Source organism: Onychomys torridus, chromosome 7, assembly GCF_903995425.1.
Source record: "Onychomys torridus chromosome 7, mOncTor1.1, whole genome shotgun sequence".
NCBI classification, from domain to species: domain Eukaryota; kingdom Metazoa; phylum Chordata; class Mammalia; order Rodentia; family Cricetidae; genus Onychomys; species Onychomys torridus.
Genome location: NC_050449.1, coordinates 58,961,653 through 59,032,105, shown reverse-complemented (window position 1 = coordinate 59,032,105; position 70,453 = coordinate 58,961,653). Strand labels below are relative to the sequence as shown.

Here is a 70,453-nt window from a genome sequence, read left to right as displayed (position 1 = left end):
CTCCGAGCACTCTTTGACCCAAACTCATAACTACCTGTAGCTTCAGATCTGGGAGAATGTGATGCCCTCTTCTGGTCTTTGAGGGAAGAAAGGGGGTAGGTAGGAGGGCAGAGCATACACACATTTCTAAAAAAAATCTTTGCTTTACGTGGATGAATGTTTTGCCTGCATGAATGTATATGTACCACATGAATGCCTGTTGGATCCCCTGGAACTGGGGTTATGCATGACTATGAGCCACTATGTGGGTGCTGGGAACCTGGGTCCTCTGCAAGAGCAACAAGTGCTCTTAACTGCTGAGCCGTCTCTCCATCTCTAAAAACACTTTTTAAAAAGACAAACAGGGGGTTGGGGATTTAGCTCAGTGGTAGAGCGCTTGCCTGGCAAGCACAAGGCCCTGGGTTCGATCCTCAGCTCTGGCAAAAAAAAAAAAAAAAAAAAAAAAAAAAATACTAGTTTTGGGCTGGAGAGATGGCTCAGAGGTTAAGAGCACTGACTGTTCTTCCAGAGGTCCTGGGTTCAATTCCCAGCAACCACATGGTGGCTCACAACCATCTGTAATGAGATCTGGCGCCCTCTGCTGTATACATAATAAATAAATAAATCTTAAAAAAAAAAAAAAAAAAAAGACAAACAGGCTAGGCAGTGGTGGCGCATGCCTGTAATCCCAGCACTCGGGAGGCAGAGGCAGGCGGATCTCTGTGAGTTCAAGGCTGGCCTGGTCTACAGAGCGAGTTCCAGGAAAGGTGCAAAGCAACACAGAGAAACCCTGTCTCGAAAAACAAACCAAACCAACCAACCAAACAAACAAACAAATAAAAAAGACAAACAGTGCTCCAGGGACTCCAACCTTAATGGGGCAGGGGTGGAAGTTCTGGGTCATTAGTCCGTTGCAAGTCTCCTTCATTTAAATGTCACTCAAGAGACCTCTCTCTTCTTACCCCCTCTCCCTCTCAAAGGCCTCTTGACTCCAGACCCAGCATTGTACATGTGGCCTTTGTTCTCCCTGGGAGGTTAGGTCTTAGTGACCTTACACTGAGCACTCAGTTGTTGACTTCATTTTTAATTCATTTTTACGTGTGTGTGTGTGTGAGTTTATTCGTATCACATGCATTTAGGTACTCTAAGAGGCCAGAGGACATCATATTCCCTGGAATTGGAGTTACAAGCATGTGTGAGCCATTTGATGTGGGTGCTGGGAATTGAACTTGGGTCCTCTGGAAGAGCAGCCTGCTTTTAACTGCTGAGCGTCTCTCCAGCCCTGTTACTAGCTTCTTCATTTGCAGCTGTATGAAGGAGGTTGGTGCCTAGAATTCTCATACAATTACTCCGCGGGATGTTCCTGGGATTGCAAGGGCTGTGACCTTACAGTTTGAAATCACTTTTCTGTTTATATAATGTTTCCTAGCTGGGCATCGTGGTGTAAAACTTTAATCCCAACACTCAGGAGGCAGAGGCAGGAGGATTTCTGAGTTCGAGGCCAACCTGTCTACATAGCAAGTTCCAAGCCAGCTAGAGACACATAAGTACTTTTCCTGTGCTCTGACTTGCACTGAGGCAGTCTATACATAAATGCAGACTCAGAGGAGGTGAAGACAACTGTCCCCAAGCCAGAGTTGAAGAGCGTGGAGCCAGGCTTTTGGCTTCTGGCATCCTGGTTGCAGGCTGCCTTGCTGGGTCATGTGTGGGTTCTCTTCATCATTGACAGCATTGTTGCCATGGGAGCTGTGTGCCAAGAGACAGGTAGTGTATGAGAAAGGGGCCCTTCACAGACTCCGCGGACCTGCTTGGGCTTGTTTCCAGGACGGCCTGACCTTACTGCACTGTGCGGCCCAGAAGGGCCACATGTCTGTGCTGGCCTTCGTCATGGAAGACCTGGAGGATGTGGCCTTAGACCATGCAGACAAGGTAAGACCTATGCAAAGCTATTCAATTCTCCCATTGGCTGGGTGTACCCTGTTAGTCAGGGCACTACTGGATGTTTCTTATTGGCTCAGGCTTTACTAGGCATGCTGCACACCTGGAGGGCATTCTTTGATTATCGAGGAAAACTGTATTCTGCCTTGACTGTCCCTGGAGGGGATATGACAGGTGCACAGATGGGCAGGATGAAACAGAACATGGTTGACTCTCCCTTTCATCAAGGACTAGACAGGTTAGAGAAAGGAGCCTGTTTTCTGCTTCCTGGAGAAGGGGGCAGTTAGGGAGGGAGAGATTTAGAGTAATTGGAAAGGGGTGGAAAGCATCTTTGGAACTTTAAAGGCAGGAAAGAGCTCTGAGTGTATGATTTCTGGGAGACTGGAATTATGAGCGAGGGAGTCAAAGGGGCCGGGGGTCCCCATGGAGATCTGTCTCTAACCTGAGGGTTCTCTCTTCATGTGGCTGGCGGCCAAGAGGCACTGAAGAGCTGTAGTAGAAAGATCTCCTCCCACAGAGGGGCTGTTGTTGGAACCTGGGGCTGAGTGGCAGGGAGAACGGGGTGGGAGAGGCCGCCGCCACAAGTACAGAGAGTGAGGAGCCCGGCCAGCGGGCAGGGAAGGGGTACTTACTGACAGTATGAGAAGGCTTACTGTCTCTCATCTTCTGGTCAGCTGGGAAGAACAGCATTTCACAGAGCCGCCGAGCATGGACAGCTGGATGCCCTGGACTTCCTCGTGGGCTCTGGCTGTGACCACAGTGTCAAAGACAAGGTATGTGACTGAGAGGTACTCTACAACCCCTGACCAGGCTGCAGAACTCCCTGTGCCTTCTTGGTCCTGGCACCTCCTAAAGCCTCCTTTTTCCTTTTCAGATTTCTTTTCTGTGCATGAATGTTTTTCCTGAATATATGTGTGCCGTGTGCAGGCTTGGTGACTTCAGAGGTCAGAAGAGGGTGTCAGATGGTTGGGAGCCACCATGTAGGTGCTGGGAATTGAACCCAGGTCCTCTGGAAGAACAAGTGCTCTTAACCACTGAGCCATCATCTCTCCAGCCTCCTAGAGCCTACCTCTGACTCGAGTTCTGCTAGGGGAAAGACCCCCAAAGGCCGGAATGTGTCATGTGTCTGAATGTTCTTCTAGTGGGCACTTTAGTACATGTGAGCCGGCTGGTGGGGTGTGGGATGTTCAAGATGAATTTTTTTCTTTTTGTTCTCCTCCACCCCTTTCTTTCTCTAAGACAGTCTCATACAGTCCAGACTGGCTTCAAGCTCAGTATGTATCAGAAAATGACCTGGGACTTGTCCTACTCCATCTCCCAAGCACTGGGTTTATGGATAGCACTGCCATGCCTGGTGTTTATAGTCCTGGGGACTGAACCAAGGGCTTCGTGCATGCTAGGTAATCACTCTACACACTGATGTACATTCCCAGACCTTATCTTATTTTTAAAGAAATATACCTGCTTCGAATCATAAGGAGAAAGAGTATGTGCAGGACCTGGGCCTTGAGAATGCCCCTGGTTGTGGCTTTTGATAGTGACAGGCATGAAGCTGGTCAGACTTTGTTCTGTAACCCTGGACATGTCACTCTGGACCTTAACTGCTGTATCTGTAAAAAGAGGGGGCAGCTCTAATGGGGGTTCTGTGACATGCTGAAACTTGAGGACTCTGTCTGTAAGCTCTTCAAGCAATCTTCTTCCTGCAGGAGGGGAACACAGCCCTGCACCTAGCTGCCAGCCAGGGCCACGTAGCTGTGCTGCAGAGACTTGTGGATATTGGGCTAGACCTGGAAGAGCAGAACATGGTGAGTCAGCAGCTGGGGACATAGACAGATGAGATGCTCGCTGACTCTCTGTCTTTGAGGAGCCCCCATCCTGTGCTGCAGTGGACTTTGTCTTGGTAGAGACCTGGAGCATGGCATGTTCTCACACTGACACCCACCAACAGGAAGCAAACAGCAGCCCCAGGGACCTGGCTGAGTAGGAAGCCAGACAGGATTGTCAAACCATGAGTTTGTATGGTGGCACACACCTTTAATCCCAGCACTCGGGAGGCAGAAGCAGGAGGATCTCTGTGAGTTTGAGACCAGCCTGGTCTATAGAGTGAGTTCTAGGACAGCCAAAGCCACACAAAGAAACCCTGTCTCAAAAAACAAACACACACCAAACAAACAAATAAGCCATGAGGCATTTCCATTTCCTGGGTGATCAGGGCGGCTTTCTGACATAGAAGGAACAAGATTAGTGAGGGTGAGGTGGGCTAAAAGGCAAGTAAAACATGCACAGAGGTGTTGATGAGGTCATCATGTCTCTGCAGTCTACACATGGGACCATCAGTGCAGGCTCAGAAGCCCTTTGTCCTCACTAGTAGGTGGTTGAGCGCTCAGGGGGCCAGAGTATAGGTGTGTGCTCTTGGCTCCGGGTTTGGCTCAGCTTCCCCAGGCTCCAGTCCTTTCCCTGTGTGTTTCAGGAGGGTCTGACTGCTTTGCATGCAGCTGCTGAAGGGATCCACGCTGACTGTGTGAGGCTTCTCCTCAGTGCTGGGAGCAACGTCAATGCTCTCACCCAGGTAGCTAGCCCTCCTGAGACTGATGGCTTCCCTAGCTTACTATGCCGATCAGATTCCTAAATGTTCTGTGAATAGAGGCTTTGAGGCAGTCATCCTGGGTTCTGGTCTTGGCTTCTCCATGGCTTAGCTATGTGGCCTAGGACAAGCCATTGGGTAATAAAGGCCCCAGAGGGCTCCTTGTGAGCCACTTGGCCTGGGCAAATCACCGACAACTCCTGCCATGAGACTTAGGTGGAATGTGAATCTTGGTGCCCTGTCACATGAGAGATCCCCGGAACAGTGTCCTGATGCCTGTTTCTCTCCAGAAAAAGCTGAGCTGCCTCCACTATGCAGCCCTTGGTGGCTCTGAGGATGTGTCCCGGACACTCATCAAGGCAGGAGGGTGCACAAACGTGGCTGACAAGGTAAGTATTGGGCCTGGATCGAAAGGATCCACACTGCCATCCCCCATAAATGGATTAAGCTCAGGAGAGAACTAGGCACACCCTTGTGGATGGGGTGAAGCATGGACTAAAGGAAAAGTAGCATTTCATTTCTGACAGTTTGTCAGGAGCAGGGCTGAAACCAAGCTTGGCCATCCTCCCAGCTGAACTACCTGCACCTGGCAGTCTTTAATTTTTGCAGATCCAGCCACTTACCACTTAGTTATATTCTCTGTCTTTCTGTTGTGTTTGAGTGTGTGTGTGTGTGTGTGTGTGTGTGTGTGTGTGTGTGTGTACATGTGTGTATGGAGAGGCCAGCATTAGACATCTTCCTCCGTCACTCCCCACCTCATTTTTTGAGTCAGCGGGGCCCTTCTGGCTTTGCTCCCCCAGCACTGGGGTCCCAGGTGTGCACTACCACACCCGGCTTGTTATGTGGGTGCTGGGGATCTGAACTCAGGTCCTCATGCTTGCATGGCAAACACTTTACCAACTGAGCCATCTCTCCAGGCCAGGTGTTAACTCTTTTCCTATTAGAAATCATCAGGGTCTGTGTAACACTCCCCCACCCCCCCCCCCCCCCATCAAGACAGATTTTGTTATCAGAAAACCCAGATCCTTCTACCTTGGGAGTCTTCTCAGTTTTGCTAAATAAATCTGTTTGCTCTGGGAGTGGGGAGAGACAGAGACAGGAAATGGAGAGAGACACACAGAGAGAGGCACACACAGAGAAAGAGAGAAATAAAGTGTGTGTGGGGGGGGAGGGGAGAACCTGGCCTTGAGTACTGTTACTACCTATCACTTGCAAACTGTTTGACCTTACTAAGCCTGCTTTCATATATATGTGTACATATATATGAATTATCATTATGTAAATAAGGAGAGATATATTTCAAAAATATTCACTTCTCTTTTAAATCTTTTTTTAAAAAATGTTACCAGTTTTATTTATTTTAATTTTATGTACATTGGTGTTTTGCCTGCATGTATTGTTGATGTAAGAGTGGTGGATCCCCTGGAACTGGTATTACAGGCAGGTGTGAGCTGCCATGTAGGTGCTGGGAATTGAACCCGGGTCCTCTGGAAGAGGAGCCACTGCTCTTAACCACTGAGCCATCTCTCCAGCCCCTCTTTTAAATCTTTTAAATGTACCATGTACATATACCCAAGGCAGGCATAGCGGGGCCTTTAACCTGGCACAAAGACTACCACCCTCCTCATGGGTCAGTTTTAGGCTTCCAGTTCCAAGCAGTGGCTGTGTCTGCCTCAGGTCACTTATATTGTTTGAGAGACTATAATGGCCAAGTTAACCCCACCCCACCTCCAATCTGCAGTCCTCAGAGGGCCTTACTGATTGATCTCCATGTCTCTCCAATAGCAGGGCACTGCTCCTATACACCTTGCTGTGAGGCACAACTTTCCTGGTCTGGTCCAGCTCTTTATAGAAGCCCACAGTGATCTGGACGCCACCGACATTGTAAGTGACTGCAGAAACCATTCAGACCCAGGGGTCTCCCAGCATGACCTAGAGTTAAGACATGAATTCCCATTTTAGCTTTCTGAGGTTGTTGGTTTATTAAATTCATGTGGGGGTTGGGGATTTAGCTCAGTGGTAGAGCGCTTGCCTAGCAAGCGCAAAGCCCTGGGTTCGACCCTCAGCTCCACATAAACAAACAAACAAACAAATAAATAAATTCATGTGTTTATGTGTGTATGTACACGAGAGTGTCTGTGTGAGGATAGGCTATGTATGTGCAGGTACTCTGGGAGGCCATAGGAGCAGCAGATCTCCTGGAGCTGGAGTTACAGGCAGCTGTGTGCTATCCGATGTGGGTGTTGGGAAGATCTACTAGGATCTTCTGCAAGGACAGTGCCTGCTCTAAACCACCAAGCCATCTCTCCAGCCCCTATTGATTTTATTGTAGTTTTTGAGACAGGGTTTCTGTGTAATCCCGGCTGTCCTGGAACCCACTGTATCAAGGTTGGCCTTGAACTCATAGAGATCCTGAGTGCTGGGATTAAAGGTGTGCGCCACCACACATGGCTCCCATATGCTTTCTGCACGCTTTACCCTCCCCCGTCTTCTCTCCAGAGGCAGCAGACTCCCCTCCACCTCGCTGCCGAGCATGCCTGGCAGGATGTAGCAGAGATGCTCCTCGTTGCTGGAGTTGACTTAAGCCTGAGAGATAAGGTACCTCTGCTCTAAGTGGCCCCGCTTTCAAGTTTCCACTGTTCCCTCCGTGTCAGAGACGCTGCTGCCATGCCTCATCCCTGCTCCTGTGTGCTGAGGACCTCCAGTGTGGCTCTGAAGTCTGTTTCCAGGGACACCCAGGGCCTCCAGGGTCCTCTGGGGCCCCTCAGCTGTGGCCCTACTGTCTGCTTGTGCCCTGGGAGCCTTCGGTTTCACCCCTTCCCCACCAGACTGTTAGTTCTGTAAGTTATGTGGTTAGCAGCAGGGATAGCAGGACCAGCCAGCATCACACTGCCTAACACCTCCCTGCTCATGCAACAGAATTTGGGGGTAGCTCCCCAGTTTATTGTGCCTCAGGTAGCTCCTTCCTTAGATGGCATGAGGCCTCAGGAGAGCTGAAGGTGTGGGGTGAGGCCGGGGGAGAGCGGGCATTTGCATGTCACTCAGGGAGGTCAGTCAGAAAGGCAAAGGCCAGAATTGGGGGTCACATTCAGGCCAGACTTGGCAGGATCTCACTGCTTTGAGCTGAACCCAGGAAGCTGGCTGCAGGTAAAGAGCGGCTTCCCATTTCCCCTGCAGACCCCTGCAAGTGATTGGCCGTGTGGGAGGCCTGGAGCAAAGGGTCTGTCTGGTGCCTGGGGATTGGTAGGCAGATGTGGCAGGATGGCCCTACCTATCAGATATTTACTCTACAGTTCATAACAGTAGCAAAATTATAGTTATGAGGTAGCAATGTGTGGTGGAGGGTCACCACGCCATGAGGGAGTATTAAAGGGTCACAGCATTAGGAAGGTTGAGACCCGCTCTTCTAGGCTTGTATATGTATGTTGTGTGAGTATGTTTGGGGACCCATGGAGGCCAGAAAAGAGAGAGAGAGAGAGAGAGAGAGAGAGAGAGAGAGCGAGCGAGCGCGTAGGTCTTTGGTAACCAGAAATGGTGCCAGATTCCTTGGAGCTGGAGTTGCAGGTAGTTGTGAACCACCCAATGTGGGTACTGGGATCCAAACATGTCCTCATGGTAGAGTGGCCAGTGCCCTTAACCTCTGAGCCATTTTCCAGCCCAGCTCCAGGCACAGTTAGTCTGATGAAATCAGAAGTGGTTGCTGCAATAACAGTAAATCTAGAGGCAGCCCCGCCCCGCCCTCTAGGAACTCCAGCTCCCCGATGCCTCTTCTTTACAGCAAGGAAAAACAGCCCTGGCAGTGGCCGCCCGCAGCAACCACGTCAGCCTGGTGGACATGATCATCAAAGCTGAGCGTTTCTACAGATGGGAGAAGGTACCACCTCCATTAATCTCTCTTATTGCAAAGCCTTGGCTGTGCATGGAGCTGGCTTTGAAAGTCGTAGCCTCAACCGATTCTGGGGACCCTATCTCTCAGTGGGTAGTCATGTCTGCCTTGGGTACCACTAAGATTGTGAGGACCTGGAGATGGGCAAGCACCCAGACATACTGAAATGAGGCCGGCTCAGTTCTGTGCTGGTGAGATCCTACCCAAGGAGTGAATTGCTTTGAATATATAAACTTCCCGAGTGATAAAGAAATGGGGTGAAAACAGAGAGGTCTCCGGCTGGAGGCTTTGTGGAGGAGGCGGCATAGTAGTGCTCTTTTGACTACAGCAAAGGGTTAAAAGTCAGGGAGATGAGTTCTAGATGGAGGAATGGTGTGGTGTCCAGTGGTCAAGGCAAGACACAGTCAGACAGGGCGGTGGACATGAAGCCCAGGCCCATGCTGATTCAGGTTCCCGGGCTCTGTCACCTGTATCTAAGATCATGAAGCAGGCCCCAGACGGCTCCTGCACTTTTGGGATCTGCCCCACAGGACCACCTTTCATGCAGGGACACCAGCTACCCTTCTAGAAAGGACCTGACCTTTAAGCAAGACCATCGGCAGGAAACACAGCAGCTCCACTCTGTGCTGTGGCGACTGGCTTCCCGGTATCTGAGGCCCACTGAGTGGAAGAAACTGGCATATTCCTGGGAGTTCACAGAGGCTCATGTCTGTGCCATCGAGCAACAGTGGACAGGTACCGCCTTATCCTGCCTTATACCAAGTGGGTGGGGACAGGTGTGATGCGTTCTGAGTTCTGTGCTGCTGGGGACAGAAGCTTGTGGAACCCATAACCTAGCCCCACTCAACTTCCAAAGCACTTGTCCCGGCTTCTTGCACAGGCTGTGCATCCCTGTTCTACCTCCTTTGGGACCTTGAATTTTGCAGAATCAGCTGGAACCCATACCCACCGTTTATACACTCAACTAACTCCATTCCCTGTGGGAAAAAGAGAGGCCACTGTTGACACTCCTATTTAACGTCTGTTTAGACATCTAGACCCTGGCACAAAGGCATGAAAGAGAAATAGACATAAAGCATATCATCTTGGGGCAAAGCCTTGGTGGGTGAGAGCACTCGGTGTGCAAATGTGAGGACCTGAGTTCAGATCCACATCACTCAGGTAAAAGCTGGGTATCACTCCATGCATCTTTAACCTCAGTGCTGTGAGTGGTGGGTGTGCAGATAAAGAAGGATCATTAGCACTCGATAGCCAGCCAGTCTAGCCAAAACACAGCAGGCTTCACCTTCAGTCAGACCCTGTCTTGAGGGAGTAAGAGGAACGTGATAGAGCAGGACACTCGATGTCCCCCTTTGGCCCCCACATGCAAGGGCACAGGTGCACACATCATATGCACATGCGTAGACACTAATGTATACTACACACCTATACATCATAAACAGAAAGAGAGAGAAAGAGAGAGAAAGAGAGAGAGAGAGAGAGAGAGAGAGAGAGAGAACATTAATACTAGAAAGGAAAAGAGCCAATTCTTCAAACGCTATAATTCCTATACACGAGGAAGTTCAGAAATGAAAAACAGAATTGATAACTGGATGTAATGGCGAAATATAGGATAAAATATACAAACACTATGTATTGTCAATAGATGGGCCAAAAGTAGATAGAAGTTTTAGAGATTTCTAATGGGCATCTAAGGCTGAGAACCATGAATCAGTGCTGGGGTGAAAACATGGCCAGCTGCCCCTCACTAGGCTGTGTTTTCATCTGTGTATTAGATCCAACATATGCCTGAGGCATAGACTGTGATCAGTTAGAGATGAAGCATGTAATTGGTACCCCAGTACCTTGAAGACGTAAGCCATTTTTCTAGAGTAGACAGGTAGATGCCTCAGAGAAAACCTGAAGCCATGGAAGTTCTTCAGCCTGAGACACCAGTCACAAACCCACTCTATCTATCTGAAAAGCTGTACCCTAACCCTAACCTCCAACCCAGGCCACCTCTAGCAGAGAAAGGCCTCTTTCCTGCTGGGTGCATTGAGGATGCAGTAGAGGACAGCATATGCATGCTCTGGGAAGGTACCATGGTGGCCTCCACTCTCATCATCTGCAGGAACCAGGAGCTATCAGGAGCATGGTCACCGGATGCTGCTCATCTGGCTGCATGGTATAGTCACAGCTGGGAAGAACCCCAGCAAAGCACTGTTTGAGGACCTCGTGGCCATCGGCAGGAGAGACTTGGCTGGTAAGTGAGTCATGGCTGGAATGCTTGGGCCCTTGAAGGACCGAGCAGGTGGCTGGTTCTGGGCAAACTAAGGGCTCCTTACCCATCCTGCCTTTGAGTAATATCACCAGTGAACCCTGTTCCCTTCACAACCAACAAAGTCACCAATGGCAATGTAATCTTTACCTCCCCAGCTGTCTCTGCCTTCTAGTTTGGAATAAGGCTGAAACCGCCCTGGGACTTCTTTTTCATTAGGAGAGACGAGCCACAGACTGTCTTAAACACTGAGTTGAGCCTTCTGAGGCCAGCATAAGGTACCTAACCATGCCACTCCCAAGAGCCTAATTTGAGATTCCCATAGTGGCTTGCAACTTTCAGACAAGCAGGATCAAAAGCTGTGGCGCTAATCCCCCATTAAAGGCAAATTGGGTGATGAAAAAGTCTTAAGCAACGGAGTGTCCATCAACGTGGGCAGCATGGGGCAGCTGCAGTGTGGGTATAGGCAGTTCCTAGCAGCCATGAAAGCTACCTTAGCTATGAGGCAACAGGAAAAATAGTTCTTGCACGGTGGCTGTCCCACGACTCCTCTGGGTCACGTGAGGAAGTGCAGTCATTTCAGGGTGCGGGGATTAGGGAATAGCTCCTTTTGTTTTCCAGTAACATTTTTTTTTTTTTTTTTGAGATATGGTCTCATGTAGCCCAGGCTAGCCTCAAACTCAATTTGTAGCTCAGGATGACTTTTAACATGTGATCCTCCTGCCTCTGCCTCACAGAAGCAGTGCTGAGATTAGAGGTGAGTGATAAACAACACACCCCATTTTATGTGTTGTTGGGGAGAAATCTTAGGACTTGGTATATGCTAGATAAGTATTTCACCAGCTGCGCCATATCCTCAACCCATTTTCCAAAATACTCTTTAAACAACAACAAAAATCATCTGGCTTTTAATTCCAGCACTCAGGAGGCAGAGGCAGGAGACTCGCTACCAGTTCTAGACTAGCCTGGTCTACATAGCAAGTTTTAAGCCAGCTAAGGCTATGTAGTGAGACTGTGTCTTAAAATAATCTACATGTAAGTGCTTGGAAAAATTTTAAGTTTGTAAAATTACTTTTATTATTGGCCTCCTGTATTTACATTAGTAGTAAATAAGATGTTAACAGTTTTTGTTTTGTTTTTTGAGACAGGGTTTCTCTGTGTAACAGTCCTGGCTGTCCTAGATCTAGCTTTGTAGACCAGGCTGGCCTTGAACTCACAGAGATCTGACTGCCTCTGCCTCCCAAGTGCTGGGATTAAAGGTGTATGCCATCACCACCCAACTGAGTTTGTTTTTTTAATTGTTATTTTTGTTGTTGTTATTTTTGGGTTCTTTGCTTTTTTGAGACAGGGTCTCATTATGCAGTCTTGGCCACTTGGAGCTTGTTATGTAGACCAGGCTGGCCTCAAACTCACAGAGGTGCACCTGCCTCTGCTTCCCAGTGCTGGGATTAAAGGTGTGCACCACCTCATCTGGTCCCTCAAATATTATTTAAAATTTTTTAGATATTTAATTTATCTGTATGTTTGCGTGTTTGTATGTGTATCAGAAGGTGTCAGATTATCAGGAAGGGACAGCTGTGAACCACCATTCAGGTTCTGGGAAGAGAACTCAGGTCTTTGGGAAGAGCAACAAGTGCTCTTAACCACCGAGCTATGTCTCCAGCCCTCCCAAATGTTCTTAAGAACAGCAGTTGTCTTCCATAGCACAAGCCTCACAGGAAATTAGGACATAAACCAACCCTGGGAGGCAGAGCTAACGCAATTCCAGCAACGGGAGTCTTGTGTTCCACAGAGAGCACCAGGAAGATGGCAAATGGCGAGCCCAGGGCCACCAGGAGGTGCACAGCCATGTGAGCTTGTGGGAACGCCTTGGGGCCACAGCATGGAAGAAGATCTCCGTAAGGGTTTTCAGAGCAGTCTCTGCACACATACCTCCGGCTGCATCTCCTGAACCATAGACCCCAGCAGGAAACTCGAGTACTTTTTGGAGGATGGGAGATGGGTCTATTCTAGGTTTTCTGGTCATCCTGTCCCAGGAGTGTCATCTTTTACAGCTCTCAGCTCACTTAGTTGTGTTCCTGAGGGTGCATATGTGTGTACATGCCTCACATGGGTGTGGAGGAGGCCAGAGGACACTTGATGGGTATTCCTCCCCAGGCACTGTCCATTTTGTGTTTTTTTGTTTTGTTTTGAGACAGAGTCTTTCTTTATGTTCCTGGCAGTCCTGGAATAACCTTGTGTTTTTGAGACAAGACCTCCCATTGGCCTAACTAGACTGGCTGACCAGTGAGCCAGTGACCATCCTGTCTTGCCTCCCCAGTCCCTGGCTTACAAGTGTGTGCCACCATGCCCTGGTTTTTGTGTTGGTTCTGAGGGTCAAACTTGGGTCATTATGTTGCATGGTAAGTATAGAGACCTCTCAGCTCACCTTCTCTTCCATTATCTTAGATCATCATGAAGCACCCTCTTGAGGTGCAAGGGGTGTCCTTACAGCTAGGGCACTGAGGTCCAGGGAGGAGAAACCCCTTGTCCAGGTCATACCACAAATCAAGTGGTATCAAACCAGCATTCCTCCAACCCCAGCCCGCAGGAAGTGCTTCATTCATTCATCACCTTCAAACTGGATTGTCCTTAAGTCATTAAGGATAACTCACTAATCTCTAGTGCCGAACAGACAGAAACTGCCATGCTCATCCCATAGCTGTTTGTATTTATAAGTCCGTTTGTATATGCTGACCGTCCAGGAGGCATGCATTCTTCTTTTTCTTCCCTCTAATTGGATATATAATTTTTAAATGGTTTTTTATCTTGAAATCATTTCAGACTTATAAAAGTTGCAAAACAGTACTGAGAATGTTCAAGTCTTCTGCATGAAGCTTCTGTAAACATTAACTCTTACACAACTACAGTGTGCTTTTGTAAAACCAGGAAGTGGTTGAGAGCTCAGATCCCAGCACCGCATAGCAGCTCACAACTGTCTCTAACTCTGACTCCAGGTGATCTGATGCCCTCTTCTGCTCTCCAATATTACTGCCTGTCTGTGGTGTGTGTGTGTGTGTGTGTGTGTGTGTGTGTGTGTGTGTGTGTACATGCATGCATGATTGTGTGTATGTGTGTTCAGGTACACACTTATACACATGAAAACTTCTTTTAAAAATTAGGAAACTAACAGTGTTTACAAACTATTCATTAATTCCCGACCACATTCAATTTTGTCAATGTTTTGTCATCTCCTGGATTAATATCTGGTCTGGGATCACAGATTACATTTAGACATTTTAATTGTCATTCTATTGTGTTTCTTTGGTGCTGGAGACGGAATGCAGGGTCTCACATATGCTAAATGCATGCTATACTACTGGGTTAACACCTTCAGCGTTTGTTTTTGTTTTAGATAGGGTCTCTCTGGGGAGCCCAAGCCAGCCTCAAACTTGAGAACCTCCCACCTCAGCCTCCCAAATACTGGGATTACAAGGTATGCACCACCAAATCTGCCCCTGCCACACATTTACTTACTTATTGTGTGTGTGTCACACCTTTGGAGGTCAGAAGACAGCCTGCCAGTCAATGGAGGTCAGAGGACAGCCTGCCAGAGTCGATTTTCTCCCTTGACCTTGTGGGTCCTGGGCTTGAACTCAGGTCATCAGTGTAGGCGGAGATTTCCTGTCCCACAGCCGCTCTCAAATAAACACACTGAGACTTAATATTAATTACAATGCTCTGCCAATAGCTCAGGCTTGTTACTAACTAGTTCTTACAACTTAACCCACTCCTATTAATCTAAGTGCTTCCCCAAGGCTTGTGGCTTTTGCATCTATCCCATTTTGGGTGTCTGACTCATTCTCCTTGTGGCTGGTGACCCTCTGACTCCACCCTTCCTCATCCCATCATTCTCAGTTTGGCTTTCCTGCCTAACTTTACCCTTTTCAGCTACTGGTCAGTCAGCTTGTTTATTAAAACAATCATAGCGACATATATTCACACAGTGTACAGAAGGGTTATTCCATAGCACATCATACTTGACGGCAAATACTTCCACCCACTGAGCTATCTTGCTAGACCCCTATCTCCTTTCTCTTCAGTTTTTCTTTTTAGATTTGAGATTTTTATTTTATGTGTATGATTTGCATGCTTGTATGTATGCACAACACATCTGTACCTAGTGCCCCAGGAGGCGAGAAGAAGCATCAGATTCCCTGAAACTGGAGTTATAGAGGTCATGAGCCACACTGTAGATACTGGGAACTGAACCCAGATCCTCTACAAGAGCAGCCAAGTACCCTTCACTGCTGTGCCATCTCTCAGCCTTTCACCTCATCTTTAATAGTCCCATGAGAAGTATATCAGGCTGCATTGGTAGGGATGTTTCATAGCTGCACATCCAGGACGGACCCACTTGCTATTGTGGCTACTAAGCACTGTACAGTGGATAAGGCTGAGGAACTGAAGTTTCAACTTTATCCAGTTTTTCTTTTGTTTTGTTGTTTTTGGTTTTTTGAGACAGGGTTTCTCTGTGAAACAGTCCTGGCTGTCCTGGAACTCACTCTGTAGAACAGGCTGGCCTCAAACTCACAGAGATCTGCCTGCCTCTGACTCCTGAGTGCTGGGATTAAAGGCATGCGCCATCACTGCCCAGCCTGCTTTAACTTTCAAAACGTGCAGGTGCATAAAAGAATGTGGCATTCTGGGGAAGGTTAAATGATGGACAATATAAAGGCCAGCAGTCACTGGGGCTCGGGGTGAGGAGGAAGGATCAATAGAGGGCATCCTGATACTGCTGGGACGAGGAAGCTGTTCTTTCTGGTAATAGTAGATACATGACATTGAACAGTACTCAAAACCCATGAGACACACAACATTCTCAGCCTTGATGCAAGCTATGGACTTTAGTGAGGAATGTTTAGTACAAGCTGGTGATGTGGCTTAGTTGGTAGAATGCTGGCGTAGCATTCACAGAGTCCTTGGTGCGATCTCTGGCTTGAACCAGGTGTGGTGGTGTGCCCGGCAACATAGTGAGTTTGAAGCCAGATTGAGCTACATGAGACTCTGTCTGAAAAAAAAAGGGGAGGGGGAGGCCAGGCAGTGGTTGTCATGAATTATTGCACGGAGGTAGCGAGGGGCAAGGGTATCCCTTGTATGCAGGGAAACAGGCTGGGCTGATGTAGCCACGGGGTAGGCAGATGTACACCATGCGGGCATGGTGGTGGTGGCGGCGGCGGCGGTGGCGGCGGCCAGTAATTCACAGCCCAGATGTGGCATCTACATGGAGAGTTTATTATAATAGAGAGACAAAGAAAAGATAGGAAACTCTTGAGAGAGAGAGAAAAAGAGAGTACCTTGTAGGAAGAAAAGTGGAAGAGGAAGAGAGAGAGAGAGAGAGAGAGAGAGAGAGAGAGAGAGAGAGAGGAGTTTTTCCTTAGAATGAGGCTTCTACATCAAAATGCAAGGTGAACAAGGGGGTGGGATTTCAAGGACAGGCACCAAAACTACACAGCGAAACCCCGTCTTAAAAAAAAAAGCTTTATAATTTTGGTTTTATATTTAGTCCTTTAAACTATTGTATTAAAATTTTCTATATAAGAATTCAATGTTTAGACTTCTGAATATGGCTATTCACTTTCTCGCTACTATCTTTTGAAACAATATTTCATTGCATACTATAAAATATCTACAAAATATCCCCAATGACTGTCAATAAACATGGATTTATTAGCATCTTAGTTTCTTTTCCTGTTGTTGTGATAAAATACGTCGACAAAATTGATTTAAGAGAGAAATGGTTTATTGAGCTCATAGCTCCAGGTTAAAATTCATCACAGCCGGGCGGTGGTGGCGCACACCTCTAATCCCAGCACTCGGGAGGCAGAGCCAGGCAGATCTCTGTGAGTCTGAGGCCAGCCTGGTCTACAGAGGGAGATCCAGGACAGGCTCCAAAACTACACAGAGAAACCCTGTCTCGAAAAACCAAAAAAAAAAAAAAAAAAAAAAGAATGCTTGGTCCCAGCTGATGGCACTTGGGGATAGTTAGGGACCTTAGTGGTGTGGACTAATAGAAGTTACATCAGTAGGTGCATGCCCTTGGAAGACATAAGGACCCTGGGCCCCTCCTTCCTCTCTCTGCTCTCTTCCGCACACCTTCTGGGTAACCGTCTGTCCCACTGCAGGCAACTGGAACAAGAGATACGGACTGAAACTGTGAGCTGAGATTTTTTTCTCCTGTTATATGTGCTTTGTCAGTGATAAAGGTGACCAGTAGAACAGGAGTTCAAGTCCAACCTGGGCAACATAGTAAGACCCTGTCTCATAAAAAAAAACAAACCAGAAACTGCGCTTGACTAAGCACAGCTATGGTCCCAGCTGAGGATCTCTGAAGAGATGTATTTCATACTACACAGGAATGAGATGCTAGATCTGGATGAAGTTCATTAAATGAGTTTTGCATATTTTTTTTGAGACAAAAATTCTTAATCCTGTAGTGGGTTGGGGCAAAGAATGGTCAGATTTCTTCTGCCTTGGGGAAGGTGGGATGGAGTATCTGAGACACCCACAGAGGAGCTGAAAGGGGGCTCAGGGATAGATGGGGTGGGGAAGGACAGACAGAGCTAAGGGTACCTGAGGTCTCTGCAGGGCCGTGGGGGTAGGGAGACAGGTTCATCCAGGAGTCCATCTTGTGTTTGGAACGCAGGATCAGGGAGGAGAGGAAAGATATGAGAGCCACAGAGGGCATGCTGGGAATCCATTTCCTGTTCCGTAATTGAAAACTTGACAGGGCTCGGAAGAGCGCACGTATAGTCCCAGCACTTGAGAGGCAGAGCAAGCTGGAGGATCAGGAATTTCAGGCCAATTTAGACTACATAATAAGACCCCGACTCAAAAAACCCCCACGCACCTGGGTTGTATCTCGCTGGCAGAACATAAGGGCACACAAGGGCCTGGGCTCAATTCCCAAAGCCACAAAGACTTAAAGCTTGGCGTCTTACAAAAACCAAGTGGGATGGGAGCTTGAGCCGACCTGCCAACTCAGGTGTCCTTTTCAGGGAGCTCTTCATAGGCTGAGCCACCCCACCATCTCCCCCAGCCCCAGGAACCGACTGCTGTTACTGAACCTGCTACATAAGAGACACAGAAGCCGAAATCAAGACTCTTGGTTTTTTAAAAAAGAGCTTTGTGGCTGTCAATCGGCAAGAGGCGAGGAGGCAAGCAAGCTAGAATGACCTCTCCGATCTGCAGGCAAGGCAGTTATGCGGCCTGGGCAAGGGGAGGCAGGAAGCCGGCTGTCTGGAAAGGGGAAACCGGAGCCCTGGCCAGGTGGAACTTGGGGATAATTCTGCAGCCACCGCTGTTAGTAGTTCACTCAGTGAAGTCTGGTGTCCCCTCCCCTTTGTGTCAGGCTTTGGGTCCAACAGGCTGTTAAGCTCCTGTGATCCTACAGGGCTGGCAGGAAGGAAATTATCCCTTTTGTGACTTTTCTCTCCCTCCTGGGGACCAAATGCTAATCTGCCTCAGACTGCTGGTCACCTTCTAACTGTGACTTTTCTTGTTTTAAAAATATATATTTTGGGTTGGGGATTTAGCTCAGTGGTAGAGGGGAGGCCCTGGGTTCGATCCTCAGCTCAAAAAAAAAAAAAAAAAGAAAAAAGAAAAAAATATGTATTTAGTTTGGCAGTGGTGGTATACACCTTTAATGTTGGGAGGCAGGTGCAGGCGGATCTCTGAGTTCTAGGACAGCCTGGGCTGCACCAAAAAACAAACAAAAACAACAACAAAAAAAAAAAAACCCCTGTCTCACCCCACTCCTCAAAAGTATTTAAATCTTTTTCTGGCTGGGTTTGCACCTCAGAGGTAAAGTGCTTGCCTAGCATGTGCAAAGGCCCTGGGTTCTAGCAACTCCAGGGGGGAAAGTCTAATGTATGTGCATATAATACAAATACATTACAACACAAATACAGTATGAAATACACATGTATTTTCAAAATACATCCAAGCATATGTTGTACATTTACATACTTACAGTTGGGTATCTTTCTCCTGTGGGTCTCAAGATAGGTAATTTATGGAAGGTGGGGACAGTCCTGGAGGTCACATCATATATTGAAGAACATCCATATAACTCCTTGAACTGGGGTGAAGGTGTGGCTAGTTTTAACTGAAGTTGCTTTTTAATTTTTTCCTCTGTAATTTTTCAGTAGATAGTAAAAATTCATATATAAAATTTTAGTTTTCTTTTTTTTTTTTTTTTTGAGCTGAGGACCAAACCCAGGGCTCTACCACTGAACTAAATCCCCATCCCAAAATTTCAGTTTTTAACTTTTATGTGTATGGGTATTTTGCCTGGATGTATGTCTGTTTACCATGTATATGCAGTGCCCATAAAGGCCAGAAGAGGGCATTAGATCCCCTGGAATGGAGTTGGGGCTACATATGTCCTTTGGGTGCTGGGAATCGGAACCCTGGTCCTTTGGAAGAGCAGCCAGCATTCTTAACAGCTGAGCCATCTGTGCAGTCCAAAAGCCCTATTTTAGAATTTCAGAAACTGGCCTTATTTCTACAATATTATTTCACATTGATTGTTCCAGCTGTTTTCTCCAGCAAGTGACAAAATCAGACCCGTGTGTGGATGGCATGGAGGCTGGAGGGGGTGGGGCAGCCAGTGAGGGGCCATTGTGGTAGTCTGGGCAGGAAATGCCAAGTCTTGGCCTGTGGCAGGAAGTCTGGAGGGTGGTCCGCAGATCTCTGAGAGTCTGGGCATGTGGTAGGTGTGGGAACGTGCTACTCAGACCCCTGTTCTTCAAGGAAGAGCTCAGCCTGGTAGGGTAGAGCGCTGGGGGCATAGCTTCCCACTGTTAGCCCCGTCAGAGTCTGCCTCTACCTCAGAGAGCTGCCCAGACCATGCTGCCCATAGCAGCAGGCGGCAGGAAGACCCAGCCATTTCAGTCCAGAAGCATCCCTAGCTCCAAAGCTCAGAGTCCAGCATCTCCTCCTGCTCCGTCCATCTTCCTTTCAAATCTCATGCACTGAATTTCATCTAAACACTGGCTTCACTCTGAGCCTCACAGTCTGGTCTGGGTGGGAGTTTCAGAGGCTCCGTGATGCCTGAGGGAAGAGGTGGGCAGGTTTGACAGACTTTTGGTAGTTTTGCCTGGAGGAGTCTGAGGCTCCAGTAGAAGGCTAGCCTCAACGACAGGCCTGAAAAAGCATTACATGCCAGTGCCCAAACCAGTCAGGACTGGAAATGGCAGCTTGCAGCCACCACCCTGTGTAAGAGCAGGTAGGAAAAGTTGTTAGGGGGAGTGGACTCATCCAGGGGGGATTTGGAAAGGAAGCATGGGGCAGCTCCGCAGTCCCTGCATTTTCTGGCTGTGTGATGGCTGCCCACAGCAGCTCCATGTGTGGTTGGGGAATTTGAGGCTCGGAGAAACTGTGAGGCCTGCTTGGGGCTCTAGATGCAACCAGTTAAGATGCCAAACCCCACCCACCTTTATGGCTTGGTGCTCACAAGAGGTGTCAAACCACTTAGTCAGGAAGCACTGTGGCTTCTGGCTTGACAGATGTCATGTCAGCACACCAGCCACACTGTTTTGGAGCCTGTCCTGGAACTCACTCTGTAGCCCAGGCTGGCCTCAAACTCACAGAGATCTGCCTGGCTCTGCCTCCTGAGCGCTGGGATCAAAGGTGTGCACCACCATTGCCCAGCTTCCAATATTCTTTAAGACATATTACATTTTTATTTCCTCTCTCTCTCTCTCTCTCTCTCTCTCTCTCTCTCTCTCTCTCTCTCTCTGTGTGTGTGTGTCTGTCTGTCTGTCTGTCTGCATGTGCTCTAACCACGGTCTGTGTGTGTGTAACTCAGAGGACACTTTAAAGGAATTGGCTCCCTCCTTTCACCATGTGGATTCTGGGAATCGAACTCAGGTCCAGGTTTAGCAGCAAGCTCTTTATTTACTGAACCATCTCATTGGCCTTTAACACTTATTTTTGTGTGTGGGTTTCAGCGTGGGTATGCAAGTGTGGGCTACGGTGCATTATGTAGAGGTCTGAGGACAGCCTGCTGCAGTTTGGTTCTCTTCTTCCGTGGGGGCTCCAGGGGTTGAACTTGGGCTGTAAGGTTTGGCTGCAAGTGTCTTAATCTGCTGAGTCATCTCACCGCTCCTTAGCGGCATTCTTTTTTTTTAAATTGATTTATTTATTTGATTATTTATTTTACATCTCGACCGAATTCTCCCCTCCCTCCTCCCTCCCATTCCACCTCCCTACCTCCCCTCTGCCCCATAATGTATCTGTTAGGAGTCCCACAAGAACACCAAGCTACACAACTGTCACATACATGTAGAGGGCTTAGGTCAGTCCCATGCAGGCTCCCTGGGTGTTGGTTCAGACTCTGTGAGTTCCTATGAGCTAAGTTAGTTGTTTCTGTGGGTTTCTTGTGATGCCCTTGACCCCTCTGGCTCCTACAATCCCTCCCTCTCTTCAGCAGGATTCCCTGAGCTCGGCCTTATGTTTGGCTGTGGCTCTGCATCTGTTTCCATCAGTCACTGGATGAAGGCTCTCTGATGACAATTGGGGTAGTCACCAATCTGATCACAGGAGATGACCAGTTCAGGCTACGTACCCACTATTGCTAGGAGTGTTAGCGGGGTCATCCTTGTAGATTTGTAGGAGTTTTCCTTGTTTTGGGTTTCTACCTGAACCCCCAAATGCCCCCTCCCTCACTTTCCAGTCCTCTCTTTTTCCCCGTCTACTTCCTAACTGGATCCCTCAAGTTCCCATTCTCACCTGCCCCCAGTCCACTGGGAGATCTCTTCTACTTCCCCTTTCTAGAGAGATCCATGTGTCTGTCTCCCCTTGGGCCCTCCTTGTTACCTAGCCTCTCTGAGGCTGTGGATTGATGGCTATCCTTTACTTTACAGCTGATATCCACTTGTGAGTGAGTACATTCTAGGATCTGGGTTAACTCACTCAGGATGATTTTTTCTAGTTCCATCCATTTTCTTGATGTCATTGTTTTTAACGGCTGAGTAATATTCCATTGTATAAATTACCACTTTATTCATTTTTTGGTTGACCTTATTGTTGAGGACTATTAGTTTAAGATGTATTCATTTATGCTGTGGAATATTTGTTTAATGATGCAAAGATGTGTTGCATTCTTTTATGTTGCATTTATTTAACTCTCTGAAGCTGTGTTACTTTGTTTAAAACACCTGGCTGGTCTAATAAAGAGCTGAGTGGCCAACAGCTAGGCAGGAGAGGGGGATAGGCAGGGCTGCCAGGCAGAGAGTAGATAGGAGGAGAAATCTAGTGAAGGGCAAGGAGCAAGAAAAGGAGGAGAGGCCAACCACCCAGCCACACAGCCAGCCATGGAGTAAGAGGAAAGAAAGATAAAAAGCCCAGAGGCAAAGTGTAGTTAAAGAGAGATGGGATAATTTAAGTTAGGAAAGCTGGCTAGAAACAAGACAAGCTAAGGCCGGGCATTCATAAGTAAGAATGAGTCTCTGCGTGTATTGGGACCTGGGTGGCTGGCCCCTGAAATGTAAAGAAAAAAAAACAAACAAAAACCAACTACAGCTTAGTGTCGTTCTTAGTAAGTGGCTTTCTTATAAAGGTGTGTTGGGGTTATCAGTCTGTTACAGTGTTGTTTATTTCCAGCTGGACATCGTAAAGTAATCTCCCTGAAGCTTTAGCTATGGTTAGTGAGTCTGGCCACAGTTCATACAGTATCCAGTTGAATAGGCCTACTGTGTACCACGAGTGAATTCACTGAGGCAGCGCAAGCAGGTGTGGTGTAGGTAGTGTGCGGGTGCACTCTGTGGTTGTTCCTATAATGGGGTGGTGGGCTCTATTGAGTGGTGGGGATCTCCCAAGGCTGCTCCAACGGTGACCAAGGACACGTTTCCACTGAATTAGCTACTGGTTTGGTTTGGGGACAGATACTTCACAAGGAGAGGCAGGGGTAAGGATCAGCTCCACCTCCGTGGCATCTTTACTAGTGGTGATCAGACAAAGTCTGGGTCCTCAGCTCCCCTGGCAATGCACACTGGGCTGTGGGGGATGGGGGGATGTGGGAGATGTGGGGGATGTGGGAGATGTGGGGGATGTGGGTGGCTGGAGGGGGGGACTGGAGCTCTTCTCCTGCCAATTTCTTCACTTGTTGTGGCCACCAGAGATCAGATTGATGGGTCACACCTGGAGCTGTGATGCATGTATAAAAGAGACGCAAGGCATGAATGGCCAAGGAAAGGGGTTTCTCTCCAGACCTTCCTAGGCTGTAGACTTTGGAGGCGGGGTTACAGACAGAGCCAGAGCGGCATTCCCGCACACCTCTGTAGGTGGGGGAGTGATGAGAACTGAGTTCCTTCTCTGCCCCCGCTGGCAGCAGGCGTCATGGGTGCACTGGTGAGAGGTGCTTGGAGATAAATTCCTGGTCTTGTAACCCACACAAAACCACAGGCGATTAGTCATGTCTCTAGTCTCAGAATCCCCTGGTTCTTATGGACAGCGCCCTCTACTCAGCTCTGCATCACACATCACCAGCTCCCCACCACAGCCTTCTCAGCGTGTGTTGATTACTCCTCCAAGCCAACCCTGGTTTGTGAGGCAGCCATCTACTAAGCCTACTAAGCTGTGGAAAGTTTATAGGGTCTCATGCACAGATGAGAAAGTGCATGTATTTCTGACCTCCAGTGCCGTCCAAATTTAGATAGTACATTCCCTCTCAAGATGGCTCCCAGCTACAGCACCCTGTGGGTGGGTGACTGGGAGTGGAGTGAATTTCAGGTCACCTGCTGTCACTCACCTCAGCACACAGCTGTAAACCTGTTGCTTTGAAGCAGCCATCTTGCCTGTCAGGAGCCTTGGTTTTTTATTAGAGAGGGGTCTCATCATGAGTCTGGAACTCACTCTGTAGACTAGAAGGCCTCAGTCACATATCTGCCTGCTTCTGCTGTGCTAAAGATGATGCTACCATGCCAGCTTTTTTATTTTTAATGTGCGTTGGTGTTTTGCCTGCACGTACATATGTGTGAAGGTACCAGATCTCCTGGAACTGGAGTTACAGACAGATGTGAACCAAGATGGGTGCTGGGAACTGAATCCAGTTCTTTTGGAAGAGCAACCAGTGCTCTTAACCGCTGAACTAGCTCTCCTGCCCCCCAGCTTATTCATTATGTGTGTATAAATGTGGGCATGCACATGTGATGTCACACATGTGGGAGGCAGGGGACAACTTTCAGGCATTGCCTCCCTTCAGGCGGGCTCCAGGGACTGAAGGCAGGTCATCAGGCTGTGTGACAAGGGCTTTGCCTGCTGAACCATCTTGCTGGCCCAAGATCTTTCTTTTTTATGATTATAGTTAAAGTGTTAATTCCTTCTAGCTTTATGTAGATAATATCCCATGCCTTAATTTTTTCCAAAATGTTAATTATAGCTTTCTAATATGTGATTTGAATACAATTTCTTACATATACAGACATTTCAACCTGTATTATCTAAAAAACCTCTGTGTGTGACCAGTGTGTATATACATATGCATGCCTGTGTGTGTGTGTAGCGGGGCAGAGGATGTCCTACACTCAGTGTTGAGGCTGTAGGCCTGTGTGGACACTCCTGACATTGTACATGAGCACTGGGGGACCTGAACTCAGGTCCTCATGCTTGTACAACAAGTACTTTTACCCACTGAGCCCCCCCCAAATAACTTTTTTTTTTAATGTGCATTGGCGTTTGGCCCACATGTGTGTCTTTGTGAGTGAGTCAGATCCTCTGGAACTAGATTTACAGTTGTGAGCTGCCATGTGGGTGCTGGGAATTGAACCCAGGTCCTCTGGAAGAGCAGCCAGTGCTCTTAACCACTGAGCTATCTCTCCAGCCCCTCAGCCTATTTTTATCTCTTGAAAGTACACATAGAAATTATATGGTATCAGAAAAGGCTTTATAGTAATCTAGGGTAGGAATGTGCAGAAAAGTGAGGGGAGATAAGTAAGGCTAGCCACAGATTGGATTTTTTTGTTGTTGTTGTTTTGTTTTTGTTTTTGAGACAGGGTTTCTCTGTGTGGTTTTGGTGCCTGTCCTAGAACTCACTCTGTAGCCCAGACTGGCCTCAAATCACAGAGATCTGCCCGCCTCTGCCTCCTGAGTACTGCGATTAAAGGCGTGCACTACCATCGCCCAGCCACAGGTTGGGAATTTTTTAAGGTGAATCAATACGTGGAGACAGTTTATTAAACTGTTTTCTCTCTAGTATTAAAACCATTTCTATCAGGAGTCAGGTGATCTTTCAGGATGACATTTGTTAATCCCAGCACTTGAAAGTTGGAGGAGGCAGGAGGATCAAAGTTAGCCTTGGTTCAAGGCCAGCCTAGCCTAAATGAGACCCTATCTCTTCTTTAAAAAAATTCCATTAGTGAGAAAGATGGAAAGAAAAGTATGTGGCATACAGTGGCAGTCAGCAGGTGACAGCAACTCACTGTATCATCAGTAATCTGCGCTAAGGTGACAGAGCAGTTCCCCCAAAGTCACATGGCACTGGTCAGCAGCCCAGATGTGCAGCAGCCCAGATGTGCAGCAACACAAATCACAAGAGCCACTCACTGAAATTCAATTTTTATTCCAAATGACTATAATGTCTAGAAAGACAACAGCTAACACGCAAAATGGTGTGTTCAACTGGAAACCAAAGTAGCGGATTTGTGGGGGAGTGGCCAGCACGCTGCTGGCCTTGGCACCCTGGTTATGCCCAAGAAAGCATAAAAATAAGTGGTGTTCCTCTTCCAACCTGGAGGTGCAGCACTTACAGTGAGGAACATAGAGAGCAGGAAGAAGACAGAAAGAAAAATGCCACATGATCCCAAGCCTTCGAATGAACACACAATGGTGGAGAAGACTTTTGGTAGCAAAATTTTAACAATTCTTAAAATGGGAGTCTTTAAAAGTTCTTCAAATTCAAAAGTTAAAAAAACAAAAACAAAAACCAAACATTCCTGGAGAGGGGCCAGTCACACTGGCTTGAAGAGCTGATGCACGCCATGAGGATGACCATCAGTCCTGCTTCCGAAACAGTGAGGGCCAGCGTGCCCGATGAACCTGAACTGATTGTACAAGACCACGCTGCGCGGCGGCCTGTCGAGCGCCATCTACGGCTCCTCCTGGCTGAGGCCCAGGCGGCCTTTCTGCACCTCTAGCTCCTCTGCACTGACCACTGACGGGTCGATGGCGGCGTATTTGGTTCCCTGGAACTGCAGCAAATGTATCTGGAAAAGTGCAGAATTACGTTCTTAGGGTTGGCTTGCTCCTGGTGCTGACATTGATGGAAGGCTTCAGCAGTGCTTGCAAAGCGCTCCACCCGAGACCCCATCTCCAGTCCTGACTCTTCTTTGTGAGTATACGTGGAGGCCAGAGGTCTACACCAGTGTCACTCCTTAGGACTCTTTAAAGAATTACCTTTTACTTATTCTGTAGACGTGCGGGGGTTAGGACAGCCGGTGGAGTGGGCTGTCTCCTCCGTGTAGACTCCTGGTACTGAACTCGGGCTGTCAGGCTGGGTGGCAGGTCTCTCACCGGCTGAGCCATCTCACTGGCCCTCCACCTTGTCTTCTGAGATGGTCTCAAAGGCCTCGAGTCTGACAGGCTAGGCTGGTCTGCCTGTCTGTGTCTCCACACCCCACTTTTTTAAAACTTGGATTATGGGGACTGAACTCAGTCCTTATCCTTGCATAGCAAGCAGCGTTGCCAACTGAACCATCATCTCCCTAAGCCCAGCACCTTCATTTTTCAAGGACTGTATTACAGAACAGAGGGCGTAGCACGTTATTAATGAGCATGGTGGGAGATCATGAAAATTTCCTACAATTCACACTAATACAGAGTGAAAAGCAGAGAAAAGCCAGCAAACAAAAGATCACAGGTCTATGTAGCTCAGACTGGCCTTGGCAGTCCCAGGTCAGCCTCAAAGTGCTATGGGTACAACTGTGCACCACTGTGCCTGACCAAGGAACTGGTGGGACCTTTGACCCCAAATTATTTTGTTTTTTTAAAGCAGCTTCTCCACATTCTTGCCAAGTTTGCATGGACACCCCCCCGCCCACACACACACCCTTCAGACGACCTTTAGTGTATATATGCACTCTAGACTTTGTGGGCACGTGTGTGGCTTGTGTGTGTAGAGGCCCAAGGTTAATCACTCTCCATCTTACTCATTGAGGAAGGCAGTCTCAATCAAATCCAGAGCGCTCTAATATGGCCAGTCTTTTTATTATTTATTTTATCTATCTATCTATCTATCTATCTATCTATCTATCTATCTGATTTTTCGAGACAGGGTTTCTCTGTGTAGCTTTGCGCCTTTTCCTGGAACTCACTTGGTAGCCCAGGCTGGCCTCGAACTCACACAGATCCACCTGGCTCTGCCTCCCAAGTGCTGGGACTAAAGGTGTGCGCCACCACCACCTGGCTTTTTTTTTTTTTCTGTTTTTTTTTTTTTTTTTAGCTGAGGATCAAACCCAGGGCCTTGGGCTTGCTAGGCAAGCGCTCTACCACGGAGCTAAATCCCCAATGGCCAGTCTTTTTAATGTGTACAGATGAGTTGCCTGCATGCACCTCTATGCATCATATTCATGCAGTTCCCTTGGGGCCAGAAGAGGGCGTTGGATCCCCTGGACCTGGAGTTGCAATTGTGAGCTGCCTCATGGGAGCTGGGAGTAGAACCCAGGTCCTCTGGAAGAGCAGTTAGTGCTCTTAACTGCTGAGCCATCCCTCCAGCGCCCTGGTATGGTTAGTCTTGACAGCCAGCTTGCTTTGGGGACTCCTCAGATGCTACCTTCCCAGGCTGGAAGTTCAGGCAGGCAACCATGCATTTATGTGAGTCCTGGAGATCTGAACTAGAGTCCTCACAGGCTAAGGGCTTTAACAGAGCCACCTTGCCAGCCCTCCATAAACATCTTTTCTTTTTTAAATTGTTATGAGTGTTTTGCTCACATGTGTGTATATATATAAAACATATGTGTGCCTGAGCCTGTGGAGGTCAAAGAGGGTGCTGGATCTCCTGGAACTGGAGTTAGAGATGGCTGTGAGATACAGTGTGGCAGTGTTGGGAATCAAACCCAGATCCTGTGCAAGAGCAGCAAGTGCTCTTAACCAGGGCCATCTCTCCAGCCCTTCCTACACATCCTAATCGCGCCGCCCCATCAGTGGATGTTTGCCCTGCCTTCCACAGTGGTGTGCGGTCCCTCTAGTCTTCTGCTACTGTGGTTAATGGTATGATGAGCACCCCTGGGCGTCAGTATCTTCTAGGTTTAGGACCACCTTCTTCGAATCGACTTCCATGAGTGCATGAGAGCGCTAAAGACAGGCCTCGCTGTGGAAGGCACCCGATGCTTCTTGCCAAATCAAGGCAGTCGCTTGCCACCCCATTCTAGCAATCTCTCGAGAGAATGAAGTGGTGTTTTTATTTTTGCCATTAGTGCATAATCAAGTCATTTTCTGAGACTCACTGTTCCCATTTAGATGTGGTGTCATGCTGTGGCTGAATTCCCTGTCTCCAGGAGGCAAGGTCACATCACACCAAGGGCCACCACCACAGTGTGCGGGTGCAGGCTGCTAATCTAGAGAGGGGCTGTTGGGGAGAGTCACCTTGGGGGTCTCTGAGGCTCAAGGGCTCCCGGGCTGGACTTACCTGCACATAAAGATTGACTTCCGCACTCCTGCACAGGTAGGGGAAATTGCCTCCTGTCTTAAGGTGAGCTCTCCGGGCATTAGGGTACAGTTTGTACATTTCTTCCTTGGCTTCTGTTGACAATGCACTCTGGTCAAACACCTGTGAAAACACACAAGGCTGAAACCTCATGGTATTCTTAGTCCAGGACAAAAGTGTCCCTTCACGTCCCCAGTGCCAGAGCAGTCAGAGCCCACCTCCCCCTGCTGTTCCTGGTCACATCCAACTCCAACCCAGCAGGTGGGAATACAGCTGTGTGGTGCAATGCTTGCCTAGTGTGTGCAAGACCCCATTCTCACACCAGAAGAAAATTCTAATTCCAACCGAAGGCCAGCTATAGATTTTGCTGCCACATGTCTCTTGCAGCTCTCACCTCTAGCTAATTAACAAGATGTTAATAGTGACTAATTAACTGGAAATGCTAATTTCAAGAAAGATGAAGTCTCAGGACTGGAGAGATGGCTCGGTGGTTAAGAGCACTGGCTGCTCTTCCCGAGAACACCAGTTAGGTTCCAAGGATTCACAAAGCAGCTCACCACCATCTGTAACTCTAGTTCCAGGGCATGTGACCCCTCTTCTGGCCCATGAGCACTACACAACACACTTACATACATGCAGGCAAAATACCCATATGCATAAGATATATTTTTTCTTTGGGTTTTCAAGACAGGGTTTTTCTGTGTAGCTCTGGTTGTCCTGGATGTAGCCTTATAGTCCAGGCTGGCCTCAAACTCAGATCCACCTGCCTCTGCTTCCCGAGTGCTGGGGTTAAAGGTGTGTGCCGTCGGGCGGTGGTGGCGCACACCTGTAATCCCAGCACTCGGGAGGCAGAGGCAGGTGGATCTCTGTTAGTTCAAGGCCAACCTGGACTACAAAGCGAGTTCCAGGTCAGCCTCCAAAGCTACAGAGAAACCCTATCTTGAAAAAACCAGAGGGGGGGTGGGGAAGATGTGTGCCACCACTGCCTGGCTAAAATACTCTTTTTTAAAAACTAGAGACTAAAGGCAGGAAGTTCAGACTTTCTGGGAAGAGCAGCTCTGGCAGCTGAATACATGTGGTTTCAGATGTCTTTCCGATGTCTCAATATAAGCATGCATTCAAGATATTTTTTGAAAATATTTTAAAGCTAAGTATATCTTTAATATATGTGTGTGTATATATGTATGCATGCTTATGTGTATGTGGAGGCCAGAGGTCAACCTCTGGTGTCATTCTCAAGAGCTTGTTTTTTAAGACAGGGTCTCTCAATGGCCTGGAACTCACTAAGCAGGCTAGACTGGCAGGTCAGTCACAGGAACCTGCCTGTTTGCACCACACCAGTGCTGGTATTACAAGCATGTACCACCACGCCTAGGTTTTGTTTTGTTTTATTTTGTTTTCAAATGTAGGCTCTGGGGCTGGAGAGATGGTTCAGCAATTAAAGGCTAGGCTCATAATCAAAATGTCAGAATGTTAAACAAACCAGAACCCTTGTGTACCACTGGGGGGGAATATAAAATGACACAGCATTGGAAGACATTGTGTCAGTTCCTCAGGAAGTCTGAAGTTGAATTCCATGTGTGCCACCATGTGTGAGTGCCCGAGGAGGCCAGAAGAGGGCACAGGATCTCTTGGAACTGGAGTTATGGATGGTTGTGAGCAACCATGTAGGTGCTGGGAACAGAACCTGGATTCTCTATAAGAGCAGTAAGTACTCTTAACCAGTGAGCTCTCTCTGCAGTCCCAAATTACAAGGTTTAAAAGCAAGGACTCAGATCTCTTTATTCTTATGTTAATAGGCACATTCATGATAGTCGGAAGTCCACTGAAAGGTGAAGACATCAACAAGATGTAAAGTTTATGTAACAGTATCATTCAGCCCTAAAGGAATGATATTCAGATACATTATGGGGCCAGTGAATCATTTCCAATGTTTATTTTGATATGAACAGGTTTTTTGCCTGAATGTATGTCTGTGCACCATATGCATGTAGGCCAGAAGAGGATGTCAGATCCTCTGATCTGTAGTTAAGAATGCTTGTGAGCTGGGCGATGGTGGTGCACGCCTTTAATCCCAGCACTCGGGAGGCAGATGCAGGTAGATCTCTATGAGTTCAAGTCCAGCCTGGGCTACAGAGTGAGTTCCAGGGAAGGTGCAAAGCTGTGCAGAGAAACCCTGTCTTGAAAAACAAACAAACAAACAAACAAAAAGAGTGCTTGTGAATTATCATGGGGTGCTGGGAACTACACTCAGGTCCTCAAGAATAGCTACCGCTCTTAACCACTGAGCCATCTCTCTAGAATTAATTTTTTTCCAGATTTTTATTTTTAATTATGTGCACATGTGTGAATCTCTATGTGGGTACATGCATGTGAAATCAGTATCTCCACAAGAGGGTTTGAGATCCCCTGGAGTTACAGGCAGCGGGGAGCCACCAGATATAGGCTCTGGGAATTGATTTCAGATCTAGAAAAGCAGTGAGTGCTTAGCCACTGAGCCATGTTTCCAGCCTCGCTCTAGTCAACCTTAAAAGCATTGTGCTAAGTGGAAGAGCCTAGACTTGAACCAATGGTGTACCTAGAGCAAGCCAATTCACAGAAACATGTAGCCAATTGGTTACCAGCTGGGACATAGATCATGGGATCTACTGTCTGGCCAAGAGTTCCAGGCTCAAACTCAGGCTCTTGGGCCTGTGTGGAGCCATCTTGCCAGTCCTACCTAACAGAAATTCTCTACTCTTATGAGGCAAATCTCTCTGCCACCAGATGTGAAATGTTTAAAACACAGTACCTACGTAAAGTAAAAATATGCCAACCCAAGGGCTTGGGGTGTGTAGCTGAGTGGCAGAGTGACTGCCCAGCACCCAGAAAGTCATAGGTTCTGGCCACAGACCTTAAAGCAATCCTCCCAAAGTGGGAAAAGATCACTAGGCTTATTGAAATTTGTCTTTATAGGTCTTATTTAGCCTGCACGAATGTCTGCACCACATACATGCCTGGTATCTGAGGAAGCTGGAGGAAGGCATCAGAGCCTGTGGAACTGGAGTTACAGATGGTTGTGAGCCACCATGTAGGTGCTAGGAAACAAACACGGGTCCTCTGCAAGAGCAGTCAGTGCTCTTACCTGCAAGCCATCATCTCTCTGGCCGGCCGGTTGGCCTGTCTGTCTGTCTATATCTATCTATCTAGCTAGCTATCTTTTTTACTTTATTCTATTTTACTTTTGGTGGCGGGAGAGTTGAGACAGTGTCACTACGTACCGTTGGCTGGCCTAGAGCTTGCTATGTAAACCAGGTTGTCTCCACCCTGAGTATCTCCCTGCCTCTGTCTCTCCAGTGCTGGGGTCACGGGTATTCACTAGCACGCCCAGCACAATGCTGTTGCTCTTATGAGGAAAAATCCAGGATGAACAGTAGATTACTTTGTCATTGAGAAAGCCAAGGTATGTTTGCAGAAAAAAAGCATGGTTAACATCACAAAATAATTACGTCTTGGCAAGCACCTACTATTACTTCAAAAGAAACTTACATCCATGATGGTCACAGGGATGTCCCGAATTTTATGTGGTTCCACGTAAGAATTTTGACAATTGAGAGTTAGTCTTGAAGCAAGTTCACTCTGACCCAGACTCTCCAGCTGCAGGAAGAAATACAGGTAACAGCTGGGGTAGTTTTGTTTTTATGCTCACAGTAGGCCCACAGATGACATCTGTGCTTCGGATGTTGGCAATGTGTATGGGGAAAGCCACCCATGAGAAAACACAATGTCTCTGAGAGACTGATCTGGGGCTTGAGGGCCTTTTCCTACTGTGGCACCTAAGTCAGGTTCTATAACTGGAATGTGCTCTTCCTCTGGCTTCACCCTGTACCACTGCTTAACACAGGTGCCTAAGGACACAGCACACTAATTGTGCACCTCAACAGTGACAAATAACATGTAAGGCTCTCCTGCACCTTGGTCCTGGAACGCCAGCTTGCAGACTCATTTATCAGCCCGGCCTGGGTGGTACGGAAGGAAGTCAAGTGAAAGCAGATTCTAGCCGGCCATGGCAGCACACCCCTGCAACCCAGCACTCAGGAGGTGAAGTCTGAGGTCACAAGATACCTCATCTTAAGAGACAACAAAATTTAGCCAGAGTTGGTGGGCATGTCTTTAATCCTAGCACTTGGGAGGTAGAAGCAGGCAGATCGCTAAGTTTGAGGCCAACCAGGGCTACAGAGAACCCTGTCTTGGGTGTGGGGGGGGGGACAAAACAAAACAAGGCAATGTCTCCCCACCCCAAAGGAGCTAGATTCTCGGATGCCCAAGAATTGCAGATGCGTTCCAGTGTGGTCTTGGGAGCTTTTGTTTTTGGCGACAGTCTTGCTATATTATCCAAGCTGGCCTTGAATGGAGACCATTCTGCCTCGGCCCAGTGCTGAGAGGACAGGCATAATTACCGTAGTCAGGCTGAAAACTTTAATTTTATGTTTAAACTGTATGTGTGCAGGTGCCTGTGAGGCCAGCTGAGCGTGTTGGATCCCCTGGAGCTGGAGTTTCTGGTGGCTGTGAGCTCCTTGACATGGGTGCTGGGAACACAACCCGAATCTTCTGGAAGGGCAGTACACGCTCTTAACCATCTCTCCAGCCTCTAACCTTAAGATTTGTTTTTATAGATGACACAGACAACATGTGTAGCAGTGAGGGGGCATGTACGCATGAGAGAAGATGCCCTCAGCAACCAGAGGTGCTGGAGCCTCTAGAGCTGGAGTTACCGCCAAAGGTGGGTGCTGGGGACCGAACTCACTTCTAGAAGAGCGGCAAATGCTCCCAGCCACGGAGCCATTTCTCTAACCCTGAACTTCTTAGTAGTTCAAATTTTTCTCTTCTTTTTATTTTTTTAATTAATTTATTTTTCTATTATCAGCTTGATACAGTATAAATTCTTAATAGTGAAATGTTTCATTGAGGCTTGCTCAGTAATTGAGTAAAACAAGATCTTATTATGAGCCACAGTCATCCTAGGGTCCCCTATGCTCGCTCTCTATATATAAAACCTCCCTGTGTGGGTTGCAGTCTGATTGTTCTTTGCTTTATATCTAGAATCCACTTATGAGTGAGTACATACCATGTCCTTCTGGGTTTGAATTACCTAACTCAGGATGATCTTTTCTAGTTTCATCCATTTGCCTGCAAATTTCATGCTGTCATTGTTTTTCTCTGCTGAGTAGTACTCCATTGTGTATACGTACCTTTTATTTTTTTCTTCTTTTTTTGGTTTTTTGAGACAGGGATTCTCTGTGTAGCTTTGCGCCTTTCCTGGATCTTGCTTGGTAGACCAGGCTGGCCTTGAACTCGCAAAGATCCACCTGCCTCTGCCTTGCGAGTGCTGGGATTAAAGGCATGTGCCACCACTGCCCAGTACCATATTTTCTTAATCCATTCTTCAGTTGACAGGCATCTTGGTTGTTTCCAGGTTCTGGCTATTATGAATAATGCTGCTATGAACATAGTTGAGCATGTATCTTTGTGGTATGACTGAGCATTCCTTGGGTATATGCTCAGGAGTGGTATGGCTCGGTCTTGAGATAGATCAGTTCCCAATTTTCCAAGAAACCACCGTACTGATTTCCACAGTGGTTGTACAAGTTTGCATTCCCACCAACAGTGGCGGAGTGTTCCCTTTGCTCCACATCCTCTCCAACATTGACTGTCATTAGTGGTTTTGATCATAGCTATTCTGACAGGTGTAGGGTGGTATCTCAGAGTCATTTTGATTTGCATTTCTCTGATGACTAAGGATGTTGAGCATTTCTTTAAATGTCTTTCAGCCATTTGTGATTCTTCTTTTGAGAATTCTCTGTTTAGCTCTTTAGCCCATTTTTAATTGGATTGTTCAGTATTTTGATGTCTAGTTTCTTGAATTCTTTATATACTTTGGAGATCAGTCCTCTGTCAGATGTGGGGTTGGTGAAGGTCTTTTCCCATTCTGTACACTGTCTTTTTGTCTTATTGACCGTGTCTTTTCCCTGCAAAAGCTTCTCAGTTTCAAGAGGTCCCATTTATTAATTGTTGTGCTCAGTGTCTGTGCTGCTGGTGTTATATTTAGGAAGTGATCTCCTGTGCCAATGCGTTCAAGAGTACTTCCTACTTTCTCTTCTATAAAGTTTAGTGTAACTGGATTTATGTTGAGGTCTTTGATCTACTTGGACTTGAGTTCATTGAGTTATTTATTTGTTATTAAGTTTATTGAGTTATTTATTTGGTTTTTTGAGATAGGGTTTCTCTGTGTAGACCTGGTGTCCTGGAACTCACTCTGTAGACCAGGCTGGCCTCAAACGAGTGCTGGGATTAAAGTGTGTGCCATCACCTGGCCCTTAAATTTTAAACTAGTTAATAAACAATGTAATAAACAATGTACATATGAATGGGCACCATCCCAATATATGTACACATTAGGCAATGCTGCATCAGGTTAAATGATCTATGTCCTTAATGCATACAGTAAACCTTAAGAAACCTTCTAGTTTTTAAAGAATTTATAGTATTTTACTATTGCTGTACATTATAAAACCAAATAAGGTCTCACTCTAAAGCCTGGCTGTCCTGGAACTCACAGTGATCTGCCTGCCTCTGCCTCCCCTGACGGAGCTAAGCCCTCCTCAGCAGTGGGGTCTGTTTGGAAGTATTAACAGAGGACTGTTTAACAGAGACCTCCTCTACATACCCAGAGATAGATGGACCTCCTTTCACCTGTGCACAAAAACTCCCAGTACAAAGTCTCCAGCAGTATCTTGATCCTTACCCTGTCCACCATGAAGTCAATGGCATCAGCCATCATCGGGTCCACTGGGCCAGAGGCAAAGTTCCCAAGAACTATTTTCTTGAGCATAAATGCTGGCATCAGCCAAAAGCTGGAAAAAAAAAATACAGAGGCTGGTGACCAACACTGAAGTCTACACATAAACGGTGAGTCATCTTCAGCACGGAAGCTCCGTCATGGCCAGATGTCTGGAATCCTGAGGAAAGCTGGACTGCCTTCAGAAAGCCCACAATCAGCTCCTATGGTTACCCCAAAGCTCCCAAGAGCTGCACTTCAACTCAGGACTCAGCAATACTGCAAAATACCTCAGCACGAGAGCATTCTGATGACAAGTTTGTTTTCTTCTAACTGGCCTCATTTCCAGTGGCTATTCAGAAAATTCAGCATTAGGAGAAATATTCCTGGCCAGGCAGTGGTGGCGCACGCCTTTAATCCCAGCACTCGGGAAGCATCTGCAGGTGGATCTCTGTGCGTCCAAGGCCAGCCTGGTCTACACAGAGAAACCCTGTCGTTACATTTACCTGTATGTGTGCATCCACAGTGCACATGTGGAGGTCAGAAGAGAGCCTGTGGGAGTCAGTTCTCTTTTTCTACCATGTGGGCTCCAGAACTGAACTCGGGTTTGGAAAGGCTTAGTGGCAACGATCTTCATCTGCTGAGCCATCTTGCCCACCTTCTATATGTGACTTTTAATTGGTAAGTAGTCCATGAATTTCAAATGCTGGGCGTCCCCATGGGTAAACACTAATTCCTCTGAACCTGTGCTGAACCACTTCCCAAAGGTCCAGGCCGTCTCCTGATGCTTACTGAAAGCCGAGCTTCCTCTTGGAAGAACCACTCAGCAATGTCCCGATAACCTTGTAAGCTCCCACCCACCCCGACCACTTTCCGCTCTTCAAGCCGAGGACACACCCTTTGTGCTGTCCTTGGCCCAGACAGCATCTTGCTATGTAGCCCAGGCTGGCCTTGAACTTGTGCTCCCCCTGCCCTGACCATCTGAGTGTTGTGACAGCAGGCTTGACTATTTATCTCCCCCCTCCTCCCCATGCTGGGATCCAGTCTAGGCCCTGTGCATGCTGGGAAGCACTGAGCAGGCACCCTGTCTGGAAAAGGGAGCAGCCCTGGACTTAGGTTTCCACTGTGAATTAGTTCATCTGTGTACATCCTTTTTTCCCCTTTCTTTAAAAAGGAAGACGTCTGTTGGGACAGATTTTAAGCCAAGCATGGTGGCACATGACTGTCATGCCAGTGATCATGAACAGGAAGATCTGGGCTACACAGTGAGTCTTCCCAACCTTCAGAACTGTGACCCCAATCAAGTCTTCATAAGCTGCATTTACGTATTTACCCTTATGCACAAGTTAGGTGGCATAGCGACATGGTGCAATCCCCTGAGAAAGTGGAGTGTGGGGACACATGCTCAGATCTCAGCACTCTGGAGAAGGCACAGGAAGAACAAGAGTTTGAAGCCCTCCAGGGGAGCACAGGGAGAGGACTAAAGAAAATCACACAGAAATTCCTTTAGTTGGTTTACAGACACGTGAATGCTTAAACAGAACAGAACTGATCATTCACCTAGAGGTCTTGTTTACATGACAGGTACATTTCAGCGGTGACCTATAGATCGTGAATCTTAGCAACACTGGGTGAGAACTCCATCTGGGTCTGTTAGTAAACAAGTCTCCCCAAACTGTAAAGAAACAGTTTAGGATTGCTTCATTCTTGACTGCCACCCAAAAGTACGTCTCTGAGAGTTGAGACTGGAATGAACATGTAATCCAGTAAGCAAATACTACAAAAAGAAATTAAGCTGCATTTTTGATGAAAAAACAAAACCATAAAATATATTTTACTGAGAAAAATCTTGTTTAAATTTGGAGATTCTGTAACATTTGAGACTGGGTCTCACTAGACAGCCCTGGCTGGATTGGAACTTGCTGTAATACATAGCCCAGGCTGGCCTTGAATTCACTTCCTCCAGAGTGCTGGGATTAAAGACATGCACCACCACACATGGCCTGAAGATACATATTTTAAGGAAGGAATCGAGGCAGGAAAGGAACTAGTACACATGGAAGAGAGAAATATAAAGTGTAAGTGTGAAGAGATATTTTGAGGTGTGGTGAGGAAAGTTAAAAATGTCTTTTCTAAGAAAGGATTTGTTTGGAAAAATAAAATTTTTGTCCTAAAGTAGAATGGTTGGATTGCTCTAAATGGTATAAGAAAGGTAAGGAAACATCAGAGAACCCAGAAAGTAACAAAGTTTGTGAAGGAAAACTAAAACAAACAAACCCAGCCAGGAGACACCTCCCTGACAGTGCCTGTGGAGGTCTCTGGGTCCTGGACACTTGACCACATCAGGCTTGCTTAACTGATAGAACAACAATCTTCCCTACAGAAAGACTTCCTTCCAAGGAATAATTCACCTCTGTCTGCAATGCATCAACTGTGCATGCTGTTACCGGGAGATGAACAGAGACAGTGATTGACAAGGCTGGCAGGGGGCACACCAGCTCCAGCCAAGTAGCCCCCAGTGGCTGCCTTGATAGAGCCCATCTCCAAAGGAGGCATTCCCCTATTTAGCTTTAGCAAGGGGGAGAAGGGGTTCCCAAACAAGAGACTCAATGGGACTCAGGAGCTACAACAAAGCTCCAAACACCCATCTACTCCAGTCCCTAGAGGACATCAGTGCTGACCACGAGGTGGTCACAACACGTGGGAAAGGCGAGCATGGCCGCTTTCGTTTTCATACAGGGTCTCACCATGTACATACAAGCCCCGGCTGTTCTCAAACTTGTGATCATCTTGCCTCAGCATGCACCAGACCATGTGCATGAGCGTGATATTAAGAACGGAGTGGGATATTGGCTCGGCTGGTAGAGTGCTTGCCTATCATGCAAATGCCTGGGTTCAATACCCAGGACTTCGTAAACTCATATGGTGGTCCACACCTATAATCCCAGCACTTGGGAGGATCAAGACCTCTAGGTCACCTCCAGAGAGTTGGAAGCCAGCCTAGAAAACACGAGAACCTGTCATAAAAGAGGGCTGGGGAGATGGCTCAAAGGGAAAGTGCTTGCCCCGCAAACATGAGGGCTGGGGTTCGGGTCCCCAGTGCCTGAGCCAGGGCTCGGAGCACACAGGAAGTAAAGGCACGGGATTGCCACAGCAAGCTGGCTAGACTAGCTATTCAGAAAGTCCTGGAGTTCCAGTGAGAGATTCTGCCTCTATGAGAGATGGAGAGGATAAGACTTATTAGCCAGGCATGGTGGCATGTGCCTTTAATACCAGCCCTTGAGAGGGTGAAGCTGGCAGATGCCGAGTTTAGTGAGATCCGTCTTAATAAAGTACAATTTTAATATTTATACAGATACAATCCTACCAGACTTCATATAATGTCAGCACTCAAAGAAATCGCCTTCAACTGAGTCTCAAGGTCTAAGGGAAACAGAACTGTCCCGAATCTGCACCCTAGTGCCGCCTTTCACTCCGCTGACAACTACTACTCTTGGAGACAAGAGCTATTTGCATTTAAGTGGCAGGACCTGCTCAGCAGCGCCTTGCCAACACAGAAGGGACAGAAGGTTACAAACTGCCACGTGCTAAGCCACCCAGACAAGCACACAACTCCCCTACTTATAATCTGCTTAGTTCTAGAGCAGTGGTTCTCAACCTTCCTAATGCTGTGACCCTTTAATACAGTTCCTCACGGTGTGCTGACCCCCCCCCCCTAGCCAGAAAGTTATTTTGTTGCTGCTTCCTAACTGTAGTCTTGCTACTGTTATGAATTGTGAATCTCTGATATGGTACCTTGTGGGGTCAGGACCCACAGGGTTGAGGACCACTGTCCTAGAGGCAAGGAAATATTTGCCAGTGTATAAACAAGTCCAGACAGCACTTGACTGGATCTGGGGTACATGGCTGTTTTTGTTTTCTTCCCTTGCAGAACTTGGAATGCCAATTATGGGTTCCATGTAAAACCGCTGCAGGAGGCTTTGGTTTTGTTGTTTGAGACAGGCTCTTGCCATGTGGCTCCAATTAACCTCTGACAATTTCTCCTGCAGTTTTCTCGGTGTTAGGATGCCAGGTTCGTACCACCACATCTTCCCATGTCATTTTAGTGACAGAGTCTAGAAAGGACAAAGGCCCGAGGGCTGGGGCTGTAATTCAGTGGCTGGGCGCTTGCCTGAAATGCACCAAACCCTTGGGACAACCTTTGTGCATGTTCCCTCCCACATCCTTTCCTCAGGAATGGGAAACTACCCAGCCATACTACTGGCCAGTCCCATTGTGAGATGAGTTACCTCTGCAGTGAATTATACCTCTCTGCTCAAAAATGGTGTCTCTGGGTTGGGCGGCAGTGGCGCACGCCTTTAATCCCAGCACTCAGGAGGCAGAACCAGGAGGATCTCTGTGAGTTCGAGAGAGAAACCAAAAAAAAAGGTGTCTCTGATGCCACCACCCCAAGTATAATTGAAATAATTGAACTAGTAGATGCAGCCGTCTGGGCCTCTCTGATCAGGCTTTGCCTACTGCTGGGATGGGCACATGGTGAAAGCATTACGGGGAACCCAGAGACAAGAGCAATGGTTCAGGAGGCAAAAAGCATCATATAGGGTGCTAGGCTTAGTCAAGGGGAAACAGGTTGCTAAAAATCCTGCAATTTCTAGTGGCTGCTCACAGCATTTCTAGGTGACCATAATCTACCGTTACGGCCACCAGAAGGGATAACCTAAGTAAGTGGAAAGTGGGCTCATGAAGCTGTGAAGAAGGCTGCTGGAGCTGGTGACAGCTCAGTTCTAACTGGACTTCTAGTTCCTCAAATTGATTTCTCTCAATCCAAACTTTCATGTACCTGTAAAGAAAAGAAAGGCCTAAAGAACAGGACTTTGCTTTGTGTGTGTGGTACATGCCAGAGGACACAGCTGTCATCTATCACTCTTTGCCTTATTCCCTTGAGACAGGGTCCCACTGAAGCTAGAGCTCACTGTTTTTAGGCTAGGCTATCTGGCTAGCAATCTGTTTCCACCCCTGCCCTACCCAGCACTGGGGTTATAGGCAGGTGTGGATGTGTTCTGCTTATACACGGGCGCTGGGGCCCTTAACTCAGGTCCTTATGCCTGCTGCACAGCACTCTTACCAAGCCCTAGGATTTCACTTTTGACCTGGAGTCCTGACGGAAATGCTGTGCTCTGGAGGTCACTCCACTCTAGGAAGCCCTTGCAGAGACTGTGACAAAACATCCCACTGCACAACAGTCTCCCGATGGGTATGAAGATGTACATGGGACTCTTTTCTACAGGACTGTTTAACACGCCACCCTAAAACTTCCTGGCGTGTACCAGGTTTGGTGGTAATACCTGCAATCCCAGCACTAGGGGAGCAGAGGCAGACGACTCTGAAACCAGTCTGGGCTACAAAACTCCAACACCAGGTGTAGGGATACACACCTTTTAATCCTAGCACTCAGGAAGCAGAGGCAAGCAGACTTCTGAGAGTCCAGGGCTATAAAGTGAGTCCCCCCATCTCAAAAACCCCAAAGCAACAAAACTAGTGTGTGTTAAAAATCTGAAGGGAGATACAATTAGACCTCTGTGCTCCAGCAAAGAGTGGCAAGTTGGTGTCCCTCCAATGCTCCAAGACCTTTCTGAGTTTTGCAGATATATTTTCTAGGTGGCTAAAGGCCTATTGGACTTGCATTATCAAAGAACTCTTAAAGAAATATCCTGGAATCTGGCTTCCTTACAGCCAGTGCCAGGGGTTGGGGAGTTGCTTGGCGGTTAATAGCATCCACTGCTTGATTCCCATCATCCATTCTGGGCAACTCCTAGTGCCAGCAACTCCAGGAGATCTAATGCCCTCTTCTGAACTCCATGGGTACCCACACTCACATGTGTGCACAGAGTATTTTTAAAAATAAAACCTTAAAAGAACAATGAACCTTCTTGTGTCCCAGCTGTCACCCAACCAGTGTCTAGAATACTACCTAATACTTGGAAATTATACTCTTCTAGGAGGCCCTGGGCAATGAAAAAGACCAGTAAGAAAACCATTGCAAAATCTGTCAAGAAACCAACTTGGAATAAATAGTATCTGGGGTGGCTCAGTGGGTAAAAGCATTTGTTGTGTAACCTGAGTTCTGTTCCTAGAACCCATGAAGAAGTCACACATGGTGGCAAGCACCTACTCCTCCTGTGAGATGGAAAGCAGAGCCAGGAGAAGGACCCAAAAGCTTGCTGGGCCAGCCAGTCTGGACTACGTAGCTTGGCAGAAAGAGGGACACCCTGCCTCAACAAGGTAGGAGAGAACAGACTCCTGAAAGATGCCCTTTAACCTCCCAAAGCACTCTGTGGCATACGTGTGCCTGTGGTCACACATCATATACACTAATAAACGTAAAACTCTACTATAGGGTAGGCCACTTGAGATCTCTCCCTCGGTAGGAGACCATGCTGACTTAGTCAAGGACCAGGGAAGACTGGGTATGAAAAACATTGGGGTAATATATTAACCTTTATCCAAGTTTGCCTCTAGCAGGTCTGTATAAACCAGGCCATGCCATCCATTTCTGCCTGGTGACCAGGTCCTACAAACCTCCCAGGAACACGGAGCAGACCATGCGCATGCAGCAAAGTGAACCAGCCCAATTCAAGTACTTCTGAGAACCCATTTGTCAAAGGGTCTAGACCTAGCTTAGACTGTGGATCCATCACCAAGGACAGATTCCCAAACTGTCACTCAGTAGAGGCTTGGTGACACACACTGGTAGCACTGGTCCTTTCCCTCGATGCCAGCAAACCCCTTGGATTCTAATACAACAGCCTATGTTTGGCTAGGAACACCAGCCTTGGGGAAGATGGCTTATCCATCAAAATGGCTGAGTCCTACAAGACTTTTGCTCAATATTTCTCTTTATTGTGGGATTTACTAGATATATTTACTAAGGAAGACATATGAACAAATGGAGAGCTCTTCTGAGGCCTTACCCAGAAACTATACAGGAAGGCTCTTATACTGTGGCACAGTGAATGGGGATGTTGCAAATCCATCTCTGCCCTGGGCTTATTCCAAAGAGGAATTGTGGGTGCCCTTAGGACAAGGGAGGCAAACCTGACTTCACCTTTAACCTGGCCTGTAGTTAAAGCCCCACGCCAGAATGACACTTAGTAAATGGTTTTGCTGGGATGGTTACAGCAGAAGTTCACCTAACAGGGCAGACTTCTGCCTCCAAGTGAAGCAATTCTGTTTTGAAATCACCTCTCCTTTCTCATTAAGTAACCCCTGGAGTCAGTGCCCTGTCCCACAAGGCTGTGGACTGGAATCTCACACAGGAGGAAGAATAAGTGTACCGCTGGTATCCTTGGCTGGAAAGGCTCAGGCTTCCTTGAGGACACAGCTCTTTCTCAGCATTTAAACCAGCACTGCTAATCAACATATTACCAGGGTCCCACAATAAAAGCTTAAAACCTGTTCTAACACACAATAAAATAAAAACCTCTGCTAAGGTGATCATTCAGGCCCCTAGCCTTCAGATCTTCTGGGTCTTGCTGACTTACCAAATAAATCCTTTCCTCACAACTTGTCCTTAATTCATGGGGTCTTTTTCTAGTGGAAAGTAAATGGACTTGTGTTCAAAGTAGAGACCAGCCTTCCTGACAATAAGTACACACTGGCCTTAAGATAGCATTTAATTTATCAAGTAAAATGTTAAAACCGGGCTGGGGAGATGACTCCATGGAGCAAGTGTCTGTCATGAATACGGCGAGGATCTGAGTTCAGATCCCGGAACCCGCACAAAGCCAGAAGCAGCAGCACCAGCTTGTAACCCTACAGCACGAAGAGAGACTCCCCAGAGGCTCATGGGACCAGTTGCCGTGGCATACACACAGCAGAGAATGTCAGGACTCACACCCAAGGTGTCCTGATTGCCACAATGCACCAAGGCTTGCACTCACACATGCAAAGATTAAAAATAAAATGTTAAAAATCAATGAAGGGGGGGGGGGTTGGGGATTTAGCTCAGTGGTAGAGTGCTTGCCTAGCAAGTGCAAGGCCGTGGGTTCGATCCTCAGCTCCTCAGCTCCCCCCCCCCAAAAGAAAAATAGAAATCAATGAAAGTATCGTTGAGGGGAACCTGGTACCTTACTGGTAGCCCCTAAAGTAATTCTACTATGTAAATTCTAAAGCAATTCTAAAGAATGGGACATGAAGTGTCACGATCACACAACCACAAACTACGAGTTCTTCACCTTTGTGCGGACGATCGCCCCTCAGGGCAATAGCCCAGAAAGAAAGGAGAGCAAACTGTGTGAAGATTTACAGCAGAGCAGGACAGAAAAATGGGAAAATCCACATGAAACTGTCAATTTAGAGAACTGATCTTCCGAGGTAAGCGGGACAGAACAGCGTCTGCTACTGTAGACCCCCAGAGAGACTGTGAAAGCACGTGACTACATGCTGAACCCAAACTGAGTAAAGAGAAGAGCTGAGTGTGGCGTTCACAGCGTTCTCTTCTTGTCCATTTTCTGTTGCCACTGAATCAAACTTCCCCACAGCCAACACTGAAAAACTTCCATTCTTACCTGTTTGCAGTCCACGTTTGGTTGAAGATAGATGTGTCGCTGAAGGCATTGCAGAGGATGAGGGAGTGGACTCTCGGAGACTTGTGAGTGTATTCAGCAAATTTCTGTGCCAAAAAGCCTCCCAAAGATGCCCCAAACAGATGTACCTAATTATAAACAAACATAAGGCAGATCCTAAAACACTGAGTTGCTCCAATTTTTGTGAATCACAGACTATGCCATCACTACCTAGCAGGCTGAAAACAGCTGCAGCAGTTAGAAATTTAACAGACATTTAAATAAATTTATGGACCCCATGAAGAAAACAATGCACAAGGTTAAAACATGACTCAGCAGTTTAGAGTGTTTGCTGCAGAGTTTGGAACCTATCAGTGTTCTACACATACCTGTAGCTCCAGGCCCTGTCTCACAGGAATAGGTGGCGAGTGACAGAGGACACCTGTAGTTGGAGACCCTTTCTCCAGGTCCCATTAAGCCCCAGTAGTGTGGTAGCCCATTTATAAAATAAACATACAGACATTTATGTTATTTAAACTGTTTGGCCATTAGCTCAGGCCTATCATTGTCTAGCTCTTACTCTTATATTTTACCCATTTTTATTAATCTATACTTTGCCATGTGGCTCGTGGCTTACCAGTACCTTACATCTTTCTTGTCATGGCAGCGGCTGGCAGTGTCTCCCTGCCCCAGCCTTCACTTTCCAGAATTCTCCTCCTCCTTGTCCCGCCTACCCTATCCTTCCTGCCTGGCTACTGGCCAATCAGCACTTTATTTTAACCAATCAGAGCAACACATTTGACATACAGAACACCTCACAGCACTTCCCCCCCCCCTTTTTTTTTTTAAAAAGCAAGGTTTTAACTTTTATATAGTAAAATTTTAGACAAAAAAACAATTATCAATTATTTTGCCTGGCTAGCTCAGTCGGTAGAGCATGAGACTCTTAATCTCAGGGTTGTGGGTTTGTGCCCCACATTGGGTGCCATTTGTAGTTAGAGTTTTCCTGCCTGGCCCAGAGTCAGGACAAATCTCTCTCACCTGCCAGGCCCATAGACGCTCAGAACAAACTAAGTAAACACACAGAAACTTACATTGTTTACAAACTATATGGCCGTGGCAGGCTTCTTGTTATCTACTTCTTCTATCTTAAATTAACCCATTTCTATTAATCTATACTTTGCCACGTGGCTCGTGGCTTACAACCTTACATCTTTCTTGTCATGGTGGCAGCTAGCAGCAACTCCGTCCCAGCCTTCCACCTCCCAGAATTCTCTTCTCTCTTGTCCCGCCTATACTTCCTGCCACTGGACAAACAGCATTTTATTTATACAGAGCGATATCCACAGCAGACACCCCAACATCCTCTGCTGACCTCTGCAAGTACTTGTATCTGTGCATACACTAATACACGTAAGTCTCAAGCAAACAAACAAAAACCCTGGAAACAACAAACTGGATATGGTTGTGGGGAGCGGAGGTGAGGGAATGTGTACTACCGACACCAGCAAAGCATGTCAAGGACCCATGGGAATGGCAAAGCCTTCCCTTGGACCAAATGTAAGTGTTGATGAACAATTGACCTTCAGCTGTGTGCAGACACTATCAACCACAGCTCCCTCCTCCTAGGTAACTACAACCTGAAACTGCTCCCCTCTACTGCTTTCTTGTTCAAGGGTATACAACCAACTGAGTTTTTCTGGTGCATCTCCATCAGAGCGCATGGCCCACCTGATCCCAGCTTTTCTGTACATGTGTCTGTCCTATCATTCCCTCATCACTCCGGTCAGGTTTCTAGGATCCAGTCTCATGAGTTGCAGAGTGTGGTGGCTCATGTCTCTAATCCTCCCAGCACTGGAAGGTAGAAGACCTGGAGTTCAGAATCATGCTTGGCTATATAGTGAGCTTGAGGCCAGCTTAGGATACATGAGACTGTCTCAAAACAAAACAAAACAAAACATGCCCTTTCTTAGTCAGGGTTCCTATTGTTGTGACAAAACACCATGACCAAAAAGCAAGTTGGGGAGGAAAGGGTTTATTTGGCTTATACATTGCTGTTCATCATTGAGGAAGTCAGGACAGGAACTGAAACAGGGCAGGCTCCTGGAGGCAGGAGTTGGCACAGAGGCCATGGAGGAGTGCTGCTTACTGGCTTGCTTCATATGACTTGCTCAGCCTGCTTTCTTATAGAAGGCAGGATCATTAACCCTGGATGTCATGGAGGTATTTCCTCAACTGAGGCTCCTTCCTCTCTGATGACTCTAGCTTGTGTCAAGTTGGCACACAAAACCAGTCAGTACATGCCCTGAAACCAAACCCTTGTTGAAGACATAATTCTGATAAAATCTCAGATTTTACAGCATTTTGGATCTTCAGATCAGGGACACTCAACAGATAGAGTGTATGCAACTACTCCAAAATTTGAGACACCACCTCAAGCATTTCAGATAGAGATACTCAACCTGTGCTGACCCATGCTACATTGGAAAGAACCTTAGACACATTATGCTAAGCAGAAAAAGCTAGTTACAAAGGGCCACATCTCATATAATTATACTTAGGTAAAATGTCCAGAGCAAATAAGGTCAGAGAGGTTGCAGAACTAGGAGGAAAGATGGGGTATGACTGATATTTCTTTTTAATGCAAGTAGAAAAAGTTGTGTGTTTGTGTGTAGATGCAGGCACACATGTGCCATGGCATGCTTGTGGAGGTCAGAGGAGGTAGGAGGCGCAGAGGCCCTTGTGCTCATAGATGAGCACTAGGGAAACCAGGAATGTTAAACATGGAGGGCTGTATCTTCAAAGGGAGAGATGTATAACATGTTTCCCACCCAGAAGGCTGGGAGGTGGTTAACAGCCTGGTGACCTTTGTGATATCTGTTCAACAGAGACCACACCAGATCCTCCCTGAGACCCTTATGATGTCACATTTAGTCAATCTATAGAACCCATCTTTATGGAAGATGTCCAACGTACTTTCTGAAAGTTTTGGATGTACTCATGCCTTAAGCTTCCTTGTGCACACAGGACGAGTTAATTATCACCAGCAAACTTTTTTCAAATGGTGCTGTGCTTAAATATGCCTAAAATAAACTGCCCAGTGTCAGGCTCTACACTCGCTACTGAGTTGTATTGACCCTAACTGCCTTCTTAAAAATCTCACTTGGACTGTTACTCTGCTAACCTTGGTAGTCACAGAGACCCCCACAACTGGCGCCCAATGGATAACCGGCACCATGACAAGCTACAGTTCTCATTTACCATGTGGCCCCTGGGCTGGCTTGGTGGCAAGTGCCTTTACCACTCATTGGCCCAACTTTACCATCTCCTTGGCCCAATAAATTTCCTTTTAGGGGATGGAAAAAAGGTTCCCAAGTTGATAGTATTGACAGTTACAAATATATCTTGGAATTTTAAATATGTGACTGTCTACTTTAAAAATGGTACACTGTGTGATATGTGAATCATATCACAATAAAGCTATTATTAAAAAATAAAAGACAACCTTAGCCTTTATAAGATGCACAGTACAATCACATGTTATTAGTTTAGGGTACTCACTTTATCCAACTGTAAGTGGTCTAAAAGTTTTCTGAATCCATCACAGAACTCAAGATGGTCCCAATAAACTGGATACTGCAACTGAAATAGAAATTTTATGTTAAAAACTTAAAATGCAACTCATTATTTGAACAGTTCAGGAATCACATAACATTTCCATTGCCCATCTTTTGCTTCATTTTCAAAGTGTGTGAAAATAACATCATTTAATTTTTTTTTTTATTTTTTGACTTATCTTTGTGTTTGTGTCTAAAATACATATGCATGTGGGAGCCAGCAGAGACCAGAAGAGGCTGTCAGATCTCCTGGGGCTGCCATTATGGACGGCTGTGAGCTGCCATGTTGATTCCAAGAACTGAACCCGAGTCCTCTGGAAGAGCAGCCAGTGCTCTTAACCACCGAGTCATCACTTCAGCTCACACACAACAATTTCAATACACATCAAGTTCCTTTTCAAATAGTCTGAGGGTCAAGAGCAACTACTCCAGGATTTCTCAGGTAAAGAACCCAATTTCATTCTGAATTGAGAACATGAGGTTCAAAGAGCAGGAGAACTGGGAATAAATTGTTTCTCAAGACCCTCCCTCGATTTAGTAGCATTTCTTTAAGGAATTATTCAATAAAATGATCCTTTGCAATTTTTCTTAGTTTTTTTGAATTCCTATACTTTCACTATGACAAAAAAAAAAAAAAAAGTATGACACCTGACTCTAAAAAGCATGTCTACTAATATTGGTGATGACAAGGACAAAAGCATAAAATTCATTTCTAGGAACTGAGACTTGTTCCCTAAGAATTTCTGTGTGTGTGTGTGTGTGTGTGTGTGTGTGTGTGTGTGTGTGTGTATCATTGAGCTCTATCTCCAGTCTCCTCATTTGAAAAATACATAAAACTCACCACCAGTCTTGTTGTTTTAAGCCCTCAGATTTATATTGCCATTAAAAAAAAATCAATGGGGGGGTTGGGGATTTAACTCAGTGGAAGAGCGCTTGCCTAGCAAGTGCAAGGCCCTGGGTTCGATCCTTAGCTCAAAAAAAAAAAAATCAATGGGGTAGATACTGCTGTGTAAATTATAGGATAATTTTGAATTTGATATATTTTATTATTAAAATTCTCTTTGTGGATAAGGCTTCTAGACTAGGATATAGATAATACCCTAAAAGAAAAGGGGATGTATTGATAAAGGCTTTAATTTGAAAGTCTTACATTAAGCTAAAAGCATGACTCAGTGGTAGACCATATGTTCAGCATACACAGGCTCTGAGTTTAATTTCCAAGACCAAATAAACCAAACCAAAACCCAATTCCATATATAGGTAACAAAGTTGTACACACACAATTTAATTACTGCCCCCCCCACACAATTAAGTCTTGGTAAAGCTGAATAAATCTGAAAGACTATATTAACACCCTACAGGGCTAGAGAGATAGCTTGGTGGTTAAGAGCAATTGCTATTCTTTCAGAAGACCCACATTTGGTTTCCAACATCCACATTGGGCAGTTCACAACTGATAATAAGTCCAGTTACAGGAATTCAATTCCTCCAGCATACACATGTGCACAGACACAGATGCTCAGAGACAAAGAGAGAGACAGAGAGACAGACAGACAGACAGACAGACACACACACACACACAGTCTCTCACTCAAAAGAAATCTTAAAAAAATAAATAGTATGTTAGCAGCAAATTTACATTAGCACCTCAGAAGACAGACATTACAAACACAGGCTGCATATGGGATCATGCAGCAAAGTATGGTGAACAGACAGAATCTACAATATATGAATACTAACACCACTTCACAGTTGTCGACAAGAAATCTGTTTAAAAATCAAAAGCAGGCTAGGGACGTGGCAGAGTGAGTGAGTTTGGGTCTCAACAGCAATGTGAAAACTGGTATGGTGGTGTGTGTCTGTAACCCCAGGGTTGGTTTTATAGGCAGATCCCCAAAATTGGCTGGCCAGCTAGTCTTGCCGAATCATGAGTTCCAGGTTCAGTGAGAGACTCTATCTCAAAATACAAGGTCAAGAGGCCAGCAAGATGGCGCAGCAGGTAAAGGTGCTTGCCTTATGCAGCAAGAGCTTTGTCCACTAAGCTTTCCTGTCAACCTGCTAACTATCAAATCTTGACAGTTTTGAAGATACTTCTGACCTTTTCTATATTCACCCTATGGCTGCAGAAATGCAGACAGGGACAGGAGAGACAGTCCAGCAGGGACAGGAACCACGAGCCTGAACACTGGAGTTTGATTCCTGGGATCGATCCACATGGTGGAAAGAGAGGAGTAACTCTTACAAGTTGTCCTCTGACCTATACACCTACACACCTACACACACACACACACACACACCCCTACACACCTACACACACACACACACACACACACACACACACACACACACACAAACAAATGTAATTTTAAAAAGAACCCTGCAGGGTGTGCTGCCTCACACCCTTGGTTCCCGGCACTGAGGAAGCAGAAGCAGGTAGATCTCTGAGTTTGCAGCCTACCTGGTCTACAGAGTAAGATCCAGGGCAGCCAGGGCTACAGAGAGAGAACTTCTTACTCTCCATCCCCACCCCCCATCCCATCCCACCTAAACCAAACCCGAAGAAAAGCACCTCAGAGGCAAAGACAATCATATAGAACTAAGGCCTTGGAGCAGGCCAGTGTGAGGCAGGAAGCCATGGTAGGAGCTGTTTTCTAGGGGACAGATTCCCGAAGGCAGCTCAGGCTCCACCCGTGGCTGTGGAGGGCTAGGGTGCTCACGCTCCTGGTGTGTGTGTGCTGTGTGTGAAGGATGACTGAACACCCAGGACACATGACAATTACCCCCAGACCTGCCATCTGAGGAATGGCAGAAGAAATGAGAGTTGAAGCCAGAAGAAAGGCCTGGAGGCAGCGCGGGCGCCAAGTGCTCTCAAGAGAAGGGCTGTCGGGAGAAAGAGGACTCGGATTTGTCTGATGGGCCCCCGTGTAACCCAGTTTCCTTCCGTGATAGTTAACACGGACTGTCAGCTCTGGAGGATCTAACTCACTCTGCAGACCAGCCTCTGGGCATGGGTGAGGGATTATCTAGACTCACTGAGGAGGGCAAACCACCCTGATTGTGTGTGGCACCATTCCCTGGGCTGGGGTCATAGACTGAACATATAAAGGAGAAAGCTGGGCACCCACATTCTCTCTGTCGCTAACTGCAGATGCAACACAACCACCTGCCCCAGGCCCTGCAGCCTTCACACCCCACCATGATGGTCTGCACCTTGACTGTGAGCCAGAACAAACCTTGCCCTCCTCACACTGTTCTGTCAGGTGTTCTGCCCCTGCAACATGGGGAGTAACTAACACTCTTCCCACAGACAGAGAGAGAAGACCACTCTCTCCCCCCAGACAGTAACAAGAGCAGCGCTCCACACATAACAGGTCCCAGAAGCCACCGCGGCTATACAAAGCTGACGACAGGCTCTTCCTCACCAACCTGTGCTGCATCACAACCCTGTCCCAAGCAACAACAGATCCTTCCCCACAAACACTCTTATTCTAGAGGAAAAAATTCAGAAGGAACAGAGGGAAACTAGATCAAGTCCTAACGGTTAAGAAATAACACTTGGAAACAAAAAGCCTTTTCGACGACGCCTTGAGGAGACTTTAAAAGGGGAAACAAGTGCAGGGCACACAGCTGAGTGAGCGGAGCTCTCTCAGCCAAGGGTTTGATGCAACACGAGAAAAATGAAGGGCTACACGACTGAAAAATAAAACAGGAAAGTACGATCTTACTTCGGATAAAAAGCTCCCGTTGGTATAGTTAGTGAGAAGCAGAAGGACAAAGTCTGGGTTGCAACGCTGAAGCAGGCATACTTACAGCGATCACCCGGTAACCCCATCCAGTCAGAGCCAAGATCTGCTGGAAAAACACGTCTGCAGTTCCGCTGACGGGAGGGAGGAAGATGAGCGGGCACCTGATGCTTCTGGGGCCGGCGTCATAGAGCGACCAGATCTTGCTGTCATCATCATCTACGATTATCTGGAGGGGAGTTAAAGGGGAGAAAGGAATCCTCCTGAACTGGAGTCTGAAGGTGCAGAACAGTCACTAGCAAGGCTAACAGAACCGCCATGTTTCTTCCAGGGTAATATGGGGATCACCGACTAGCATCCCACAATAAACTGTTCTGGTTTCCTTTTCTTTCTTCAGTGTGCTTGATAAACTTCCAAAGAGTCACCTTTTCTCTTTTTAACTGACCTGCCTACCCAGAGAAACAGGAAGTCTATTAGTTTCCCATTAAACAGTAAACTCTACTTTATGGTGTTCTATGTTTTCCCTGCGAGTGCATGCGTGAATGTGTGTGTGCACGTACGTGTGTGTGCACGTACGTGTGTGTGTGTGTGTGTGTGTGTGTGTGTGTGTGTGTGTGTACATACATGAGAGCAGTTTGAGTCATTTGTGAGTGCTGGCCCAGAGGACTGGCTAGGGTCAGCAGGGTCAGAGACTGAACAGGGCAGACTAGGAGGAACTAAGCATCCAGGCTCTGGGGAGAGGCTAGGCAGACCCCAGATGCTTCAGGACCCAATCTAGAGCAATTTGAGAGGGAGAAAGGGATTTCACCAGCAGATGGCTGTGTGTGTGTCATTGTCCTAGAAAATGCTTCAGACTATTCACTTGAGGTTGGGAAGCGAAAGAAAGTCTTTTTTTTTAGGAATGGGAGGAAGGAGAGGTCATCAGAGGCCTTTGTGATTTAGTGTTCTTAACCTGTCAGGGAAGAAAGCATGAAATGAGGTGAGTCAATAACTTGGCCAAAGCTTGGCAGGCAGAAGGAGGTAGTCAATGCCAGCTAGCTATTATTATACTTCATTGCACCCACACTCATCATTAAAATCAATGTTTATCCATTTTTTTTTCTGAATTCTCCTAGCTAGCAGGACTGTGGACTCCATGGTGTCCCTCTGTGGGTAGCAGTTGACTAACCAGGGTCACTGGTGTCACCAAGAGATGACAGATAGGACAAGGCAAAGTCCAGGGACTCAAAATAATTTCCATCTGGCCTTCCCCAGATGGTGACAATATATCTCATGGTTTTGACCTTTGTGTTTTGCCATTTGTTTTGAATCCTAGGTATCCTTTCCATGTGATTTTGGTTTTAAAAAGCACACAACAAAACCAATGACCTTTTCAGCCCACACAACAAATTCCAGTCTTGTAAAATCACGTAGGACAAGCAGAGACCTCAATCTTTGAGGGCTTGGTCTCAGTGATCTACCTTGGAAGGAGAGTAACACAAATATCAGGTTCTGAAATAGTAGCTCATACACATACATTCTGAAGCAGCATGTTCTATGAAGTGACAGAGGCATTCTGAACATAGGCCATAAATACCTAAGAGCATTCAACTTCAACTTCCTGAGTTCTCTGGATGGCAGTTTCAAGAGAACTTCTTCAGAAAACACAGTATCTGCTTTACAACCTTTTCTGTTTTGTTTTGTTTTCCAAGACACAGTTTCTCTGTGTAGCCCTGGCTGCCCTGGAACTCTCTCTGTAAGTCAGGTTGGCCTCGAACTCAGAGATCTGCCTGCCTCTGGGATTAAAACAGTACACCATCACCAACCAGCTCTGCTTGACAACTTAAAAACCAAAGCACCATGAAATTTCAAGCAGATTTATCATGAAAGACAATGGAGAAAACTCTATCAATAAAATGACTTTTAAGAATATTTAGGTCAGTTTGGGTATCTTGGGGCTGGTGATCAGCTTGCTGAGGGAGTGAGTTATCAAGAGAAATTCATGGGAATTACTTGAAGGGATGGGATGAAGTAGAGGGACCCCACATCTTCAATGATGACAACAGTCTCTCAGAAAGCGAAAAGGGAAGGGGGCTCCCTTTGTAAGAAGCCCGAGTTTGTCTAACTTTGAAGCCAGATTAATTTGATTTTCAAGCCAAAGTCTAGTAACTATGTGATCTCTTGCATGCTAATTAACTCCACGGACCTCGGGTTTCTTGTCTGTGAAATATGTACCCTAGCACCCACCTTGTCAAACTGCTGGAAGAAGTAAGATAGCTGGGGAGTTTCCAGAACAGTGCCTGGCCTATTAGCAGGAAGCCTATGTCTGGGCAAAATATAGCTCAGATTTCTCTATGAATTCAGACTTGCACGATACTTTCTTAGCTGTCTGTCTTGATAAAATGATTGTAACACACAACACAGATGATCCTGAGACCATATTCTAATCGAAAAGGCTCCAGAGGATGACTAGGGCTGAGTAAATATGCATCTGTGGTGTTGGGATGAGACATTTGAACACTTGGTCCCCAGTTGGGGGACTGTTTGGGAAGGATTAGCAGGTGTGGCCTTGTGAGATGTGATGTGTCACTAGGGGTGGGCTTGGAGGTTTCAAAAGATTCTCAGTGTGTCTTTCTTTACCTCAAGGTGTAAGCTGATCAGGATGTAAGTACTCAGCTACTGCTTCACACCATGCCTGCCTACCACACTCCCTCTCACGAGAGTCAGAGACTCTATCCCTCTAAAACCAAAAGCCCCAAGTAAACTCTTTCTTTTATAAGTTGCCTTGGTAATGGTATTTTGTCACAATAACAGGAAAGCATCACTGCACACAGAGTTCTATGAAGCTTAAGTTTCAGGAACGAAAATAGAAATGACTGTACTTACTCTATAGATGTTGTTACAAGCATTTCACTGCATTATCCAAGGTTGAGTATGTAAAAGGAATTGTAAGCAAGAAAATCATTACACTTGATTCTACTCCAGTCAGTCCCCAAAGCTGACTGCATGTGACAGGGAACCAGTGAACGCTACACTCTGCAACATCCAGTCACAGTATTTGGCAATAACCTTCATTCTCACATAGTACTAAGGCACAGCTTCTAAACCACACACAGATATTAGCTTTTGTGACTATGAACTGCAGAAAAAGCATACTTGCCTTTTTAAGGGGAACGGTACTTCTAAACCAATTGTAATCTGGAGAGACTTTGATCTCTCCCATGATGAGCAGAAATGGAGGTGAACCCTGAAATAAAAGCAGATGATAGTTTCAAGTCAAGAATGCTCATTACGTACATCTCAACTCCATGCAGAGGCTGGTCTAGCTGCACCAACAATACTGTAACCAAAGAAACAGGTTGTTTGCCTCATCAGTACAGACTTAAACTAGAGAAGACGACAGGGTAAACCCCTTTAGTACCTCCAAAAAGAGGACTCCGTTCTTGCAGAATTAAGGAACCAGATTGGGTACAGAATACTCCTTTCTAACCCTGTCCTGCCTGTCCTATTTAGGAGACTCCAAACTGCAATCTGGCTGATGTCTTTTGACAGCATCTTAAGAATCCATTTTAAGTGGGGTGGTGGTGGTAGTGTATGCCTGTAATCCCAGCACTCAGGAGGCAGAGGCATGTGGATCTCTGTGAGTTCGAGGTCAGCCTGGTCTAAAGATCAAGTTCTAGGACAGCCAGAGCTGTTACACAGAGAAACTGTCTCAAAACAAACAAATAAAAAGAATCCATTTTAATAAACTTCGCATCAGCCTATAGGACATTTATGATAAAGAGTTACTCACAATATGCCATGAATCGAACTTTAATTCACATGCAGTTAATACTCAATGTGGGGGGCAAATATATCAGTCTTACTACTACTAAACGGTAGTACATAAGCTGAGATGTAACTGCGTGTGATAGAGCACTTGCCTGACATGCACAAAGTTCAATCCCCAAGTGCTGAAAAGTTACAAGAAGTCTCTGAAATACCTGTGATATAAATGCAAATGTTTGTCTCTAGTTTTGATGGCTCTGTGACCTCTGTGCTCCTTTGCTCTCTGTGGGCTTCATCTTTGTTTCCCTAGAGTCTGGAATGGTTTGGCAGTCAGCCCACCTCATCCGCTGACTAAAGGATGACTGAGTCCTGAAGAGACTGACCTAGGCCCTCTGAGAACCTCCTGATCCCCTTACTGCCAGGCTGGGAACTGGGTATCCTTTGCTCAACCTTGTAATGCCTAATGCTGTTAACATGAACCCAAACCCACCTACCTGGAAAGATGGTGTCCCCCTGCTTCGAGGGCAGAACTAGAGTCCCTAGCAAGTGAGGTGAGAGTCCAGGACTCAAGTCTAGGCTGACTTTGAATTTCCATTTTAGTAAAAGCTCTCTGGACTGGCAAGGAGCAGAGGATTCTAAACTCAACAGAACACTGCCTCATTATTTAGCCCTCTCTGAGGGACACAACACTGGACTGCTACCTTTGAGAATCACTAACCTGAACTAGGCAACAGTAAATGTAGACAGTCCAATATTAAACTCTAATTACAGTACCGATAGGGTAACAGTCTCTTATCTCAAAGCAAAGGAGATACTTTAAGAGAGGGTTGTTAAAATTGTAATTCGTTTTGTTTTGTTTTTTTTGAGAAAGGGTTTTACTGCATAGCCCCATCTGTCCTGGAACTCACTTGGTAGCCCAGGCTGGCCTCGAACTCACAGAGCTCTGCCTGCCTCTGCCTCCTGAGTGCTGGGATTAAAGACTTGTAAATTATTTTAAAACATGCAATAAATCACCACCAATCTTATGCTGAAACCAGTGTGCACAGGTTTGGTTATTAACACTAAAACAAAGAACACAATCCTTTACAAAATCCATTTCATCTTAAATATTAACATGTTAAAAAATATCTAAGCTGTTTAAACTTTTTTGTAGCATAACTTTCGCTACTTTTAAAAAATTCTTATTAGTTGATAGTTTCATGCATTTATGTAATAAATGTTATATAATTTACCTCTCTGTCTTCCTTAAGCTATTACTTTTTGAATGAAAGCAATTAGCAGCACATACAGTTAATTCTGGAATATTTTATACAGACTTGAAATACCACCATACATAGCATTTACATACTACCAACTGGAGACATTTTCTAGAAGTAATTTCTGCAGAAGAGAATATTAAAAATATGTGGAACAGCCAAGTATGATAGCACACAACTTTAATCCCAGCACTCTGGAGAAAGACAGATCTCTGTGAGCTCAAGGCAATCCTGGTGTACATAGTGAGTTCCAAGCCAGCCAGGGCTATACAGGTGATAGGTGAGACCTTGTCTCAAAAACACAAAACCAAAACATCAATCAATTTGCTAAAGTTTACTTCTGGAATCAACCAACTTACAATTAAAATTATTCTTACTTTTGGAACCAGCTGCAATTCGCAAACCAATCTACAGCACACAAACACATAGGCAGGCACACAAGGGCACTGGGTTACCCACTCCTTTCCCACAGCAAAGGGCAGAAGGGTAGTCCTTACCAAAAGCCTTCAGTATAATTCACAACCTCTTCAGTACCGCAACTCGTTATAACTAGAGATTTTACCCAGCTGCGAGTCCGCTTTGTAAAGACAAGTCATCCTAACACTTGTGCTGGTTTGGCAGTAAGGAAAGGCGAGACAGATACCAAATGCCGCATGTGACCAGCTGTCGGCTATCGAGGGGGGAAAATCTGCTGCAAGGGGAAAGCAGCTGTAGCAGTATGAAAAGGAAAGTTTGTTCTTACTCTTTCATCCACTTAAGTCAGATGCTTTTCCAGGTCACAAGAGAAACATTGTGTCCACGGCCCATAAGGTTAGCTGAGATTGTGACCAAAGTGCTCAGGATGAAGAAAGAATGTGGGCGGTGAGCTCAGGACAGACTTGACTCAGTTCTTTACAAAAACAAAAGCACTGGTTCAGGCTGGTGAGCAAAGGGCCAGAGATAAGCTTTAATCGTGATTTAGGAAACCCCTCCTCAAGGATGCTGAGGACACCTGGTCCTTTCTGGACTTTGTGTTTGGACGAGAAATCTGCTAGTTATGAGCATGCACTTGTCCTGCAGGGTTTCAGTAGAACCTGCCCTTTACAGCTGAGGAAATCACCTTTACAAATGTCTAACTCACATGGCCAGTCACATATTGCTGGTCCTTTATCTCAGTCTATAGTGGACTTACATAGGGACAATCTGTGATTGTTATTACAACCAAAAAGAAAGTATTGGAACTTGGGAGCTGGTGACACAAGGAATCTGGTGCTGGGGATTGAACCTATGGCCTCGGGAATGCTAAGCATGAGCTTTTGCCATTAAACTACACCCAAAGCCCTGAAGATCTGCACCCCTCACCACACCCGTATGTACTAAATAGCTATCTTTGGGGGGCGCTTTCTTCAGGGAAGATTTATCCCTCTTTCTCCAGGAACCTATCCACTTACCTCTAAATGTCACGGCAGGAGAAGCTGCCTGCACGACATCTGACACCTCAAGTTCCTGTTGTAAAAAGCCTTTTGAAAACTCAGGCATAGCTATGAGATGACTTCCCAGTCTGTAGAATCTTTGCACCAAGAGGAGATGGACAACTGCGGATAGACAGAGCGACTGCCTCAGCACCTAACTTCTAACTCCCTGGGAGAAGAGGAGAAATGAGACACTCCAGCCCTGCGACGTTCCTCATGACTCATTAACGAGCCCCACACTTGGTCTAAGGCAGGATCTCCAGAACAATTAGCCTCTACTCGAAGTCCTTAAAAGTTTACGGAAACCAAATGTTCCTGAGCCCAGGTTGGGTGGTACCAGAAAATGAGGACGTCGGATTAAGGCTTTTGTGCACCAACCCCCATAGGGGCCGCCCTCAGTCCTTAGCCAAAGCCATAGCCACACAATAGTGGGCTCCAAGGCACACCGACCATCCGCACAGAATCGAGGCTGGGCCTTAGACACAGACACACACGGATGTGGATCACGTGCATGGTCACAAGGACCGGCCCACTCGTGGACTACGCTCACAAGTCACGCATGCTCGATACACACCCACCTACAACCCTACACGCACCACACACCCACACTCCGGCTTTCCAAGGCCTGCCCCTCACCTGCCGTGGCCACCCCCGCGTCCCTTTCTCTCCAGCCCAAATGGCTCTTCGCCCCGGTTCGGGCGCTGTGGAGGCAGGCGGCGGGGCGCGGCTGGGCCGGGCGGCTGCAGAGCAGAGGCTCCGCGGGCGCAGCGGGCGCAGCGGGCGGAGGGGGCGCGCGGCCGAGCAGCCCGAAGCCACCGCCTCCCAGGTCTGAAACCCTTAGCTCCCAGGGCGCGCCTCCCGCTTCCGGGTTCTGAGGGGGCGGGGCCGGACGGCGAGGAAGGGGCGGGGCTCTGGCGGTAACTATGACGACGGGGCTGGCGTGGAGCCCCGGATGGGAGCCTCGGTGCTCGCCGAGAGCAATTGGTTTGGAAGGACGCGGAGGCTGGCTTTGGACAAGGGTGGATCCGAAGTCACCTGTCCGGCATGAGCACCAGGGGGAAGCTATGGCCGTGGAAGTCTGGGCGGTAGGCTCCGGGGACCTGCTTTTGCTTTCAGTTTCCGGGTGTCTTCATGCTTTGGGGATGACACCTTTGGGTTCTAGCTTTGGTGAATAGGGCTTGATATATTCTTGTTTGGTTGGTTGGTTGTTTTTTGCTGTTTTTCGAGCTAGGGTTTCTCTGTGTAACAGCTCCGGCTGTCCTGGAACTCGCTTTGTAGACCAGGTTGGCCACGAACTCACAGAGATCCGCCTGCCTCTGGTCCCCCACTGTCGCCCCCGTGCGTGCACCCCCACCCCCGCCCAGCTATATATTCTTTTGTTTTTTAATTAGTATATATCAATTAATTCGTAACAGTGGCTTCATTAGGACATTTTCATACCCATTTAAAGTATTTTGATCATTACCCTGTTAGTCTGTCTCCCTTTCATGCTCCCATCTCCTTGCTCTTCTCAACTATGTACTTTTTCTCAGCAAGACTGTTTTTACCTTTGTACAGTTACAGAGGACCTCCTCGGGTCTCCTTTCGAAGCCCTGTCTCATTTTGTGGCTTTTTTTCTGATGTTGTGGGGAACATACTCAACACTAGGCTTGCCCCTAGACACAGATCCTCTTCTGTAAGGCACATTCTAATCATTATTACAAAAGATGCTGCGGACGTCATGACTTTCTTTCTTTTCTCTTTTCTCTTCTCTTCCTCTCTTCTCCTCTCCTCTCCTCCCCTCCCCTCCCCTTTTGTTTTCTTTTCTTTGGAGACAGGGTTTCTCTCTGTAGCTTTGGAGCCTGTCCTGGAACTCACTCTGTAGACCAGGATGGTCTCGAACTCACAGAGATCCACCTGCCTCTGCCTCCGAGTGCTGGGATTAAAGGCGTGCCCACCACCACCTGGCATCATGACTCCTTTCAATAAATACAGTTTTGCTCTGAAATAATGCATGATCATATTGAATGACCTGTAAATCTTGTTTGAAGATTTATAAGAATCCTAAAGCAAGATCCTAATGTTTTAGGGAGAACTTAAAAAATATATTATTATTATTATTTTTAATTGTGTGTGGGGGAGAGTATGTGGTCCACACAGAGTGTGTAAGGAGGGCAGAGGAGGGTATTGGATCCCCAAGAGCTGGCATTACAGGCACCCAATATGGGTGCAAGAGCAATATGCACTCTTAACCTCTGAGCTTTCTCTCAGCTTCTAGATTTTACTCCCCCACCCTCAAGTGTGTGTGTGTGTGTGTGTGTGTGTGTGTGTGTGTGTGTGTGTGTGTGTTGGTGCCTGCAGAGGCCAGAAGAGGGGCTTTGGATCCCCTGGAGCTGGAATTGCAGATGGTTATGAGCAGCCTGACTTGAGTACTGGGGAACTCAACTTTGGTTCTCTGGAAGAGCAGCAAGTGTGTTAGCTATCGAACCATCTCTCCACTCCCAGAGAGCACTGATAGCCTGTTAATAGGGCCTGTGAACTTTGCACTTACCCAGACAACTGTTTTGAAATTAATATCAAGGTAGATGCCAAATAAATTACACCCTTAGACATGATTGGCTAGGTGTGTTAGTGTTCACCTTGAACTGAGCACTCAGTAGGCAGAGGCAGGTGGATCTTTCTGAGTTCAAGGCCAACCACTGATTTATGATTCACAAGTCTTAGGTTCCAGTCTAGGACTTAGATAATTCCCAGACACATTTCCGCCAAAGCATAGTGATGTCTCAGCCATCAAAAGGCTAAGGCAAAATGATCTCAAATTCAAGTTTTAGTGATTCTGTATCTCAAAGCTAACTGAATTGCTCAAAATTATAGCAAAAAGTGGCAGATACAGAATCTGAAACCAAGTTCCACCGGCTCTCAAAACTGAGAGCTCTTCACCAAACACATGGCAGGTAAGCTTTGTTACATATATAATTTTATTACAATATAAAAAATATAAAATAATGTGTTGTGTCCTTTAGAATTATTTGCATCCTCAGTTGTTCTCTGACACATGGCAAGCACACTGTCCAGTCCTTGACTCCAACACAGAGCATTTAACATCCGTGTGTCCAGCTGTCTGGTAATGCACAACTGTGGGCAACAGACTTCTGAGCCGGCAGATCTGGTGGGCAGAGTGCTAAGAATTTGCAGCTGTCCTGAGTGGCATGTGCCGGATGTTCCCACAACATCTGCGCCTGTGTGAGGCTCTCACTGGAAAGTTGGAATGTTCACAAAATAGGCTGTGAATACCAAGCAAAGCAAACAGAGGGCCAAGTGGCTTGTGAAATTGTCCCAAACTTTTGGTGGGTGGAATGAGAATGGGGTGTGTGTCTTAAGACAGAGTTTTATTCTGTAGCCCTGGTGGGCCTGGAACTCAATATAAGGACCAGGTGTAACTAGCCCCCAGACCTTAGCACAACTGACTCCATGATGGATATGCCATTCAGTCTGTAAAACTCAGCATGTACATAGTACCACCTGCTAAAAACTAAAACAAAGACCTAATCCATCAAAGTCCATAGTTCTGGGAAAGTCTCTAAATGTACTGACCTTTCTTTTTGGCTTCTGTAGTTCTGCTTCTGTAACTGTTCTTGTTAACTGAAGTGTGTCAACCCAGGACATGGGTTTTTTGCTTAAAAGCTCACCCTGAGAAAGGCTTGGGAAACTCTGGGATCCTGAACACTTAGTGTAGTCAACTGGCCAGCTATCTATTGGCTTAAACACATGTCCGAGGAATGTTCTCTAGTGAATACCCCACAACACAGGTTTGCCTCAAACTCATAGTGATCCTCCTGCTTCTGCCTTCTGAATGCTGCGATTACAGGTGTGTGCTGTCACACTGGGCTTGTTTCTCTTTGGACAAGATAACATTCGTCTTAAATCATACAAAACAATTCTAGATACAGCTATGCATGTCTGAGAAAGATACACATCAAAGGGCTGAAGGGATGGCTCAGTGGTTAAGAGCCATTGCTAGTCCTGCAGAGGACCCTAGCTCATTTCCCAGCACCCATATCAGCTGGCCTCCAACTCAGAGATCTACCTGCCTCTGACCCCTCCCCCCAAGTGTTGGAATTAAAAGCGTGCATCACCACTCCCTGGCAATTTTTAAAAATGATTTTATTTTTATTTTACATGCATTGGTGGTATTTTGCCTGCATGTAGGTCTGTGTGAAGGTGTCCAGTCCTCTGGAACTGGAGTTACAGACAGTTGTGAGCTGCCATGTGGGTACTGGGATTGAACCCGGGTCCTCTAGATGAGCATCTCTCCAGCCCCTTCCTGTCAATTTTTTAAAGATATAAATGAAGTAATGTAATTGTTAGACCTGCAGAGGAATTGAGGATTAATTGAGTGATGAATGAAAGTTTTTACTGTAGATTTAGTATATGAGTTTATATAAAAATCTACTCATGAGGTTGGAGATGGCTTAGTAGTTAAGAATACTGGCTGCTCTTTCAGAGGACTAGGTTTAACACCCAGCACCTACATTATGGCTCACAACCACCTTTACCTCCAGTTCCAAGGGATCCAATATCCTCTTGTGGCCTCTGTTGGTACTGCATGCCTATGGTGCACATACATACACTAAGGCACTCACATACACATACAATTAAAAAATAAAAATCTATTCGTATATTACTTGTGATTAACATAATTAAAACAACTATATTAAGAACTATAGTCTGCTCTAAATCCTTCCAAAGTTCCCTTTCATATCTAATATGAAGCCTTGAGCAGGTCTGGCTCTCCAATCAGCTCTCTGCGAGCCCAATGTGGTATAGCCATAGCAGCTACCAAAGGGTTCTTCCCTCCCTCACCTGGTAATGTCTTAGTACTTTGGGCCTTTGTATATAATATACTTAGCCTTCCACCCAGGCTGGCTCCCTTTATTGGACCCCTTTGAGTATTCTCAGAAACCATGGATTTGTGAAGAAGTGACTGGAGTTCGTTCGTTCATTCTTTCTTTCTCTTTTTTTCCTTTCTTTCTCTCTTTTTTCCTTCCTTCCTTCCTTCCTTCCTTCCTTCCTTCCTTCCTTCCTTCCTTTCTACTAAGTCTTGTAATACCATCTTTTTGTTGTTGTGAGACAGGATCTCACAACATAGCCCAGGCTGGTCTTGAATTCAAATGTGAGCTCTTCCTGCTACAGCCTCCTGGGTGCTAGATTTACCAGAACATGCCATCACACCCAGCTTGAATACTATCCCGTATGCTATACGTGTGTGTGTGTGTGTGTGTGTGTGTGTGTGTGTGTGTGTGTGTGTATGTATGTATGTGTGTGTGTCTGTGTGGTGTGTATGTAGAAGCCATTGGTTAATGTCAGGTGTCTTCCCTGATTGCTTCCCACCTTATGTTTTGAGATGGTTTATTACTAAACCTGGAGGTCACTGAACAGCTGGCTGGCCAGTGAGGATCTTCCCATCTTTATCTCCTAATTGTTAGGACTACAGGACTACCAATTTCTGCATGGCTGCGGGAGATCTGAACTCAGGTCCTCATGCTCAAGAGTCACTGTCCACTGAGCTATCTCCACAGCAGCCTTGAACACCACCATCCTTTTACAGCTCTCCAGGACACTGACTGCAGTGCTGACATACTGAACAGTGCTGTTTACCCATTGCTAGACAGAGTCTGTCAGTGCGTGGGTTATAGGGACCAGACAGTAGATAGGTATTCTAGAACTGCTGAGAAACATGCTGGCATGCCTACTCTCTGGTTTGTGACTTAAAGGCCCCATCAGGCAGAATACTGAAGATGCAGTTATTTGTGATTAATAATTTATTAGTTGCCATCTGTGAATTAAGAGCCCTGAATTTGAGGCTGAGGCTATAGCTCAGTTCAGTGTGCTTGTCTAGCACGCACGAAACCTTGTAATTCTAGCACCAACAAACAAGCAAACAAGACAACACACGTGTGTGTGTGTGTGTGTGTGTGTGTGTGTGTGTGTGTGTGCGCGCAGTGGGGGAGAGAGGGAAAGAGAGGAGGTGTGGGAGAGACAGACAGACACACACACACAGAGCCATCCCTTCTGGTTCTGTTCTTGGACAAGGCATTTCCCCTCTCCACAGGTCCAGTCCTTTGTTGTAAAATTAGTTTGTTTCTACTAAATCTCTATGTTCTTTCTAATTCTTTTGTTGTTGTTGATGTTTGTTTTTGTTTTCAAGGTAATGTTCCTCTGTGTAGTTTTGGTGCCTGTCCTGGATCTTGCTCTGTAGACCAGGCTGGCCTCGAACTCAGAGAGATCCACCTGGCTATATTTCCCGAGTGCTGAGATTAAAAGCATGCACCACCACCTGGCTGTTCTTTCTAAGATCAGAATTTTATAAACTTAGATATTGTATTAAGGATTGTTCCCCCTAGAGCTAAAAATGAAATCCAGAACCTCTCTACCACTGAGCTAAATCTGAAATCCCAAGGATTTTCTTAAGTCAGGCTCTGATGTAGCCCAGGCTGGCTTAAAACTTGCTGTATAACCAAAATGTCTTTGAACTTCTAGATCAGAAACTGATCTGCCTCCCTCTGCCCTCTGCTTTCTGGGATTACCAGCATGTACCACTAATTTATGTAGTTTTGTGGATCAAACCTAGGGCTTCATGCCAGCTAGGTACATACTCTACCAACTGAGCTGCATCTCAACCCTACTAAGGAATATATACAATAGCTTTCCCTCAGAGTTGTTCTGATAATCCTCCCAGCTCCCTACTCTTAAAAGAGCAGCCCAGGACTGGGGGACACAGCTCCCAGGTACAATACTGCAGCAAGTGTGGAGCCCTAGGTTTGACCTCCAAACAGCAAAAGAAAACTATAAAATTAAAAGAAAAAGAAGTGGTCTGAAATTCTGTGGGTAAGTAATAGGAGACGCTGAGTTTCATAGGCATGTACTAGGGACCCTATAAAAAGGGGTGGGGTGTGGCTCAGTGGTTAAGAGCACTAGCTGCTCTTCCAGAAGTCCTGAGTTCAATTCCCAGAAACCACATGGTGCCTCACAATGGGTTCTGATGCCCTCTTCTGGCATGCAGGGACACATGCAGGCAGAATACTGTATACATAATAATAAATAAATCTTAAAAAAAGCAGCCATGAGATGAGGGTGGGTGAAGGGTTAGGAGTAGGCAGGCAGCATGTGTCTCCTGTGGTAAGGCCCTTGAAGGAAGGGCCCTGGGTTCCATTCCCAGCCCTGAAGTTGGAGGGAAGAGAAGAGAAAAGAAACTTTACTCCTTTGTAAGCTAGTTGAACCGTTTTAAAGAAGCCCACACACAAATTCTATTCAGTAAATGCCTATTTACTGAAAACAGGATTTTAAATTTTATTTATTTGTTTTTGCTTAGGGACCAAATCCAGGGCCTGCAGCATGCTAGGCAAAGTACTTTTCCACTAACTAGACCGATTACCCCAACATAGTGCTTTAACTTATTTTTTCTTTTTGGTCTTGGGAATAAAATCAGCTCTCATACAGAGAAAATAAGCACTCTAACGATGGAGTTACACTCTGCCGCCCTCAAGTCCTGTTATTCCCTGTGTATTTGTGTGTGCATACATGTAGGTATGTGTGCACATTTGTAGTGTGCATGGATGCATGCATGTGGATGCTTAGAGGTCAAACTCAGGGGTCATTCCTCAGCAGCTATCTACCTTAGTTTGGTTTGTTCTGGTGTGTGTGTGTTAGTTTTATATTAACTTTACACAAGCTAGAGTCACATGATGAGAAATCCTCTATTGAGAAATTAGTTTCTTAAGATCAGGCTGTAGGCAAGCCTGTAGGACATTTTCGTAATTGGTGATTGATGTGGGAAGGCCCAGGCTATTGTGGGCAGTGCCACCCCTAGGCTGTTGTGGATTGTATAAAAAGCAGGCTGAGCAAGTCAGAAGAGGTAAGCCTGTAAGCAGCTGTTCTCCACGGCCTCTGCAGCAGCTCTGCCTCCAGGTTCCTGAACCTGAAAGCCTTTGGTGAACTGTGATACGGAAGAGTAAGTGAAAATAAACCCTTTCCTCTCCAAGCTGCTTTTGGTCATGTTTTGTTAGAGCAGAAACCCTAACTAAGACAAGTATCTTCCTCCATTCTTGTCTTATTCCTTTGAGACAGGGACTCTCATTGGACCCAAAGCTGGTGGTTTCAGGTAGGCTAGCTGGCCTGTGAGCCCCTGGAATCTGCCACAACACTGAGGTTACAGACACCATGGCCATGCCTAGCTTTTATGTGGGTGCTAGAGATTGGAACTCAGGTCTTCATGTATGGCAAACATTCTTTTTTGTGTGTGACAGGGTCTCATTATATACTCCTGGCTGGCCTGGAATTCAGAAGATCCACCTGCCTTTGCCTCTTGAGTGATGATATTAAAGGCACATACCACCGCACCTGGCTCATAGAAAACATTCTTACCCATGGAACCATTTCTCCAGCCCTCATATTATTATTATTATTATTACTACTACTATTATTATTATTATTATTATTATTATTATTATTATTTTGGTTTTTCTGAGACAGGGTTTCTCTGTGTAGCTTTGCACCTTTCCTGGAACTTACTCTGTAGCCCAGGCTGGCCTAGAGATCAGAGATCCGCCTGGCTCTGCCTCCCAAGTGCTGGGATTAAAGGCGTGCACCACCATGCTTGGCTCGAGGTTTATTTTATTCTTAATTATGTGTATGTGCATGTCTGTATGTATGTACACATGTGCAGGTGCATAAGGAGTCCAGAAGAGGGCACTGAATCCCCTGAGGCTGAAGTTACAGGAAGCTGTAAAGCTGCCCAATGGATGCTGGGAACTAAACTCAGGTCCTCTGCAAGAAAGCAAGCGCTCTTAACCCAAGCCAGCTCTCCAGGCCCCCTATCACTAACTTTTAACAATTAAACTCCCCAAGGCAAAGTCTCTATCTTCTCTATCATCTCACTAATGATTCCACAATACAAATGGCAGTGTTAAGGCTGGCAAGATATTCTAGAAAGCAGTAAATGTCAGAGGTTTAAAAAAACAGTAATCATATAGAAACCAAATGCTTTTTGGAACTGTCGAGTACCAAAGTCTAGCACATTAAGTTCTCCAACCAAGAATAAAACTCACAGTCAGATGGCTCTGTGGTTTAGAGGCACTTTGCCACCAAGCCTGATGATCTGAGTTCAATCTCAGAACTCACATGGAAGGAGAGAACCAAGTCCAGAAAATTGTCCTCTGACCTCCATATGTATACAGTGGCACACACAAACACAAAATAAATGTTAAATTATTTTTAGGTCACTTGCAAATGGACGAATGGTAACGAATATATAAATCCATGGAAAGGAGCCTGATCAGCAGAGCTATTTAACATTCTGGAGAGATGATGACGATTCTGTTCGCAGGATTGCTGTGAAGGCAAAGAGAGTTCAGGCCGTTAGACAGCTGGCTGGCACTCAATAAGCACTAAGGTATACTAAATATACTGAATGACAGAAGACCCAGGCTCCCTGGGTGCATCACACGTATGTGTTCTGAGCCTCCTGACATCACACATGTGTATTCTGTGCCTCCCAGTATCACACGTTGTGTGTTCTGAGCCTCCCGACATCACACATGTATGTTCCGTGCCTCCCGACATCATGTGTGTGTTCTGAGCCTCCTGACAATCTGTACAAAGCAGGCACAGCTATCATTTACAGCATGAGACAGATTCAGAGAAGATGAAGAGCAGCTTAGGTTGACAGTCTAGGGCCAGGGCCAAGGCTAGGTTTGCTGACTCCAAGTTTCTGCCACTCAGAATTATGTCTGCACATGGCAATTGTTTGATGGATATAAAATGCAGTGAAAGCATATTGTATTTCCCTAAATACAAAGTATAAAAGCAGAAGTAATCTTCCAGCAGCTGTTCTTCCAAGGGTTGGATTTTGTGCTCAGAAACATCTGTCTCCCAAACCAAGTAAAAAGTCCTTAAATCTAGGGCTGGCCAGATAGCTCAGTGGACAGACACTTACCAGCAGGCCTGGCAACCAGGACCTACATGGTGGAAGCAGAAAACTGACCTCTACATACCTCCCCACTCCCCACAGATAAATTTAACAAATATTCGGCCCTTCATCTTTGAGATGAAGTTCTGAGTTGCACAGATCTTTTCTCACTCCAAAACCATCTTCACCCTGTTGGTGCAGAGGGTCCCCACAGCTGCGGTGGCCCCCAGTGGAAAAATACTGTAGAAGGTCTAAAAGTGGGAAACAGCAGCACCAGAATGCTGTATGTAGTAAAGTTCTGCAGAGAAACAGAACAGATTTATAATGAGTTGGTTCACAGGTTATGAAGGCCAGTGAGTCCCCAGATCTGCAGTCGGCCAGCCAACTAGAGGGCCACTGGTTTACAAGTCCAGTTCAAAGGTCAACAAGGTTAAGTCTCAGAAGAGCAAAAGTTTCTACTCAAGTCTAAAGTCTACTGTACCCTCTTAGCTCTTCCTTCCTTCCTTCCTTCCTTCCTTCCTTCCTTCCTTCCTTCCTTCCTTCCTTCCTCCCTCCCTCCCTCCCTCCCTTCCTGAGACAGGGTCTCTTGGTGAACCTGGAGCTCACTGAACTAGACTGGGGACCACCTGTCTCTGCTGCCCTTGTACTGAGGTTACAGAAGCATGCCACCATGTCCAGCTTTTATATGGGAGCAGGGGATCCAAACTCAGGCTCTTACGCTTTTGCATTAGGCACTGTACCCTCAAGCTATCACCCCAGCCCAACCTTTAGTATTTAACTGACTAAGGCTCACTCACATTAGAAAGGCAGTCTGCTTTACTCAGTTTACCCACTAAAATGTTGTTAACTTCACCCAGAGACACCTTCAGGCATACCCAGAGTGTTTGACCAAGATAAGGGCACTCTAGTCAACTTGAGAGGTAACAGCAAAAGGTACCAATCATTAAATATCCAGTATGTGCCAGGTGCTTTCCCGGGCATTTCCTGTGTCATACCATTCTGCAAGGCAGGCATTTATCACCCATGATATTAAACTGAGAAATCAGGGCTTTAAAGATTTAGGTAACTTGTCCCTAGTCACTCAACTAGAAACTAGCAATAGAGTTCTTTTCCATTTGCTTTTGTTTTAGACAAGTTCTCATATATCTCGAGCAGGCCTCAAACGCGCTTTGTAGTGAGGGCTTGGTATTTCTGATCCTTCTGCCTCGGTCTTCCAAGTACTGGGATTACGGGCATGTACCCCCATGCCCCATTTGTGTGATGCTGGAGATGGAGCCAACACTGTGTACACGATAGGAAGAATTCTACCAACTGAGCTACATCCCAAGCCTGAGTTCAGTTTTAAGTCTGAGGTAAAGCGAACTTTTTTTCCAGCAATGATAAAAATCCAAAGAGGAATATCTTGCGGAACTTGCTATATAGCTAAGGATGACTTTGAACTTCTGATCCCCCTGCTTCCACTTCCTGAGTGCTGAGACTATAGGTGTGCACCACTAGGTGGTTTCTGTGGTGCTGGGGATCAAACCGAGAACTTCACACAGGCTAAGTAGGTACTTTACCTCCAGTCCTTAGACACAGCATTTGTTTGTTAGTTTTGTTTTGAGTTTAGGATTTCTCTGTGTAACTAAGGCTGTTCTGGAACTCACTTTGTAGACCAGGCTGGCCTCAAACTCACAGAGATCCACCTGCCTCTGTTTCCTGAGTGCTGGGATTAAAGGTGTGCACCACCACTGCTGGCGACATGCACCATTTTTGAAACAACCTTTTAGAATATATACATACCATTTAGTGCCTTGCTCTTCAAAAGACACAATCTCCTTTAAACTGAACATTATAAATACAAAATTTTATTAAACTTCTTTTGTTATTCACAAAGGCTGCTTGTAACTGTTACACACAGCAAATGGAGAGCTCAAGACTTCCACAGTCTTGATAATCATTTTCCTTTCCTCCAACGGTGTCCACCATCTTGATAACCATTTTCCTTTCCTCCAACGGTGTCCACCATCTTGATAACCATTTTCCTTTCCTCCAACGGTGTCCACCATCTTGACAACCGTTTTCCCTTTCTCCAACAGTGTTAACTTTCAAAGTCAGTTGCTTGTAAATAAAGCTTTTAATAAATTACAAGTGTGTAATAGGTCCTGTCTGTCTTCTTCCTAGCTACTTAATGCACTGTTGCATAGCAACAACTTGGTTTTCTGATGCATTTTTGTTGGAAGTCTGAGAGTCTGAAATCTGCACTGGCTTGGGTGAGTGTGGGGATTCTTCTGGTACCACGCATGCAAATATCCATTGTAGAAATCAGTAGCTGTTAGTGTTTTCTTAAGCATTACTGATCGAACACCAATCCAGCCATCCTAAAGGACAAAGGACAGACAGTGACTAGACAGTGGGGGCAAAAATTGACAATGAAATAAATAATGAAATAAACTGTACTTTACAAAATGTACCAGGCATGGTGCCATAGCCTTTAATGCCAGCACTGGGGAGACAGGCAGGCCAGGAGGATCTCTGAGTTCGAGGCCAGCCAGGGCTACATAGTGAGACCCCATCTTAAAACAAAAAACCCCAAATGTAATGCTTTCACTAAATGTACAGAACTTTGTACTGAATGACATGTAATGCCTTGTCTCTAAAGTTCCTCACGAGGAAGAATAACAACTGTCCTGACCTACTTCAACATACGGGATAGAATAAAAAGTTCTATTTGCAAAGTGCTTTAGTTTTCTGAGTAGGTCCACATATCTTACTGTGAATAGTTATCAAATCATAGCAAATCCAACCTGAGAGTTGGCTCAGCAGTTAAGAGTGTGCACTGCTCTTCCAGAGGACCCAGTCTGATTCTCAGCACCCATTATCAGGTAGCTCACTGCCTGTAATTGCCTGTAACTCCAGCTCTGGGGGTGGGGTGTGTGTGGGGCGCGAAATTCAACACCTCTGGCCTCTTGGGCACCTGCACTCACAAGCACACACCACACACAC

At 46.3% G+C, this 70,453-nt stretch overlaps 3 protein-coding genes and 1 non-coding gene across 6 annotated transcripts in view; 2 read left to right on the top strand and 2 right to left on the bottom strand.

Annotated features, from left to right (window-relative positions):
• Positions 1–12,856, top strand: part of Ankdd1a (ankyrin repeat and death domain containing 1A) — a 23,923-nt gene extending 11,067 nt beyond the window's left edge. For both annotated transcript variants that reach the window (XM_036191807.1, XM_036191808.1), the window contains 11 exons: positions 1,804–1,908; positions 2,592–2,690; positions 3,624–3,722; positions 4,388–4,486; positions 4,792–4,890; positions 6,287–6,385; positions 7,001–7,099; positions 8,280–8,375; positions 8,918–9,122; positions 10,498–10,629; positions 12,437–12,856. In XM_036191807.1, the coding sequence (XP_036047700.1) occupies positions 1,804–1,908; positions 2,592–2,690; positions 3,624–3,722; positions 4,388–4,486; positions 4,792–4,890; positions 6,287–6,385; positions 7,001–7,099; positions 8,280–8,375; positions 8,918–9,122; positions 10,498–10,629; positions 12,437–12,498 (1,194 nt within the window). In that variant the 3' untranslated portion in view covers positions 12,499–12,856. The remainder of the gene's footprint in view (positions 1–1,803; positions 1,909–2,591; positions 2,691–3,623; positions 3,723–4,387; positions 4,487–4,791; positions 4,891–6,286; positions 6,386–7,000; positions 7,100–8,279; positions 8,376–8,917; positions 9,123–10,497; positions 10,630–12,436) is intronic.
• Positions 348–422, top strand: Trnaa-ggc. The gene has a single exon. It is a non-coding gene; the product is annotated as a tRNA-Ala (tRNA).
• Positions 12,857–25,226: 12,370 nt separating the features above from the next.
• On the bottom strand, positions 25,227–58,383 carry Spg21 (SPG21 abhydrolase domain containing, maspardin). Of its 2 annotated transcripts, XM_036191649.1 has the most exons (10): positions 58,159–58,383; positions 57,502–57,645; positions 54,208–54,294; positions 51,136–51,297; positions 47,270–47,350; positions 43,712–43,857; positions 35,112–35,220; positions 31,856–31,963; positions 28,310–28,450; positions 25,227–25,889 (listed from the first exon to the last, which is right to left on the bottom strand). In XM_036191649.1, exons 3-10 carry the CDS (start codon positions 54,268–54,270, stop codon positions 25,773–25,775), a joined length of 927 nt encoding a protein of 308 aa, XP_036047542.1. In that variant the 5' UTR covers positions 54,271–54,294; positions 57,502–57,645; positions 58,159–58,383; the 3' UTR covers positions 25,227–25,772. The 2 variants fall into 2 exon arrangements, with proteins under 2 accessions (XP_036047542.1, XP_036047541.1); XM_036191648.1 differs by lacking the exon at positions 57,502–57,645.
• A 10,803-nt stretch (positions 58,384–69,186) lies between these two features.
• Positions 69,187–70,453, bottom strand: part of Mtfmt (mitochondrial methionyl-tRNA formyltransferase) — a 15,209-nt gene continuing 13,942 nt past the window's right edge. Inside the window, exon 9 of the mRNA XM_036194072.1 lies at positions 69,187–69,828. Coding sequence (XP_036049965.1) covers positions 69,628–69,828 — 201 coding nt within the window. The 3' untranslated portion in view covers positions 69,187–69,627. The remainder of the gene's footprint in view (positions 69,829–70,453) is intronic.

What these genes read in the sequence shown, in the direction of transcription:
- Spg21 (XM_036191649.1), bottom strand. Translation starts at nt 54,270, where the DNA reads ATGGGAGAGATCAAAGTCTCTCCAGATTACAATTGGTTTAGAAGTACC. An exon ending in GTACCGTTCCCCTTAAAAAG is followed by an intron (nt 51,298 to 54,207) that starts GCAAGTATGCTT and finishes ACTCCCCTCCAG; the next exon opens with ATAATCGTAGATGATGATGA. An exon ending in ACCACTTACAGTTGGATAAA is followed by an intron (nt 43,858 to 47,269) that starts GTGAGTACCCTA and finishes GTTTATAATTAG; the next exon opens with GTACATCTGTTTGGGGCATC.